This window comes from Uloborus diversus, chromosome 1 (assembly GCF_026930045.1).
Source record: "Uloborus diversus isolate 005 chromosome 1, Udiv.v.3.1, whole genome shotgun sequence".
Classification (NCBI taxonomy): Eukaryota; Metazoa; Arthropoda; class Arachnida; order Araneae; family Uloboridae; genus Uloborus; species Uloborus diversus.
Genome location: NC_072731.1, coordinates 153,041,026 through 153,113,114, shown reverse-complemented (window position 1 = coordinate 153,113,114; position 72,089 = coordinate 153,041,026). Strand labels below are relative to the sequence as shown.

The 72,089-nt window shown below is 33.1% G+C and overlaps 1 protein-coding gene across 1 annotated transcript; it reads left to right on the top strand.

Annotated features, from left to right (window-relative positions):
• Window positions 1-22,140: 22,140 nt before the first annotated feature.
• Window positions 22,141-54,541, top strand: LOC129216393 (transient receptor potential-gamma protein-like). Its single transcript, XM_054850611.1, has 3 exons — window positions 22,141-22,325; window positions 52,591-52,825; window positions 54,149-54,541. Exons 1-3 carry the CDS (start codon window positions 22,141-22,143, stop codon window positions 54,539-54,541), a joined length of 813 nt encoding a protein of 270 aa, XP_054706586.1.
• Window positions 54,542-72,089: the final 17,548 nt, after the last annotated feature.

The window sequence follows — 72,089 nt, the reverse complement described above, 5'->3', positions numbered from 1 at the left end:
CTTCGAAAATGTTTATATTTTTCTGGTAAGCTTGAAAGAATTTTAGATATTATCATCTCGTCATCAATTTTCTTATCCAGCGCTTTTAGACGGTATGCTATATTTTCTAATTTACTTATGTGTATAGCAATATCATGTACAGAATCAAAATTGTAATTAAAAAATTCTTGAAGTAAGCTACATTTTTGTTATTCAGAATCGCGTTCATAAATTCCACAAAGTTTTTTGTACATGTCACAACTATTTTCGCAATTTAAAATATGCATCATAACTTTCTTGTCTATAGTTGTCACAATTATTTTCTGTGCTTGTGTATCTTTTTTCTTCCATAAAGTAAGTGCATTATCATTTAAACCATCTTTTCTTTCAGATCCGTTTACAATATTAAATAATGAATGCGATTTAAAAATTATGTTTACCTGGAATTTCCACACTGCAAAGTTATTTTGGTCTTTTAGTTTTTCTATCGAACTCAAATCTTCAGCAATATTAGCCATTTTTTTCCGTACTGCAATTTTTACCTTCAAATTTATTTCTTCTTATTTCACTTTTTTTTACTTTTACATTTTAATCGGCCACTCTGCGGTACTCTGGGCCCATGACCTGTAGAGTTTTTACTTATATGCAGAGATTACTCAGTGGGAATGGCCAAATATATATTATATTATAAAAGACACAAGCACATTACAAACACATAAGACCAAACATTTTACTTGAACTAATTTAGTACGTTCTGAAGATATAATATTTTGACTGTGTTGCTAACCTAAGACAACTAAACATTAATAATTATTTCTTAACAGAGGATATTCCGTTTTAATCAACCCGAGTAATAGATTCTCCATTGTGTTTTATTAATCACGAAATATGCAGGTTCTCGTTGTTAAAACTTCTGTACGTGGTACCTGGAACACATTTTTTTCCTTTCTTTTTTGCTTATCGTGCATTTAGTTGAACTGCGAAAAAAAAAATGGTCTTCATTTGATAAGAAGTTTAAATTTTTGATGCTGTTTTCTCAGAATTAAAACAATAAAACTTGGTATGGAAGATTGATACTTAAACATAGTTTTCATATCTTTTTAAAATCGGATGTCAAAAAATGCTTAAACTGTTAATAACTCATTTTTTTCTTCCTTTTGAAAAAGCAAAAACATAATATTTTGAATTGGTTGACTAATAGCCAGTATCTCTCACCTAAATTGCATACCTAGCTTTAAGGAATGACTTGTAAAAGATCCAGCGTAATAGAAATTGCAACAATGATCAAAGAAAGGAAATTTCACCCAAGAGAAATACACGTTTGGGATTTGTTATCGTAACATAAAAGTGGGTAATCACTTTCCATGAGCGGTTGTTCAGACTTAGTGCGGGAATCTATTACTTCCACATCGTTCCAAACTTGAATGGCTAAAAAACATACGGATCATTAATGGATTTTACCTCGAAAACCTAGAAGAATCGCTGATCCTATGTAACATTAAATAGCAGAATAAAAAAAACATATGAGCAGGCTCTTAGATTTTCGTGGAATAGATTGTCTGCAGTGTGTAAAAAAGAGAGGATAATCTGCTATTAAATTTTATCACAGGTTATAAGTGTAGTGTCTTTTTCTTTTCCTTGCTTCTCGCACATAAAAGGAATGAAATATAATAATATATCTGAGGCAGTGAGAATCCAAGTTATCTTTTTAAAAATTTTGAGTAAATCGTGTTGTTGTTGTTGTTTTGTGCCAACTAAGCTGGAAATTAGGGTTGCGCTGCTACACTTTTCTAACTTTACCGTCATTTGTTGGGAAGTCCAACTTCTAAGGTTCAATGGGGTTATTTCCTTCAGTCAAAAGTACCACTTTTAGTTACTGAAATTGATAGAATGAGTAAAAAGAAATAACATGGACCCAGAAAATACTTTCATTTTCCCAATAGTTATTTTTTAATTAATTTTTTTTTAATGTCCGATTTTGTGAACAAGGCGTGGTCTTTATGACGTCACAAATGATGCAATTTGGCGCATCTTTCTACCACGTTTCCACGTTATGATAATCAAGCAGCGAATTAAAATTGCTCTCTATGCTTGCTATCAACCATATCGTTGCCAATACACGTGAGTAAAGATGCGAATTAAATATTTTTCTCCATGAATGGCAACATTGAATGGCATTTCATTATTTGTGATGTCACACGACAGAAACGTAAACAATGAAAGCGCACCGATTGAAGTAATTTTTTTAAAATATTAAACTTGAACAAATTATTTAAAAAATGGTCAAAATGGTCAGATCCTATATTTTTAAGTATGTTCTTTTAGAAAAAAATACTTTTAAAATTTTGGGAACGACCAAGTACCCGCAAAGTACACTTTCAATGTAATTTTTTTTTCCAAAATCAGGCTCAATATCTGCGCGTACCAGGGATATTAATACTATCTGTAACCTGATAACAGAGGAAAGGTTATCCTACCATGTGTACTAGTTATCGCCGAATTTTAAATTTTTGCACTTGTATCCGTTTGCTGTTTACTGCATTATATGGGCCGAATAAGCTAAGAGGTGTAAATGGTAAAAAATAAAATCTTAAGAGCGCTAGTGCTGAATATTGCACTTTCGTTAGTCCTTACAAAGCATTTATTTTTCATGTAAGTAAATATGAATTCTATGAAAATAATCTGCGAATTACTTTATTTTGATAATACTTAAAAACTTCTCAAGACATTAAATTATACATTTATACATTTATGTAATGTATAAATTAAAGCAAGTGTTACTTGCTTCAATTTATACATCAAAGCAAGTAACAATGAATTTTTTGAAAATGAGAAGCGAATTTCTTTATTTTAGCAATCATTAAAACTTCTAGAGCACATTTAAGTACAAAGATCTTGTAGCTGAAAGTAAGCAAAATGCTTTTAAAGAAAAAAATTTGAAGTGCTGTTTAATCAGGAAAAACCAAGAATTAACAATAATTTTTAATACAAAAGAAACTTCGAATTGTTTTAAAAAACACTGATAGCACTACCATGAAAACAATTAATAAAGTTGAATCGTAACTATTTTAAGTTATCTTAGGCCGACAATAGAACCATAAGAACAACAAGCAGATCAAAAACTGTTTAATAAAAAACATATGCTCGTAATATCTCGTAAGTTAACGACAAAAAAATACCCCATTTGAACAAATGTATTTCCTTTTTTAGACTGAAATCTTCAGCATTTTTACCGAAACTAATGGCTGCATGTTTTTTTTTTTTATATATATATATTTTAATGGGAGTAACACGAAAAACATGATGAACACAATAAATGGGTTCCCTTAAAAGTGTGAAAGTATTTCACAAAAAATTGTATTTAATACATAAAAATGAATTGGAATATTTTTAAAGAAAGAAACATTTGTTGCAATGCTAATTTTTTGTGGGTATGCAATTTTTTATCGCGTCACTTACAGAGGAAATGAAGTTGAGAATATTTTTGTTACAGAAAAGAAAGAAGGAAACGCAAAGCAAAAGTTATAAAAAGAATACTACAGTTAAAAATTCAAAAGACTCATTCACTATAAAGTTTTTTCAAATAAAAAATGAACCGACTTCAAAAAAAAAAAAGAAAAAAAAAGAAAAAAAAAAGAGAAACTAAAAAGTAAAAAATAAGTGGTCATATTTACATACGATTTCCTACCCAGACCTATAAATCAAATTTGTTTTACGATTCCAGTACAAAAATTAACTAAACTAAATACCCAATAATAAAATGAACACGGATTTTAATTACTATACAATGAAACAATGAATTATTTTCATACCTAACTAATCATATACGATCTCTTAATTTTTAATAACCTTTTATCCTTCGGGGCCTTCTATAAACTACTACCTAACGTAACTAAGTAGGTTTAGTTTTAAAGACTATTTTCGTGTTTAGTAAAATTAGTTTTCAACTCAGGATTTGGTGGGTTGTAAGTTACGTTAGATAGTAGTTTATAGGAGGCCCGACTTCAAAAGATTATTAAAAATTAAGAGATCGTATATAATTAATTAAGTATTAAAATAATTCATAGTACAGTAATTATAATCAGTGCTTATTTTATAATTGGGTGTTTAGTTTAGTTGAATTTTGTTCTGGAATTGTAAAATAAATTTTATTTATAGGTTTCGGTAGGAAATCGTATGTAAGTGATCAATTATTTCTCTTTATACTCTTTTTAGTTCGTCTTAGCTTTTAGAAGTCGGTTCTTTTTTTATTCAAGAATACTTTATTTTTTGCTTATAAGTGGTGTAAATATAAAAACAGTACGTAGGGTAGAATATGTGGTACGTGACCTAACGTAACTGAGTAGGCTTAGGTTTAAAGACTATTTTCTGGTTTAGTTAAATTAGTTTTCAACTCAGGATTTGGTGGGTTGTAAGTTACGTTAATTAGTAGTTTATAAGAGGCCTCGAGTTCAAAAGGTTAATAAAAATTAAGGCAGCGTATATGATTAGTTAGGTACTAGTCGACTCATGCGAAACTCCGCACTGTGCTTCGAATCGTTTCATATGGCATTTCGCTCTTTAAAAATTTCAAAGAAAGAAAATTATGAAGAAGAATCGAAAAAAGTAAATGGATGAAAGTAAACGGAAAAAAGTAAACGCACAAAAGAAGGCATGTAATTTGAACACATCAGCAACAAAACCTCGTTAAATACAGCGCAACGTTGTGACAATGTGATCATCGCTCATCTTTTGGTTGTACGTATTTCCAATGCAAATATAAATATCATGGAAAGTGTGTCTCAGTGACTCGTGAATAAGCAGTAATTGTGCATGTAAAAAAACGGGTTGTAACAAATACAGTCCTGTCTATGTAAGCGTCTGACGGAAAGAAAAGAAACATCTCATCAAAAACAACCATGTTGTAAAAAATTTCCCGCCAAGAAAACCTTTAACTTTTTCGCACAAAAAAGAAAACCTGCATCCTAAACCCAAAAACCCTCAGCCATAAAAAGTTATGATATCTAGTTTGCCTGCCAAGTATCTGCCAAACTATCATCCTCCCTCTTCTCTTTTTTCATCACAGCTACTTCCATTAGAACCTCCTCCCACCTTCAACTCCTCAGAAATATGGATAGATCTTTTAAATTGTTTATCTTGTTTGGCGGGAAGCTTTTTGCTCACCAAGCAACCACTTCATATTGAAAAGCTTCCCATCAAACAAGATAAACAATTTAAAAAATCTATCCATATTTCTGAGGAGTTGAAGGTGGGAGGAGGTTCTAATGGAAGTAGCTGTGATGAAAAAGAGAAAAGGGAGGATGATAGTTTGGCAGATACTTGGCGGGCAAACTAGATATCATAACTTTTTATGGCTGAGGGTTTTTGAGTTTAGGATGCAGGTTTTCTTTTTTGTGCGGAAAAGTTGAAGGTTTTCTTGGCGGGGAAATTTTTACAACAGGGTTGTTTTTGATGAGATATCACATCTTTTTGCATTCAAATTATTACTTTGTCTGTATATTTAGAATTGAGAACTTCAAGTCAGAAAATTTTCAATTGAAACAACGCTGTTTTGTGTTTTTAAGGAACAATAATGGTTAGCCTAATTTTACGTCAAATTATTTTCTGACTATTAAGATTCTATGTTCATTTTGCGAGAATTGGGCGGTTTAAATTTTATTGCAATCCTTGTATCCTCTCTGTTGCAAAGAAAACTTCTTGGATAATAAAATACTATATTTTAAATTATATTGTTTTCGAGTATTTTACAAATTAGCAATAAATTCTATTACAGTTTCTTTACTTGACAGATTATTCAACATTTTCATGAAGGTTTCTTTAAATGTTTTACAGCTTGAGGGCTATTTTAATCTAGCTTTTCACTTTTTGTTTAATTACATTTCTTCTTAAATCGTGCATTATTTTACGTTTTATGGGATAATTTTAATTGTTTGGTGATTTATCTTTTTCTCGATAGAAGTCTTTGTCTTGTTTAATACCTACCTAGTTTTGATTAAAAGTTCATTTAAAAAACGAAATAACGCATGTTATCACCAAGTGAAAAAAAAGAAAACTAAGCCATTAAATATTTTAAATTTGAATGTATCAGAAGATCTATACAACTTTACTCGATGTCAAATCGCGGATATTCCAAATTTGCCATAGCGAATGCGCATGTTGCGCGCGGACTAAGCTCATTAAAAGTCTTGCTTAAATTAATTGCAAAAATTTTTTCAGCTAACAAATTACTGCAAAACACGGATATCCACACACGTATTTCATATATTTTCAATTCATTATGTGTTGTTTGTGAAAAATCCATTAATTTAGAAAATAAGCAAACCAGTAAAAAAGTGCTATTTTTCGCTTTCAATTGAAAAGTTATATGTGCCGTATTCATATGCGTACAGTTTCATATAATTTGTCACGTAAAATATTGTAATGGTTTAACCCCAGTTTCGCGCCGACATTTAAAATTTCTTCCCTCCATAAATATATCAAAACTGAAAAACAGGGGGAAGGAAATTTCGTATCGGCAAAACTTTGGGGGGGGGGGGGGAGGACAGCATTCTAATCTCATTCATTAATTTGTTTCTCTGCTTAAGTATGAACAAACAACATAGAATCTGAAAACAGAAAGCCCAATGAGCTAAGTCTGCGCGCATGCGCAGTCGCTGTGGCAAATTTGTGATATCCGCGATTCAACGTCTAGTTGCAACTGATGGATATGTTTCAGTCTTGATTGAATTTCATTTCCTAAGACAACTTTGGAATGACTGTTAGATCTGTTCTAACCTTGCAATTGCAACCCGAGATAAACAAACCCTATGAGCTGAGAGTAAGTGCATAAGAATTTAGGGAAAATTAGTGATTTTCAAACTTTAATTACTCCGGCCCATGATGTGCCTGGGGGTTGAATTTTTGTATATGTACTCAATGGCTCCCCAAGAATATGTATACAAAAAATCATTACCGTAGCCCCCCGGGGGGCTGTGATAGAACCCCGGGAAGGTACAATTTGGGGGGTAAAAACGAGGGGGGAAGGGTAGGTTGGTCAAGTGGCACAAAAGGCACATCAGTAGAGCACAAGGAATGTGTGTGCGAAATTTCAGCTTGATTCCTTTTTTGTCTGGGCTGTAGCCCTGTCAAAGAAAGCGAAAACTTTTTTGAATAGCGATTTTATAACTTTAATACCTCCTCCCCCTGATGGTCCAGGGGATTGTATTTTAGTTTACGGCCCCAGGGGCCACTAGAGATTGAGTGTACCAAAAATCAACTCCGGGGATCTTCATGGTGCTGAGATACAGAGGGGTGAAAAACCCAAAAAACCCCAACTTGTTCTGTCGTGTAATCTTAGTCTTGGTCGCTTTCATTTTCTTTCGTCTTTGGCGGTGGATTTGCTTCTGTTGGTTGCTGACGTTTGGTTTCCTTGGCGGGGCGGGACGCTCCCGCGTCCCGTGATTAAAGAGATATTTATTGACACAGTTTTGATTCGGTGTCATTCTGGTTAACATCACGACACTCCAACCAACCGAGCAGTTGCGCCTTCGTTTCCGAATGCTATTCATTGGAGCTTTGTGTAGTAATGAAAAGCAAAAAAGCTTTTGCGAAAAAAAAAAAAAAAAAGAATGCGTCTATGTTTTGTCAATAGCCAGCATGATACACTTTAAAATTTTTCGTCAAACATGGAATTTGATGAAGGAATGAGGAAGAAAGATCTCGCGTAGGGATTAAAACAAACATTCTAGAGAAATAATAAACTAGATTAAAAATAAGCGTTTTTATTTTTAAAAAGTGATACAATTTCACATAGCAGGCTGCTTTAACTGGAACGGCTTGGATGCCAGCACATGTTTTTCTTTCAATCGAACACATAAAATTCATAACAAAAACCACTTGAACTGAGTCAGTTTTTTAAGTGTTATTTTTCGAACGTAGACAAAATGCATTTTTTTCCCGCCGAAAGCAGAAAAGCAGAAAATGATTTCTTACTAATGAAGTTGATAATAGTGTTGATGTTTTACATCGTATCAAGAGCCACCCAATGGGGGGGGGGGGGCAAGGGGAGCTCAAGCTCTCCTTTGAAATTAAAACTACCTTGCTTTTAGAACGTTTTTCTTTGAAAAAATGTAAAAACATTTCTTCTCCAGCAGTTATTGAATAAGTTATTAAAAATGTCAAATTTTAATAACTCTAATCTGTAATGAAATCGATTTCTATGGGGAAAATATCTGAGCGCCCCCCCCCCCTTAAAATTCTGCATATGGGAGCCCTTGCATCGTATTCCGGGCGACGCAGCTAGTTATGCTGAAATCCCGTATTACATTTATTCATTCAAATTTTTAAACTTAGAATACTGTGTTACACTTGCTCACGGGATATGTTACGGCTGCTTTAACTAAGAATATTTGCTGTACTGTGTACACGTAAGCTGATATTTAAACTGTTAATGGAACTGAAACAAAAGTCGTCTGCAAAGCATCTTATTAATGGTAATGCTTTAATTCGTGCAAACAAAAGTGATTCCTAACTTATATATAACGTAAATAAAGGCAGACGCTTGGGATTCACTCCTAAAACCGAAGTTTCTCTAGGGTTGTTATTCAATTCAAATGTCGACAATAGACCACTTAGCTACTAATGACGAAACATCAAGGTTTAATTTTGGTGGATGTTAACGAGAGCACAGCTACTGCACTTTTAAACTTTTTCATTTTATGCGATTGCTCACCTTTTTTACTAACTTTTACGAAGTAAAGGAAGTGTTGTATTCGCGAAAAAAATTTCATCCAAAAATCGACCTTAATTTCCATTTTTCTCACCCCCGAATGAATATTGAATCTTTTTTTCAACCCGACTACACGTGGATATATGCCTAGGAACGTATAGACATCCGAAACATGCATTTTGACGATCCCCGAGTTCATTACATCGTCCGTATGTACGTATGTGTGAGTATGTGTGTGTTCGTATATATCACGAATAACTCAAAAACGGTATGTCCTATAAAGTTGAAATTTGGTACGTAGACTCCTAGTTAGTTCTAGTTGTGCACCTTCTCTTTTGGTTGCATTTGGATGTTCCAAAAGGAGACTTTTACACCATTTTCGGGGGAAGTCATTGTTAAATTCAATGCTAACTCAAGTTCCGTTATAATTTGGCAAACACTTGCGATGTATCGCCAAGATTTTGGTCGCCAAGTTTTGTCGCCAACTTGGCGACAGATAAATTTGGTGAGGTTTTTTTATTTTATATTTTTTTAAAAGTCTGGTTACATTTTGGTCACTATTGGCAATATTTAGAGAGTTAACCATTGTATCACATTAGAATGTCCAATATTCGGAAAATTAATCTGTATGCAACATTTTTTTTGCTTCGGTTAGCAAAATTTTGGGGTAAAAATAAGTGTTCTTTGCTTATTCTAAAGCACTATATTGTCATTAAATTGGCGTAAAAGGAAGTCATGTGATGCACTCATCAGCTCGTTAGCGAAGTCTTCACCATAAGTCTTGAAGACTAAAGGGGTTTCTCACTTCTTTTCTAGACATGAAGTCCTGCATAGATATTGCTCAGCTAAAGCAGAGCCTAGACTCTCAATTTCTCTATCAGTTTTATAGGCTGGCTTTATATCACCGCCGCAGAAGCACCGAAAAAGAATATATTCGGAACTAAATTACACATAGTCAAATAGAAAGCAAAATAATTATTTTTAAATCATTCATCATGAAAGGGAAAACAACTATACTGGTTATCTGCTTTAGTTTTTTATATGTGTGTATTTGTACGAATCATCGAACTAGAAATTTTTTTGCACCCGTATTTCACCATGATTTTGTTAGATCTGATCATTCTAGAAAATATTTTTATTCGCTTAATGCTTATTTAGAAATTACAAATAATTATTCTTGAATTTACATCTCGCGAAGAATTACCAAAAATATAATACAAAAATTGATTTTTTTAAAGTTGTGTTGAAAGAAGTCAAAATCTAGCGTATGTACTCTTAATTTATTTTTTAAGTATTTTTTCAGCTTTTTTAATGAGTTTCAAGTATTACAGTTTAAGATAAATTAAAATTTTATTTGTTGCTTCTATGTCAGTTTTAGTTACTCTGAAAACTTTCAGAACATGAATGAAGATAGAGGTGATAAAGATTTAGGAATCTGTGTAGTAGAGTAAAAATTCTGAAAGTAAAAGCATGTATAAGTATACCAAGAAATGAGAAATCTCCATAAATCAGTCTTGGGTGTTTTCTAATTCACTATTAATGGACAATTAGTTTTTCTTCGAACAGAATTTGATAAATTGGTATAGAATTCTTAAAAAATTCAAAAAACACAAAACTTACAAAAATGTTTAAGCCTCAAGAAATGAACGTTAAACAGTACAGTCTGTGCAAAAATAAAAACATATATCCTACCGCAGGCGCAAGATGTTTAGTAACACATCTGACTACTTCCCGGACTAGACCAGTAAGTTACACTTTCTATGACAAACATTTACCTGCAATGCAATACGTTTCGCTTTTGTTTTTCCATGATAAATTTGTTCATGTAAATTACACTCGCGACTTCCAGTTTAAAAATGTTGGTACCTTAACTTTAAATCTTAGTATTCCGCACAAAAAAATCAAAGTTTTGTATTTTCCAAAATATTATTGAGAAACATTAGAACAAAGGTCTAGATTCGGTGGGCTGCTTTGAATTTTCTACAATGATCAATAATTTACTTCAGAAAATTTTAGTTGTATCTGACTAATGTTGTTAGAAAGCTAGATACGATTGCGTCCCGTAATGACTGCAAGATGAAGAAGAATGGTAATACTAGTCATTGAAGCAGAGACAGTGATAAATGATGATTCATCCGACTGAATGTTCCACAAACACATTACCCGAAATACTGTGAAGCTTTGAAAAAATATATTGAAAACATTACGCTTTCATGTTTTCAGACGCAAGACACAAATGGTAAGAGAATGTCCTTTAAAAACTGTCTTCTCTGGAAGTTGGATTGATGATCTACAGTTTCTGCTATATTTTGTAATTTGTCACCGAGTTGTCAAAGATTTGCATTTACAACCACTGGCAAAAAGCTAAAGCATTAGAACATTGTTTGATTTGATAAATTAATGAGCAATGAACTCCATGCTTTTGGAAAACTAAGCACAAAATATCAGAAACATGCATTAAAAATTGAATGCTCGTACTTCAGTATTAGATGGAGTACTTTTTAGCCTACTTTCCCAGTAAAAGTCAGAAAGAGAAGAAAAAAGCATGAAAGAAGGCTTAATGCATCTTAAAAATATCGCGAAAAACAAAAAGAAAGTCAAAAATAAATAAAATAATTAAATAAATATCGAAATATTAAAAATTGGGAAATAGGGTATTGAGATTGGGGGAAAATGTCTGTCGGTCTGTCTGTCTGCCCCCCCCCCCCCATAACTTTTGAATGAATAGTCCGATTCAAACAAACTTTTTCTGTTCGAAAGATCTCGGCGAGGACACCTCATTCCCATATTTCACTTTTTGATTTGAACTATTTTTGTTCAATTTTGAACAGTTCAAAAAAACTTAACATTAGCGCCTACGCGGATATTGAAGGCAATTCCGAACAGTGAGGCGAATTTGCTTCAAGCAAACTTTGTACGAAAAAGGTTTTGATAAAAACTCGTATATAAAATATCTTTTTGATTTGAACAATTTTTCTTTCAATTTTGAACAATTCAAATCCCTTAACATTAGCGCCTACGGGGAAACTGAAAGTCAATGTAGATTCCGTGCTTGAAGGCGGATTTACTTCAAACAAATTTTGTTGGAAATAGCTTTTGACGCCAAACTCCAGTCTCCGACTCTGAGAATTTAGGGGCACCTGACTCGGACTCCTGTGCCCGAGAATTAATCGGACTCCGACTCCCCGACTTCGATTCTGACTTTGTAGCTTTGGCAAAAATTTATACACGGAGGACAAATGACTGAGTCCGATTCTCAGATATTCGACTCCGACTCCTTTATCTCAAAATGAGATTAACTCCGACTCCGACTACGTAGCTATGGTTTTAACAGCGAAATAATTATTGTTGATATGACTTTTTTTTTCATTTTTACGCTAAAGTTTTAATTTAGGGATTTAGTTTTCTGTGAATAAACTCGAAGTCATTTATGTTTCTACATAAAGATATGCGCAGACGATTATTATTATTATTATTTTTTTTTTTTTGACAATGAAAAGTATTTCTTTAAGTTGACATTTTATTGTTTTTATTTATTTTGGTAAGTGCATTAATTCATTTAAAAATTATTTTTGGCAACAGGGGAAAAAGAAACGATTTTTTTTTTTTTTTTTTGATATGATGTATTTATTTTAATGAGCTTATTAATTTTAATTATTATTTTTTCGTTTTGAAAGATTTTTTTTAATGGAAAAATGTAGATTAGCTGCTTTGTTTAAAAGGTGCTGCTATTTTATTTGTTCGTATTTTTTTATTTTATTTACTTAGTTCTTTATTTTTTACGCATCTAATTTTTTTAGATGAGTGAGGAATATTTTATTCCTAGAAATTAGCTTAAAATATTAAAAAAATATGTTTGAAACAATTTGCGATTTTAGCTATTTTTTGAGAATATTGATCAGGTACTAGAAAGTAGTATGGGTATACGGGAAAGTAGGCTCGTATAGTTCTAGACAGAACTTCTTGTTCATTCTGTTTCAATATATAAGTAGCAGATAAATGATAAAAAGTTGAGATTTTTGGTGAAATTTCTAAGGTAGGGGATCAATTCACGGGGATTGTTAAAATTACAACCTGTAACCCACATGTTGAATTTTTTTTATAAATTCTCAGGAGCAATTTACATGGGAATTTTAGCTGACGTTTTAAATAAGAAGGATTAGGGGAAATTAGGCATTTCTATTGAATTTAACTAATAAACAATGAGGACTACTCATTGAGGATTTCCAAAAAAAGAAGTAATACCTTAAATACTTTAAATATTTCATTGAAAATAAAAAATAACATGATTTAAACATTAAAATTATTTTTTTTTTAAAATTATTTTGCAAACAATGAATAAATAAATGTTGACTAGGTAATACCACAATAGTCTTTTGAACAAATTATATATTTAAAACTAATATTTAAAAAAAGCTGACATATTTTAAAAGAACACTTAAGTGAAAAGAAACATTTTTATCGAATTTAATAAATAAATAATGGTTTTTATTCATTGTTATTAAAACATGTTATGATTTGTCGCTTCTCGAGCTGAGTTATTACTTTATCTTATTCACTGGAACACCTCTTAAATCCTCGACCTCCAAATAAGGATAATTTTTCTGCACTCTCACGCAAATTTATTTTAGTCTATAGAACTGTTTCTGTAATGCTGTAATTGTTATTTGAAGAGCGTTTCTAGGTAGCCAATCCTTTATCATTCCAACTGAACTTTGAATTGTAACCTTGTTTATTTCATCTAATCACTAAAACAGCTAATGATCAAATCATTTATATTCTTCAGAGAAAATACTTCACTGAGTTGCAATTCTAACATTTTTTGTGACTTGATGGTCTACCTTAAGGTTTTAATCAAATATCCGTTTTTGTCATCTCTCTTTCACAGATATACACTGTGGGAAAAAGTTTTTGATTTTATTTTAAGTTCAACTTGACTCCGTTTAACTTACTTTCATTATCATAATGATGAAAAACTGAAAAAGAGAATTTTAATTCAGTTAATAAAAAACCTAACTTCAAATATTTTAGAATTACGTGAAACCTGGATAAAAGTACAAACTGAAAGGGGCAAAATCTTGGATTACGGTACAGTTTTGTTTAAGAAAGTTAGATTAAAACTGAAACATAAACTAATGTTTGCCATTTAATTGCATTATTTTTCAAAATCAATGACAATAATTAAAATACCGCGCTAGTCAAAATAAAAAACTTATAACATTTTAACTTTGTTTTACTTATAGCTTAACACAGTTATATATTTTTTATTTTTTTATAAAGTTGAATAACTGTCCAAATACTCTTATAATCTGTTTGACATTAATTTAATCAACCAACTAAAGCATTTTCAAAAATGGACGACTGTAATATTAGGGTGGGTCGATTTTGACTTTTTTTTGAAATCGAAAACGCCTGTGGTGGGAAAAGTTGTGTATTGGCATCAAATGCTCGCACAAAATTTTTTTTGGAAATCAAAATATATTGAGATACCCCGCCAGCCCCTTAAAGTTTGGCCAAACATGTAAAAATTGACATTTTTTAAATTAAAAAAAAATCTTATGCATAATATTTTTAATTGCCTGTGGTGGGGAAAGTTGTGTATTGACATCTAATGTTCATTAAAAAAATTTTTTGGTAATTAAAGTATATTTATACGTTCTGCCAGGTCACTGAAGTTTCGCTAAATATGTAAAAATTGACTTTTTTTAAAACTTTTTTTTCATTTCTTATGTATTTTTTAATTACTGTGGTGTAAATAGTAAATAGTAAGACCCTTTGTTTGTGAACAAAATAACTATCATATCATATTACATATACCACCCCTGCCGGGAATCTGAAATTGCGCGTTTTTCCTTTTTTCTTTGCTCCTTCTGCTTAGTCTTAACTGTCAAAGAGACAGATGGTGTGATTCCTCCGAATGTTTATTTTTCTTCTTCTCTGTGATATAATGAAACTTTTTAAATCACCCACCCCCAGTCCGTCAAATCGGCCTGTTCTTGGCACTTAGCCAAGCATATATGAACCAAATAGAAATCGTAACGAAAAACTCAGAGCAGAAGAATTGGTACAGCGAATGAAGTGTTATCAAGCATTTTAGACTATTTAAAAACAACCCAAGTATCTACTGTGGGTTTAATTGCAGTAGGATCAGATGGAACAACAGTCAATACTGGTGTGAAAGGTGGAGTAATAAGACTGTTTGAGCTGCATTTAAAAAAGCCGTTGCAGTGGCTCATATGTCAATTGCACGCCAATGAGTACCTTTACGTTATCTGTTACGGTATCTTGATGGAAGCACTACAGGTTCTTTTACATATAATGGTCCTATAGGGAAGCTTCTTGGCACATGTAAGCAGCTACTAATTATCAATTTTAAAAAAATCGCTTTTGATTTGTCAACGGTTGATACAGACGGACTTGGCACTGATCAAAAATAATTGTATCAAATATGTCAAGCAATATGTTCAGGAAATTGTTCAACATCACTGTCCACCCAATCACGAGGAAAGCTATCTCATAATAGGTGGTTTATAAAAGCAAACAGAGTACTTCGTTTGTATGTTGGTACAAAAGAGTCATCGCTAGAAATAGAGGCTATTGTAGAATACATTATAAAAGTGTATGCAAAAGTATGGTTTTTGATTAAAACTGAGCCTTCATGCACAGCCGGTGCACAGCATCGTTGGGAAGTTATCCACTACTCAAGATATCTTAGTGATGATCTTAAATCAGTAGTTGACCCTGTTATACAAATGATTGTTTTTTTTTTATTTTTTTTTTATTTTTTTATTTTTATTTTATTATTTTTTTTTTTTTTTGGTCATCCTGAAATCCTGCTGATAGCCATGATCAACGACACGCGATCCTCAGTAAGGAAATTAGGCTACAGAACAATCCTGAAGGCCCGAACTCTTACTAATGAAACTGTTCGCGATTTTGTCATTCCACCTCTAAATTTTCAAGCCAAAGACTATACAAAATTGATAAATTGGCAAAATTGTATCCTTACAGACCCTCCACTCACCAAACATATACCCAATGCGGAACTTGAGAAAGTAGCTGAAACGGGTGACGTTATTGAAAGTGAGTTGTGGAATTTACCATGTCATACACAAGCGGTAGAAAGAGCAGTTAGGTTGGTGACAGAAGCATCTTTATCTGTTTGTGGAGCCACACGCCATGGTGGCTTTATACGTACAACATTGGCTTCCCGAAAATTAATGACAAAATTTTACAAAGCAATGTAAAAGGTATAAAACTTCTTTATTACAAAAAACTCCGAGGTGAAATCTTAGTCATTATCCCCTAATTATTCGAGAAAATGAGTGAAGAGCTGCTGTAAACTGCGACGACGGACTTCTGGTACTTTAATGTATATGTTTTAATCCTAAAGAATTCTATAGTGTTATTATAGAAAAATAAAATGTAAAAAATGCTTAAATTTTTTTAAAAAAGTGTTGGATAAAAATTTTGCTTTAAAACCTCAAGATTTTAAAAATTATGAAAATATTCCAAATTTCGGCGGTTGAGCGGAGCTTGAATATTATTATTATTGTTACTTATGAGTGAAGAATCTTGCTAGGCAATCATTTTCACTACGGGTGATTAAAAAACTCAAACATGAGAAATTTAAAAAATAACAAATAAAATGTCAATTTTTCCATATTTGGTGAAATTTCAAGGGACTGGTGAGGTATCTAAATATATTTTGATTACCAAAAAAAAAAATTTATATGAGCATTAGACGTCAATACACAACTTTCCCCACCATAGGCGATTAAAAATATTATACATAAGATTTTTTTAAAAAAATTAAAAAATGTTAATTTTTACATATTTGGCCAAACTTTAAGGGGCTGGCGGGGGATCTAAATATATTTTGATTTCTTAAAAAAATTTTATGCGAGCATTTGATGCCAATACACAACTTTTCCCACCACAGGCGTTTTCGATTTCAAAAAAAATTCAAAATCGACTCACCCTACTGTAATATATTATAATTATGTGAAACCTTGATAACAGTATTAAAGATAAATATTTTTGAACTGCTGATTTTTTTTATTTTATTAAGTCTATTTTAAGTTATAACATTAATCAGTGTTACTATTAGTGATTGTTAATTGCTTTATTTTTCAAAATTAACAACAAATGATTAAAATATAAATTAAAAATGAAAATTCTCGCATACGAAATTTTAAGTTTCTACTTTTCTCAACATAAAAGCGTTTGATGGCTAGAAATTAAAGAATAATTGATCTCGTGATTAGCTTTTATTATTTTCTATTTTCAAAAACTATATTAAACGATGAAATACGACTTAAAGTAAAAAATTAGTAAACAGCTACAGTAAAACATGTAAAGTTGACCACCTTTGTAAGTTGACCACCTGTCTATGTTGACCGCTTTTGTCAGGAACGGAATTAGTCCTATGTTATATAATGAAGGAAAACCTCTGTAACTTGACCACCTCTCTATCTTGGCCACCTGTCTATCATGACCACTAATGAACACCAAATTTGGTTTGGAGCATTGTAAAAATCCCTTTGTAAGTTGACCACTTGGTTTATTTTTTAAAATTTTACTTAGCAAATTGTTTTATTTTATTATTTTTTTTATAGCTTTCCAAGAACATTTTTCATACCAGACCAGCGTTTTACTAACTAAATGAAACAGTAGCATAACTAAACCTCCTTTTTAGTTTAACCACATGGGAAAACTATTAAGAACCCTTTTATTCCCCAAACTTGTTTTTCTTTATGAAAACATGTGTCAATAGAAAAGTACAAAGTATTTTTTTCCAGTTGTGAAATTTTGTGACAACAATGGAATTGTGCTAAAGAGTAAAGTTACTTGTGCATTGCAGTATGTCTGGTGCAAGGGATTAAAAGATACGACATTTTCATTCTCAACTGCTTTTTTAAACTATGAGAGTCCAGCTTGTTGCTCTTTGTGTTATAGTTTTATATAAAATGGCTTCAAAAAGAAAGTTAGTTGAACTTGAGATTGATAAAAAGTATGAAATATTGAAACTAATTGAAAAGGGAGAAAGCTAGAGAAAATTAGCTGACACATATGGAATTTCTAAAACAAGTGTCTAGTAAGTGCGCCAAACTCAATAAGGAGTTATTTTGTTGAAAAGTAGATCATCATGGAGTTATAAATGTATATGAGAAAAATTTGCAATTTGAGAAGCTATGAATTTTTAGGAACTATTAATATCAAATGAGTAACTTTTCATAAACAATAAGATTTTTTTTTTTTTTGATCAATTTACTGAAATTTTAAATTTGCATGACACATTATGCGTCATTCTGGGAAAATAATCTCTAAAAATATTTGAATAACATTTTAAAATATTGTTTCAAAGTAATGCTAAACAATGAAAGTGAGTTAAATAGAAAGAGTAAGTGTCGATCATTAAAAAAATGAATACATGGTGCAAGAAATGACAAAAAAAAAAAAAAAAAAACATTACTCCCTCCATAAGTTGACCACCTGTCTAAGTTGACCACCAAAGGACTGCACCGCAAGTGGTCAACTTACACAGGTTTCACTGTATTTTGTATACAACTGTTGTTTTCTCGTTTTTCGGATCGTTCGCGAAAAACTTTTTACTGTGATTTTATGTTTACAATGCATTGAGGTTTTTAAATGCATGTTTTATATTTTGTTGAGTTTATTAACATTGTTCTTTTTACATTAAAGTTCAAAGGATTCTGAAACGCCTAGAGTTTTATTTCTTGCAAAACAAGTGGTCGAAATAATGTCATGCAGGAATATGTTCTGAATTGGCTTTTGCCTTGAAATTTAGTATTGGGTTTTTCACCTTTTTTTTTTTTGTTCCTTTGACAGGGACACTGTAAAAATATCTACAGAATTACTTTTAATAATGTACTCTTTATTATTTTTTTTCCTTTTAAACGCTTAAGAGACGCTGATGAGGAAATGTTCGATATCATTCTAAAAAATATTATATTCAGAGTTTCAGATTAGGAATTTTTCACACAGCCTAATATTGTAACCCAAAAGGCGATAAGAAAACGGTGTTGATTAGGATGGGTGAAAAACTTTTTTTTTCTAATTTCAATACTGGGTGCTGCGTATAAAAAGTCTGGTTTTCTTTCTTTTTTTTTTTTTTTTTTTTGACAGTTTTTTATCTGCTGCAATTGGGTTAAAGTTTCAAACAAATGATGTTTTATTTTTCTTTCGGATGTTAAAAAAAAAAAAAATTAGTTTTAAAAAAAGGGTATTTTCTATTTTCGGTGATGGGTAGCGCAGAAAAAGTTCCAATAGTGGCACTAAATTTCCATAAAATAATTTGTGGCGTGTGGTATAATTTATCTCTTTGCCATAAATGCATCGAAGTTTTGGAAATTTCTTCTTTTTTTTTAAACCTTTCTAATAAATTTTGTAAAACGTTAAAATACTGGTTTCGTTGCATTTATCTAACGTAATCATACAATTTCTCATATATGATGCCTTTTTAGATGCTTGATGTGTTATAAAATAAATATTCATTGCTTGTGAGCTTTTGTTTACGAAATATTTCTAATTTTTTATGTGATCTTTGCTCCAGCAGGGGCACTTTTCTTTCACACACTACACATTATCGAAATTAGATAAAAATTGTTTTTTTGGCCCACCCTAGTGTTGATTTGGGAAACCGTATTCACATTTTATAAAAAAAATGACCTGCGTTGTATATAGCATGAAAAGAGTTTGGTAAAATAACTGATTGAATGATGGTCAGAAATGTTCCCAGTATCCCAGTTCCCTGTACGTTAGGGTGGGTCACCGTCCTATGGTTAAAAAAAAGTCCGATTTCCATCGGGCAGGGGAAGAAAAAGGTGTCAAATTACGTGTTAAGGTTAAATATAAAATTTCATTCAGGTAGGAGAACATTTTTTGCCTCCGAAATGAGTTTTAAAAACCCGTATTTAAGGGAAAAAATCTTCTTTCATTAAAAAACTGAAAAACAAAACTACAAATATTTGTAGCAACTTAAGGTTGTTAAATATTAATCATTTATTTACAAAAATTTTTATGATAATCATTAATTTACAAAATTACAAATATTCATCCTTAAACAGCTTGAAAGTCCTTACTATCAAGTTTTGGCATAAGTTTCCGGTACTCCAGTTGGTTCTGTATGAAGGATTTTCCTACAGATTTTTTGCACAATGTAGTTGAAAATTCTGTCAGTTTTAACTGCCCTTTCACAGGGGTGCCAGTCCCAAGGGCAATGATGCACCCCCTCAAATGCTGGGGAGTACCCCCCAGAATGAGAGCCCCTCCTCCACCCCCACCTCCAAAAAAAAAGAAGATCGAAAATCCTGTCGAATCAACCTTGTATAAATTTCAATGCCGCAGTCTGCGCCATGGACCCTCCTTTTGGACACCCGTGTCTTTCAAACAACCTGTGTGTAACATGGCAGCCGTAGTAAAGACAGTTCTTTTCTGCCTGAAACAAACAATTGAATATCTTAGACAGAGATTGATTTCAGTATTGGTGGATCAGACACATTTTCCCAGTCAATGAGATCAATTTAAGATTCGCATCAAACTGAATAACAAGAATTTAAAAAAGTTAGAGTCTAATTTGAGTCTATTTTGCTTAGCACTACGAGCTTCTAAGGTACAACGGGCTGCAATTTTACGGATGTGCTGTTCCAAGTCTGTCAGTATTGCAATAAATTAATTTTTAGGATATCTAAAACACTGCTTCTTTGAATTAACACTAGAACGACTGACACTTTCTGTATACCTAGAAAGTTACATTACGTTCCGTTAGACATTATCCGAGTTATTAAACAACAAACTATGCGAGGGGCTACACAGGTCCCTTCGTCTTTCTAGTGTTAAGGGACCTATTTTGCCCTTCAACTCAGTGGATAAATATCTAGTTGCAGTAATGAGTCCCCCCCCCTATATTCACATAAAAAGGATAACTTTTGATTGCAAATCAGATTGAAGCATAATCTTTGGCAACATTGACTTGATTCTCTTAACGCCTAGTTGCGCAAGCGGCCGCTAGCGTGGCATTCCATCCCAACCGGTTTAATGCCGCCCCCAGCTTGGTCAATCAAACGCATTTCTTTCTTGTATGGCCATCTGACGCCAGATTAGTTTTGGACGCCCGCGCTTCCTCTTGCCATCAGGGGTCCACGTGAGAGCAGTTCTTGTAGGGTCTATCTTTGGCAACATATCTTGCAAAAATTATTAAATTTTCGGATGGAAATTTCATTGAAACACACAAACGTAAAATTCGATTAACTCGAGTTAGCCATCGAGCATGAGACATTTTTTTGTCTCTTGCCAGGGCAGATTTTCATGCTATTTTGCGCTTCCGACGAAGCATGTTTTTCTCAATAATTTCTGAAGGGGTGGGGTAAAGAACTGCTGAAGCAATAGCTGCTCCAGTCCTGTCTGATACTTCGAATCCATCACATGTCCGTGAAAGCAAATTAAAGTCTACCGTATTGCTTGTAGTAGTAAATTTATCGATGTAAGCATTTGAAGGTGAAGCTTGTAAATGTAGTTTGATTTCATCCTCACTGTTCGTATCCGATAGAATAGATGCGATGAAGTAATGATACTAAAAAAGCTGATTTCTCTCTCTCTCTCTCTCATTGTTTTTTGCTTTTCTTTCCGGACAAATATAGTTATTAATATCTTTGCATTTGCAAGATGCAATGTCAAATAGCTGTTTACTGGCTTAGTAAAATAGTTCTAATTATTTTCTTAGGTATTTTAGGATAGGATATCAGAAGTTTGTTGCATTTAATGAGGTAGATTATAAGGTAGACATCTTACTTATTTATGTTACACAGCAGGCAGGAAGCTTTTGACCAAATTCACACATTTCAGCCAATTCTAACACCTAAAAAGGGCAAGTGAGAATTTAAACCAGCTGCAAATTGAAAGTTTGGTCATTTGTTTCTGTAAACGAAGTAATATTAGCACTATTAACTTACATGGAACGTATCCTGTTTGGGTAAGGAAATCCAAGCTTCAAACTCAATTCTGAGGCAAAAAAACCTATCAGAATGGAATAAAATTTCACAGATGTTAGTTTAAGACCATTTATTTTAATCCATTCATCTAGTTTAAGACCATTTATTTAATTATGACCCATCCTACTGTATGTGCTGATAAATATTCAGTTTCCTGTAACTCTCAAAACAATGCCCAGTTTTTGAATCTCTATTTTCACCTGCCATTCAAAGCATTTCTTATATTTTCATTTCTCATTTGTATATGCATCCATTATTACTTGCTAAATTTCTGTTTTTAGTTTATAGTTGTCACAAAATATTCAGTAATAACTACGAATAAATTGTAATCTATTGCAACACTAATTTGAACATGCATATAATTCTGACTCATGTAATCCAGAGATATATGTATTCCTTATTTCTCCACTAGGCATGGCGTTATATCGTCCTCGGTGACCGATGGACCCTTTAACGGATGAAGAGGAGGCACCTGGGGACTGTGAGGACGGACATTGTCCACTAAGAGAAGCTGAAGATGAGGAAGCACCTCCTTTGCTCCCACCGAGGGCGCACGGACAGCTCAGTCAAGATGAAAAGAGGTTCTTGTTGTCCGTCGAGAGAGGTGATGTGGCCACCGTCAGGAGGTGAGTCGATATAATCTATTATTTTAGGAGCGAAAATAACAATATGGTTTAAATTAAAAAAAAACGGAAATGTATTGAAGAACATAAGAATAATATGTGCTTTTTTTTCCAAAAAAAATACGCATCATCATTTTTTACTGAGAGGTTAAAATAATACAAGAAGATATTTTTTATTTCCCTCTTTCAATGACATTAATTAGATAGATACAATATCAAATAGTTTTCTCCTTGAAATGAACTTGTTTTAGCGTCGTCTGCTCGATCACGTGATCTCGGTGTCACATGATTTCCGGTTCGCGCCGAAAGACTGTGAATTCGTGTTGTGATTAAGCAGAAGATTTTTGTTTACATTAAGTTTTGGGGGAAAAAGTCATTCTGTTTCATGGTTACTTGTTCTCATGAGTTTATTTAAGAGATATGAAAGTCAAACAAGGTTGTTTCCCATAGATTTCCTTTAAAAAAAAGTTTTTCGAACAGAGCTTGTCAACACGAAATGACAAGCTTTGCCAGGAACGAATGCATTGTTGTTATGAGTTCAAATACTTGATTAATATTGTGTTCGACGCCAGCCATTCACTAAAGATTTTTTTTTTACAGAAACATGCACTTCTTGCAGCATTTTTATTAAATAAATGTGTTATAAACAAAATCTTATCGTACCACATATGACTCGCAGTAAGTACGACATATTTTGCTGTCATCGAATACATGTTACATTAAAATGCATATTTGATAGATTCGAATAATCGTTTCGGATATTTGCTGGGTTTTTTCGTTACACGTACTTCCTTGCTAGGAAAATTTTCAGAGCATTCAAATACAAAATCATATTCATAATTTCAAACTAAACAAGAATCAAAGAATTTGGTTCTTCTGCATGACTGGGTGGTTACAACAGGGAGGTTTAGTGTCATATTTAAAATCAAATCCTCTGTAGTAGCTTTTCAGTTTACCTGACTAATGCTTTGCAGCTTAGAATTGCTTATATTTTCTTGTTTGATGAGTTATATATGTTTTTTTCCTCTAAAATTTAATGTAGAAACTTTTCTAAATAGTTTATTACAAGTGCTTTTTTTCGATGCATTTTTTTTTAGCTATTTCAACTTTATTCTACAAAACAAACAAGTAAATATAACTTAAAATTTAGTTTTTTGATTAAGGAATTGTTAAAGCCCAAGGTCCAGAATTATACTAAAGCAACTGCAAGGGGGGGGGAGGGTTAAAGCCTACATTAAGAAACTAAACTATATCAGGTGCCAATAGCAGTTCATATATGTGAACCGAGGGTGCCAAAAAAAATTTTCGGGGAATGTGAAAAAGTAATAATGTTATTTGATTATTTAAACTTCTCTGCTATTTTATTTTCTAAAAGTTTTCATTCAATGCAGTGCTGGATTAAGGGGAATCAAGCCTGGGCCCTTGCCGTGAGTGGCAAATGCATCCTATTTTTGACCCTTTAAGTAAAAGCAATAGTTTCAAGTGTTTTTCACTTAACTTGCAAATATTGCAAAATTTAACGTACATTTTAGATTAAAATCCTTATGCTGCCGTGCTAAGCTCAAGTCATATCTGTATCTGAAGTGAGCTCAAAATGAGGAACTGTTATTTAAAGTTTCAGGCCAGCATAGGCTCACACAAGAAACAAAAATTATATCAAGTACCAAAAGCGGCTGGTGCCACCATTAAGACACGGATGTCAATGCACAGATGGTTTTGTTACCCTGTTTCCACTAGATAGAGTCACCTCAACGATTAGAAACCGAAATAGGATTTTTTTTCAATTTTGCCGAACGCGTTCAAAGCTTAACAATTACTCAAGGGATCTTTTACTGTCGCATAATTGCACCACAAGGGCCCTGATGATTTTCTGCATCTGGAAAACGTACCAACTGGCCACCGGGAATCAGAACACAGTACCAAGACATAACCTGACCACCATGTCACCCAGCTGATTTACACTTATTAAGTTAATTCTTCGTTTTTCTAACACGGGAATCGAATAATTTCATTTTTTTTTTATCAATCATTGATTTGAACTTAAGAAATGAGGGGCAAGGCTCTCTTTGTTTTTGAAAATGAAGGAGCTTCTATCTCCTTCCAACGTTTTATAATGTAATATTGCCTCCTCCTTCCACCACACCTTGGATATCAAATTGTGTGCAGGGCCGCTGAGAGCCAAGGCGCGCCTTGCCATAAAACTTGTCAAATTTATGCTACTCCGATTCTGAGGTAGGCACCCTGAAGGGAAGGGCCCCTAGTTTTCCGACAACCTGACATGTCATATACCCTCTTGTCGGCCCTGTTTTTATGAAGGCAGTTATAACTAAGATAAGTTTTTTAAGTTTTATTAATACACAAGAAAGCTCGCAAACTTGCGCGCTTCTCACCACTGCAAGATTGTACGGATGTTACAGATAAGAACATAAGCACAGTAGAATGTACAGAGCATTATGCGGTGAGACTTGAGAAAGCAAAAACTATTCATTATTTTCTCAGATATCGTATTGACAACCATGTCATTTTAAAAATTTTTAATTAAGGGGCGGAGCGTTGAAAGGTATTAACTAAATATAATGTTATCGTACAACAGTTACCTTGCAACAGTAATTCACAAGAGTTGTTTTTAAGCAAATTTAATTATGTAAGCAGACCTGGATCTATAAATTTTGAGCACTCCTGCAAAAAGATCCATGAGGCCCCAAAACTGTCAACTAGGTCTCCCCTGCTCCCCCCCCCCCCAATTTAATTTTAAACCAGTGTGTTTAATTTACATCTTCAATATTACTACATACATTTTTGAATTCATTTGTTTTAATGTTTGAATTTATTATTATGAAAAAATTAAAAGCTTTTTACTACTTGTCTAAGTATTTCCAAGAGCGCAATGCAGATTTTTTCAATCCTGCTTTTTGGAAACACATTTTATTTTATAAGTTATGCTTATAAGCACCAAGTAAACAAGTTTCGCATTGCTCAGCATTGTTCAAATTTCATTCAATTTTTGAATTTCAATCCAGGTTTTTAAAAATATCTAAATCTTCTCCCGTAAGATTTCCACATTCTATATATGGAAGTATTTATTTGATTAATAATTCTACTTTTGTTTTTGTTAATACGTTTGACACATGCTTTTGCAACTTATAATTTGAATTATTCACTTCAGATCTCCTACTCATCCTTAAACTTACACTTGGGACCGGCATGCCTTTGTGTAATGAACCCGTGTAAAATACCGAAATGTATAAGTTAAAAATAAGTTTCAGGAAATAGTCGAATAGGGGGTTACACAAACAATTGTCTGCGTATAGCATCATCAGAGCTGCTCGTTGACACTTTCAGGTTCCGGGGCCACTAGAAAGGGGGGGGGGGGTGATGCTAGCAAATTGTGCCACTTTCCAAAAAATAACAAAGTACAAAATTACTGGTAGAGATTCTATTTCTAATGTGAGTAAAATGTTCATATTATTTATCCGAAAATTTTGTAGAAACAAAAGTTAATAATTTTGGATGCAGAAATTTCAAATTTTGCTGTTGAAAATGTTTTAAGTGAAAAAAGTGACCATTCCTGAGTTTTGATGGTTTGGTCAGCTTATGTTTTTGTTCTCAGATTTTAATTTTTCGAACTAGAATGACTTTTCATTATGATCTTTCAAAATTTTGAAAATTCTTAATGTTGCCGTACACTAGCGCAGCTAGAAATACCTTCTGAAGGGTTTTTTTTTGTTTAAAACAGCCCTTTCATATGCATAAACTACTGTATTAGAATTTGCATTTTTATGTTAAAAACAATACCTTTGGGGGGTGTTTTCACCCCCAACCCTCCCTCCTTCGCTGCGCCACTGTTGCCGTAGGATATAAAACATTTTTTATCATTTCAATTTTTTGTTATTTTTGGAAATAAACATTTTAGATTCTTCTTTTTTATTACTAAGCATTTATTGACTTTCCTAAATAATATTCGTTGAATTTCTATTTTTTGCAGCTATTACTAAAACAACTTCTTACTAAATTTGCCAAAAATATTTACAACTGTATTTGTATACTTCTCACAAAAAAATAAGTTTGGTTTCTAGGGCCGGGGGTCCCTTAGTGGTGTCTCCCTTCCCCAAACCACACCATGGGATCTGCACGATCTATCTCAGTTCAAGATGTAACTGTCTATTGTTTCGCTTCAAAATAACACAACAAAGGGAAAATATCATTGATAATTAAAAAAAAAAGAAAAGACTTGCATTTTGGCAAATTCAAAAACAAACTTTGGAATTGAATTTATCTATTGGTTTGTAAAATAAAGTTGAAATAGTTAAAATATACATTTAGAAAGTTATCACATACCTAATCTGTCAGAGCTGAAACAAAATATCATGCATCAAACAAGCCTGTTGCTGGTTGTCACTTTTGTATTTGTATAAATATAGAAATAATTCTCAGCTGCAAAGTATTGGTCAGGAAAACTGAAAAACTACTACAGAGGAGTTGATTACAAATATGACACCAAACCTCCCTGTCGTAACCATCCAGTAGTAATGCTTCGATATTTGTTTTTCTTTAAATAGTATTCGATGCTCCAAAAATTCAACAGAAAATTTTCGAAGTTTTACCACGAGTTTTACGTAGTTTACAGAAAACACTGTCAGAATTAATGTCAACTTAATATTAAAAAATAATAGCTAGGAAATACCGATGCGAGAATTGCCATTTCTCAAATATTGGAACATAGAACTAGTGCATTCGTTTCTGATGAAGTGTCATTTCGTGTTGACAAGCTGTTCAAAACCTTTTTTTTCTCTGGAAATCCATGGAAAACAACTTTGTTGTACTTTTATACATCTTAACTACACTCATCAGAACAAATTAACCATCGAAGAGAATGTTTTTTTCGCAGAAAGTAATGTAAACAAAAATCTTCTGCCAAATCACAGCACGTTTTCACACTCTTGCGGAGCGGAGCGAGATCACGTGACACCGAGATCATGTGACCTATGACGACACGTGAAACGGGTCCATTGGAAAACATAAATGAATTAAAAGTGTCACATTGGACTCGGGGCCGGAGGGGCTCGGGTTCGATCCCCGCTGGTCGAAGACCCACCGTCGTCATTAAAGGGGACTGGGCGACGTTAAATATGCTCGTGGTCTCAATGTCCTCCAAGTGAAACGATACCTCTGGGGGTGCTAGTACCAGGTAGCTATTAGCTCTTGGACTAGTTCTAAATTCTCATTAACTGTTCGATCCGGTGATGGTGCTGCCATCTATCGGTATATAAAATAATGGAGGCAAGGCACTAGTATGCAGACCTCGACATAAATACAGTTGTAGTCAGTTGTGACTCTTGAATAGAAATAGAAATAGAAAAAGTGTCACATGGCATAACCTTTCGTTCCAACATAGGCTATAAAAACAAAGAGGCCATCAATAAGCTTAAGTCGCAAAATATGCACTTTTTTCAAACTTCGTTTATTTTATATGGGTGTTTTTAACGTAATCAATAAAAATAAAAATAATTGTAAAAGTAATGATAATGATAATGAGGAAAATTATAATGATAATAGTAATAATAAACATAATGCTGGTGATGATGATGGCGGAGATGATAATACTGCTACCAACAACAAGAACAATAATAATAATAATAATAATAATAATAATAAATAAGCAATGTAAAAAATGAGTCAAATTTAAGATTTTTAATTACAATCACCTCACAAAATGCTGGACGATATAGTCTTAGTCAGGAGACAAAAATTTTATTATCTTTACCAATAATAAAGCTAAAAGTTTGTATGTCTGGATCTCTGGATATCTGGATCTTTGGATGTGTGTTATGCACACCGTGTTGCTTAGTGTGTTTGCACCGTGTGTTATGCTTAGACCGTTCGGCCGATTTTCATGAAATTCGGCACAATATTAGTTCGTAGCATAGAGGTGAGCATCTCGAAGCGATTTTTCAAAAATTCGATTTTGTTCTTTTTCCATTCCAATTTTAAGAACATTTTATCGAGCAAATTATCATAACATGGACGAGTAAATTACCATAACATGGACCTGCAAATTACCATAACGTGAACGATCAAATTACCATAACTAGGGTGAGCAAATTATCACAGCAAATTAGCGAGAAATTCATCATCCATTATTTGTAAATATACAGGCGAATTAAATTACCTTTTGATTTTTCTACTACGAGCAAAGCCGTGTGGTTACTACAAGTTTTAAATAAACTGGCTTAGCGCTGTTTCATCATTGTATGAATTTAACATCCGTATATAGTTGAAACTTGAACCAGCGTTCATTAGAAAATTTGATGGAGATAAATTTGATATGCAAGCTTGCATATTTAGAGTTTTAATACCAGTCGAAAGATTATTTCTTTAAAAGTAAGTTACGATATTTTCAGAGTTTTCAGTTATAACCTTTTTTAACCAAATTTTTAATGTAATTAAAAGTTTTCTCAATCAACGGTGGCAAATTCTTTTTTGAAGACGACGAAAAAAATCAACGATTTTAAATTAGTACTTGGACGACCGAGCCTTGCTCGACTATAAAAGAATTGTTTTTTGAACGTGTTTTTCTAAGATTCGATACTTTTTCAAATATACTTGAAAAGCATATAGTTAACGAAATATTAAGGTTCGCGCCAGTCGTTGGATATGCTTCCGAGAAGCGAGAGATATACATGTGAACACTTCCTCAGCATTGTGTAATCATTTCAGCTATAAGGAGACTACTACTGAATATAGACCTCCTCTCCCCCACAGACATACACCTAGGGAAGATCTGAGCTGGTTGCGTATGAATATTTAACGCACGGTATTGCCAAAAAAAAGTAGTTTCTAAGACCAAACATGGCGATAATAAATTGCTAAGATTGAAAAAACAAAGAAGATTTTGAATGCAATTAAATCAACATTGTGCTTTAAACTATCTGTCACATTTTTGTTTCCACTACACAATTTTCCTGTCATAAATAAAAGGCTAAATATTTTGAACTTAAAGCCAATTTTACTATGTTGAAATCTGTTTTTAACCCAATACTTCCTTACATACTATGTTGCGATTAATGATTTTATCCCACTCGAGATTTCCATTTGGAACAAGTACTTTCAGGGTAGTTGGTCACTTTACTCCAGAAAATGCTACAAACAGCATGCTATCCATAAAAACTGATGATCCACAAACCACTCCAACGAATTATAACAACAACAGTCTCAACAAAATATAAACAATCTCAAGGCATATGTTTTTTTTAAATAAAATTTGGATGCTTGATTTAAAAAACATGTAAAACTTTTTAAAGTGTAAAAAAGAAAATAAATAAATAAAATAAAAAAAGGTAGTCAAGCAATAGTTTCGCTTTAAAAAAAGCCTTACATCGACTTACATAATGCTTTTGAGTTTGTTTTTAGCCAAGTGTGACTAAAATTAGACAAAGTGGCTTATATCAGCCAAGCCTGGCAACCCTAAGCAAGTTTAAAATTTTAAAACGAGAAGAGAAATTTTCATTGTTATGGTTGCAAATCGTCTTCCTTTGGTGTCAAGTTTTTTTTTTTTTTTTTCAAGCCTTAACTTAATTAGACTTTATATTAAAAAACTGTTTTTTGTTACAAAAAATCGCGTTTTTACTGAAAAAACACTAATGTAGATTAACCTAAAATGCAGGATTACAATTAATTCCAAAATTTCATCCAAATCGTTAGAGCCGTTTCCGAGATACAATATATATATATATATATATATATATATATATATATATATATATATATATATATATATATATATATATATATATATATATATATATATATTACGGTGGTCCTTATTTTTGAAGTTGCAGATATTTTACGCGACGCCCTCTCAATTTGTTCCATTGTACAACTAAATGATCCTTGCAAAATTTAAAGTCATTCCATGAATATTAACACGTGCCCCTAGGGCCCCCTTTTTTGAGTTTCGAAGAAAAAATTGCGGATTTTCTCATTTTTATGCAAAAATATTCTAACGTTTTATGTTTAAAGTAATTTTGAACCTCAATAGGTGCTGTTACTTCCAGATCGATCATTCTCTCACTTTCAATCTGTAAAATTTAACATGTTGCAAAGAATAAAATGTACACCAATGGCCTTGGATCAAGCGTACCACTCTTCTGCGCTTGTTCCAACCGAACGGCAGGGGAACGTTTCTTCCCATTAAGATGGACACAAGGGATTCTATAGTCCATTAATGAATGACCTGGCCATTAATGAACGATCTTTGACAACAACAAATTGCCTCCTCCAGGCTTTGGGTGTGTTGATTTACAAAATTCCCTTTGTATATAACAGGTGTGTCAAATAGAGTCGCAAGGTTTCAGTGCTATAAATATAAGTAATTGCAATTATATTTTAATTCGCTGTTCTTTAGTTATAAAAATACGTAAATGCTTATACAATTTTTAAATTTTAAAATATAAATTTCGAAAAATCCTCGATTACTGCTAACATAAAAATATACTGTATTTTCCATAGCTAAAATATAAATTAAAAAAAATATCCAGATCGGAACAATGTAGAAATCTATACTTTAAATTAATTTTCATCTATTTCAGTACATAGTTCTTTATTATCATCAAATTCTTTCGATTCACAAGATTTGGAAACCGAAATGGGTATCTATCCTAACCTGCTAAACTTTTGTTTTCTACAGCTCGTCTACCACAATGCAAAAAAGCTTGACAACTATTGATATCTGCTCGCCTTTCATCACTGTTAGACAAATGCCATATTAGGGATAAAGATGTTGTTCATTTATTTACAGCCTATGTAGATACAGTAAATTTAAATCCAAATGACCTAGTGATCAATCGTACATTCCTTAAGAGAACAAAAGAAAATTTTCGAGAGATAAAAGTAAATTTCATGAATTTAAATTTAGATTTTGTAGTTATTCACTGGGATACAAAGCTACATCCAAATGTAACTGGAAAAAGAGCGCCACCAGGATTACCGGGATAGCTTCAGGTCCTAATATTGAACAGCTACTCGGAATTCCTTAGATATTTCTTCAGTTGTATATGATATCTTAGATGATAGCTCTTTATTGCTAACTATTCTAGTTGTAGTGTTTGATACAACGACTTGCAATACCAACCGTATAAATTGTGCATGCAATTTTTTAGAGCAAAAACTGAACGGTGATCTATTACATTTGGATTGCCAACATCATGCACTTGAAATCGTACTGCAGAGCGTGTCCTTAAAGAATTTCTTGTCTTTCTTAGTTCTAGATCAGATATTCAATCATTTAAGCGCTTCAACATTTTGTGGAAAGATCTCCATCACTCAGAACTTATAACATTTCAATCAAGCCACTTAAATTCTAAAAGACGAAGTGGATGACATATTATTGTTCATAAGAAGCGGAATTGAGAAAGATTACAGAGAATTCTCATAACTTGTAATAATATTTCCTGGTGAATTTCCTCCTACAGGGATATATTTTCGGCAACATGAAACTTATCCCTGAGCCACATGGGTGGCAAAAGCAATTTTTGTTTGAAAATTTTTATAATTGGGAAACAATTTAAATTGACCTTACATGAAAAGAAAGCCCTTCAATGCTGTTTTACAGAGCTGTTTTACAATTAAATGATGTATGAAGGTATGGTTTATCGCAGCAACACAATCGAGGCTCCTTTGAATATTACAATATGCCTGAAAAACTAGTAGCGTACAAAATGACGACAAACATGCAGCAGAAGCAGTGATTGGAAAATTCATAAATCACTTATGGTATTTAGGGGATAAACTGGTAGCTTTGTCCGTATTGGATGGAGGAATTAAATTTGAAGATAGGAAAAGACTAGTCCAAAAAATGCTTTTGATAAGGAAGACGTGTCTGATGACTGTTTAACAAATTGCAGATAACAGTAGATGATTTAGAACACTTTCTTAGTAAAGATCTTCCTCTTTATAGAATCAGTTACTAGTCAATAAAATTTTTTGATAAGTTGCAAATACTAAAAAAATTTTTCCTATTTGATCCTGATTCACGGCAAAATGTTTAAGCTATTTAAAGGAAAGAGAGGTTGTTAAAATACTGAAAATTGTGAATGATACAACTGAAGGAGGAGCACAATATTAATCGAAGAATTTTACAACTAATTTACCAAACATGAGTCACAAAGCAATTTATTTTACAGACCGTCCAAGACTATCTAAAAAAAATACACACTATCGAAATACATCGAGAAAAGCGTACCATTAAGGAAAGTTTCTAAAGCATTATTTCATTCTTATTCAAGGTAAAATCTTTAGATGATATAAAGTAATTAAAAAGGTTAATTTTAGTGTTACCTCACTGCAAAAATATTTTGCAAACCTAGGAGAAACGATGTACTGGTAAAAACTCGGAAGATTTGTTTGAAAATTATCAAAAGTTCTAAAGTTCAACGGCCTAGGGGCACGTGTTATTATTGACCGATCGAGTTCAAATTTTGCACAAGTTACTTTTTATTATAGTGTCACAAAACTAGGGGGCGTCACTTGTTGAATTCCGAAAAGAAAATTTCCCATATAAATAAGGACCACCCTAATATATATATATATATATGGTCAGTCACAAGAATTGCTCGTTTAAAGATATAAGATAAATCAACTCTAAAAATATGCAGAAAAATAGTGCAATTTTTTAAAACAGAAATTAAGACTATCATATATTGATATTTGAGAAAGAACAAACTGCATATTAAGAATTTCTATATTTAGGACACATTCACAAAAAAGAAAGAAAGAATAAAAAAAAATACAAAGACTGAAAGCTAGTTTAAACTTCAGAGACAGATTTTTTTTAATTACGAGGAAAGAGTGTAAGGTCATTTATGAAGTAAAAATTATCAGTTTAAGTAGTTTGACTCGATTTTCTAAACAACTTGAAATTATGTCAATGATTTCAACTTTTAAAGAGTTCAAGCAATCGATAAATACCAGCCGGCAGCAAAATTTACAGGTAAAAAATAACAATCAGTATTTCATTGGAAGATCAGGAAATAATTTCAATTAATTTTCTTGATTTCTTTGTTTTCTTTATTCTTTATCAAAGTAATAATTATAACTCTAGGTACTATAGGCGATAGGAGTATTGTTGGGTTTTTTCCACGACGCGAAAAGACTTTTGAAAATGCCTTGAGGCATGAAATTCATTTTGGGTTAACGTTTCGAGAGATGCGTAAACAGTGAAGACCAAAATAGTAAACCATAGCAATATACAACTAGTATTTTTTAGCCATCATGAAATTTTTTTTGTACAATTCTCATGAATTCTCAGTGTAACGCATCTTCTAAGGTATTATTCTTATTCCAATGAATTCTTGGCTCTAACGGTATCACAAAGCCTTTGTGACATCATTAAGCATTAAAACTCTACTACTCAAAAATTTAAGGTTACGTCATTAATCTTGTAGAACAGCGATATGTAGTTATAAATAGATGATAATAATAATAATGATAACAATAACAGATAATTTAAATTTTTTAAGACATTCATTACTGTTTTGTTTTATTAGACACAAAAAGAAACTCCCTATGCACCACATAGTATCACATAGGGCCCGAAGGTAAGAGGCACAACAGTACAAAATACACAAAATAAAATGAGCACAACATACAAACAATTAACAACGAATAGAGAAGAAAAAAAACACACACACACACACACATACAAAAAGGTCAAACAACTGAATAAATAAAACGTTTAAAAAGAGAAAAAGTCTCGACACTCTGAACCAGAGCAGAAGGAACAAGAGGCCAAGAAACGGACAACTTCCTCATCTCCCGCATAAGAATTTCTCTCTGGGGATTAAAACGAATGCAATGAAACAACAAGTGTTCTGGATTTTCAACATCCTGTCCACAATCACACACGTTACTAGTAGAAATATTAAATTTATACAAGTACTCTTTGAAATTACCATGCCCAGTAAGAAACTGAGTGACAAAAAATCAGTTTTGAGATGTTGCCGTTTCAATCTAAAGAAAATAGTGGGTAGGAAGCGCTTGGTCCATTTTCCCTTATTTGAAGACAGATACTCTGAATTCCAATCCTTAGTATCTTTCTTAGAGTAGAACAGTTTCCAGAACGAGGGAGGATTAGCTACATCTAAGGAAAAAGGTAAACGAGTAGCCTCTTTTGCTAAAGCATCAGCTCTTTCATTTCCTCGAATTCTTGAGTGGCCTCGCACATGGGTAAAATCGACACAAATATCGTGTGAATTAATATTGCTTATAATGCTTTGAACTTCCACAACGAGCTTTTCAAAACTTCTGACATTCAAAAGAGAAAAAAGAGAGGAAAGAGAGTCACTGCAAATCAGTACTTTAGCTCCAAGAAAATTCGAGACGTGTTTCACTGCGAGATTTAAGCTCAAGAGCTCGGCTTGGAAAACTGAACAGTTGTCACTGATACGGAACTGATGAATGGAGAACTCAATCTCATGCTGATACAAAACAAATGCTAGTCCGACTCTCTCATTGATCTTACTGCCCTCTGTGAAGCAAACAAAATCATAGTTGTTCAAATTAGTGGAATTGAAATTTACAAGTGAAATAGAAACTCTTTTAGAGGGATGAGGAAGATCGGAGGGAGAGAGAGTACTATTTAAGTGAACATCCCGAACGGAGCGGAGATAAGCATCTCGAGCAAGCATCGTGTTGCAAATGACTATGTCCAAAGAAGGCGCACCGGCCAGAGCAAAAATGGCTTCGTAACTCACCGTTCGGTAAGCTTTGACGATTCTCAAAAGGACTCTTCTCTGCAGTTTTCTGATTTCTTTGCGATTTATTTCCTTTTTTAAGCTGTGCCCCCAGATGCATGAGGCATAAGAGATAATCGGCAGTAGCCCTTGATTATAAATGAGTTTCGCAGTATCCATGGTAATTCCATAGTTGTTTCGACAAATGCAATAAAATCCACAAATAAGCTTCTCAATCTTACTCGAAAGAAAAGAAATGTGCTTTTTCCATTGGAATTTAAAATCAATGATAACTCCAAGATATTTCATTTCCTCCACGCTTTCTATTGGGAAATTACCAAGTTTTAGATTCAAAAGTTCGTTGTTAAGTGTCCTCTTATGTACAAGCATAGCTTTTGTTTTAATTGGATGAAGCTCAAGCTTGAAAAGCCTTGACCACTCCACAGTAAAATCAAGTACATCTTGTGCAAGAGTACAAACATTATGGAAATCTTTTCCTTGAAAAATAAGTAGTAAATCATCCGCAAAGGCAATTTTAAAACATCCAATAAATGACGAAAGTTTTTGTAATAGATCATTCATAACTAAATTCCACAAACTGGGCCCAGATACTGAACCTTGAGGACAGCCTTTCTCCAATTGGCACACTTTCTTGACATCCCCAAGAGCAAGCTCAGCAAATCGATTGTGTAAGAAATTTTTGTAAAGATATAAGATATTTGCAGGAACTCGAGCTTTTTTAAGTAGATCAATAACAGCAGGGCACCACGCGTTATCAAATGCTCCCTTGATATACATAAATACCAAGACAGTAAAAAGGTTTTTTCTTTTGCCATATGCAACAATCTCGCATAAGCGAGAGAGGGCACCTTCAGCAGATTTATTTGGTGTAAAACCGTATTGGTCAGAGCATAGAATATTGTTCTTAGCCAAGTGCCATGAGAGTCTCCGGGTGAGAAGAAATTCTAGAACTTTACCAAGACAAGGCAGAAGGCTAATACATCTAATGTTATTAAGATGAGGACGACCAAAGTGAAGATTCTTAGGAATCGTCACAATTTTTGCAAAGTTCCAGCGAGAAGGAAAAGCGGAAAGTCTAAAACAAGCATTAAACAGAAGGAACAGTATCCTAGGGCAACATTCATGAAAACTTCTGATCATTTCATTCGCAACATTATCAGGTCCAGGAGATTTGTTCGGCTTAAGGTTTTTAATAACATCATTCACTTCTGCAACCGTGAAGGGGACATCATTGCTGACATTATAATCATCATTAATGTCCTCACGTAATGTCTTGTGAAACAATAAGTCATTGCCAGTTTGATCACGAGGAAAGGAGTTCTCCAAGATAGCAGTAACTGACTCCTCATAACTGGTAGTAGCATTACCACTTGGAAGATCAATGCAAGAAATCTCAATGCATCTTTTAAAGTTGTTCTTCATCCCGTGATATAGTTTTTTCCAAACATTGCTGTTGGTAACACCAGATAAGAAATCTTTCCAAGATGTAAATTTAGATTCTTTTAACTTAACCATGAAAATCGCATTTATTTATTCTCATACTTGTTCTAGGCTTAGTTGAAGAAATTTTATTCAAAACATGAATATTTTCCAACTATTAATCAATGAAAATTGACCCATTATAAATATAATAGGTAAAAAGACTGATTATGGCCTATTACCAATTACTACCAGTTGATCGGTGCAATACTGTGCAGAAGAAAGAAACGTATTATAACTAAGATTTGAACTCTCAGTCGCATTAGGAAATTAGTTAATAGCTCAGAAAGAAAGAAAAGAAATTTTCTTCCCGTGTCACTGTATCTTTAATCAGAAAACTTCCAAAAGAAGATCACAAAAGCTGTAAGCCTAGCCTCAGTGTTATAAAAACCGCCTATTGTCTGCAACATGTATAAAAATATCAATAAAACAGTATCTTTCTCCTAAACAATTTTCTGCATAATAACAGCCGACACTTGCAGAAAATAACCGAAAACACAACGGAAATAACTGGTTGCTGTTGGTTCCCGGAAGCTCCGAATTTCCCGCACTAGATTTTTTTTATGGTCTTGTGGATAATTTCTGTCGGTTTATAGAGCTGTTTCCATAGTGGTAAACTACCAAATCTTGCTTCCGGTAGGAATAAACATTTAGCCTGAAGGATATGAGTTGCATTTTATTCGAAAATGTTTTGTCCTACATTTCTTTGCGTAAACATGTATTTTTTTGAAGAATATTCACAAATGGGAAAGGGCTTTTATTTTGTAGAGCTTCAAACTGTTTTTGTTCTAAAGATTATTTGTTTATCTTTACTAATACTGGTAATAAAACAGAAAGTAGGTATTCAAGTTTTTTGAGCACTCACGATTGTTAATTGCCTTCACTTGAGCGTCTTTGATGTCCGGTTCCTTTTTCAACCCCACCGCTCCCTGCAGGCGCGACTCCGGCGCGACTCCTCTGGTCCTGAGCACTGTCCCCCAGTAGCCGCTGCTCCTGGTCGGTGGCGTTCATGTCCTAGACACACGCACGCTCATTCACACTCACACGCACCTTTACACACATATACGCAAGCCAACGTGCATACATACAGGTCTACGCACACACACAAGCCTACATATACACAACTTTACACACGTAACCGCCAAAGAGGAGGTATTGGACCTTTTTTTAGAAACAAGCGAGTGGGGTAATAACCAATGAGAAGGACCCTGTTTCAACTCATGATTGTGAAAAATATAATTTGAATTTAAAATTCCTGAATTCAAATTATTATTATTTTTATTTTATTTATTTATTTTTTTTGCGTGTGTTGGGGGAGGGGGGGGGGGAGCTGCGACTGCTTATTTGATTGCCAAGAAATTTCGTTAAAGAATATTGTTCAACTTGGCAAGTTCTCCTTAAAACGTATTTTCCAAAACTCTACCTTTTTTTCTTTTCTTTCTCTTTCTTTCTTTCTTTCTTTTTTTTTTTTTTTTTTTACAATTTCAAGGTGGTTCTTCACAAAAATTGTAGTGTAATTTTCATGGTTTCCAATCTTGAAATCCCGATTTCGAATCCTGCAGGATCCCACATGATGTTTTCGGGATTGAGAGCAAAATTCCGCAAGATTTCCAATCCAGCAAAGATTTTTCATGCAAACGTTTTCCAAATTTTGCCGCTCATAAAACGAGTCTTCCCACAAGCATTAAGTTTGAATGTCCTTCTTCGTATTTTTGCAAGAAAGGCACAAAACACTTCGTGTCTCGTATGATGAACGATGGATTTACCATTAAAGAATGCAATAAAAATAGAGTATACTTTTCTGAGAATGAATAGATATTCTCATTCGAGGTTTTTGTTTTGATACGTCAGCAATTCAGAAATTGCGTAAAAATTACTAACGTTTCGAAAACCATCACAAAAGTTTTATCTCAGAAAATTGCGTTTTAGAAAAAATGCATTGCAAATTGCAAAACCCGCTGGAGTAGCCTGAATATAATGTTGGAACGCTTTAGTAAGATTGAGGAAAACACTCAAAAGCTGTAACTTACTGAAAGTACTCAATATTTTTCTCCGAAGAAGAAAGTGCACAATATGTTTTCCCGAAGAAGATTCAATAAAAAACCTATTATTATGTATGCTCTCTAACCTGCAGAAATTGCCTGCTGACATCTTTGTCACCGTGAAATGATATTATAAATGTGGGTGGTACCTTGAAAATTATATTGGATGAATCAGCTGACTAATCTGCAATACTCGGCACGACTCTATAAGAGGCGACGGAAACATGGATGAAACACAAGAAGACTCGCAGCAGGTTAAGCGGCTCAAGATTTTATATATCTCTTTTAAGTGAGAGGTAAAATTGGCGATGTTATCCAAAAACTTTTACTGAGTCTGGGACTTGGTGAAACCAATCAGTGTTCTCTCCCTGCTGTAATGAATCAAATGCATTGATACAATGACTAACTTTTATGTAGCAACAAGGTTGGGTGTGGGTATACTCAATGCAAGTAAAATTGGATGCAGCAATACACAAGTCAAAGAGACATCGTTTTCGCTCGCAATTTGCAGTTCTTGAGCAAAAGCCAAGCATGATTTCCATAAGAAAAGAAAAATATATTTTAGAAGGTCATGAAGTCTATGCTAAATGTCCACAATTATTTAAACTCTGTAAAAGCAATTGCGGTGGAGCCAAAGCACGCGTTTTCATCAAACGCATTTTTTTTTGCTCAAAAATCCCTTCCCATCTCATACGAAGCAAAGGGCACACTATAGCGTACTAAACGATAGTTGCTAATTGGTCTCTACTATTTGTAGAGACTTTGCAGTACTATACAAATGGTTTAGAGAGTTCGAAAAAACTACTAACTCAAGCAACAAAAGCAGTCTTTCTATAAAAAGCGCAACCGTTTCTATTTGACACTAAAATTTAACTTTGAGAAGAATAAGGTAAATCCCGCGGGATCCTGGGATTCCGTGTGATTGACTTCTACCAATCCCGAAATCACGCGGGACTGATTTGGCGCGGGATTGGAAACCTAGTAATTTTGCTTATAAGGATAAAATGTTGCATTCAAATTTTTAATTTTTAAGTTTTTCGAAACCTTAGGATTTTTTTTTAACTTTCACGAGTAAGCGAATAGGTAATTAATATGAACAGCACTACAAATTGATCTTAAAAAAAAATAATAATCCGAAGCTCCCCTTAATGAAAGGATCACCTAATTTGCAATTGCTTTTGAGTCAACTCAAGTATAAGTCAATTCGTTTTCTTTGTAAGGTCTACGAACTACTATGAAGAATGGCAATTTATATGCATATATGTGTGTGCACCCAAGTAGAACGCTTCATAATATAAGAGTTGTAAAATGGTTGTTGACGTTATGACATCCACTTTTAAAACTTTTAACGAAACTTTAAAAGTTATTTGTTCTACTTGGGTATATGCATATACATATGTGTGTGTGTGTATTCATACTGTAAAAAAATAATTGTGTAACCTTACTCCATAAAATCAGTGGCAGCTTTGCTGCCTCCACTGCTTTGGAGTAGCTTAATTGATATAACTGGCGTAGAGTTACACATCGATTATAGAAGGTAATGTAACTATAGCGTAACGTCTCACTAATTCTGCGTAAGATTACACCAGAATTTTCTGTATGCTTACAGAGAAATTGCTTGAAAGGTTACCCAATAGCAAAAAGTGAGCTTTCATCTGACTTTCTTAAAATAGTTATCAAGTTCATGCTTTTCAACAACCAATATACATCAATTATAAACATATTTTAATTTACAAACAAGACATGTTTATTGCACTAAGAGAGGAAATGGCCCGAGAGGGGTCCGAACACAGAACACGAGTCTTACCATCAAGTCGCAACGCAAGAGCTTATACCGCTGGGCCACCAAGGACGGTTTTCGTTTCGCTAATAAAAGTGTACCTGTTCTGCGCCGATTCTCATCTATGCGCATGCACTTTGAGTTCTACTGAAACCCTAGTGCAAGGTTCCTCCAACAATTTGAGTTTTTAAAAAAATGATGCTACACACTTCAGCTTTCGTGTAATATTACAACCATTAATACTGGTAACCTTACAAATTTTTTTCACAGTGCACCCTGCAGTAGGTAAAAAAATATTTAGCAGTTTAAGATTAAATGCTAGCATCATTTTAAGATGGGTACGACGTTTTGATATTAAGGATCGAAAAAATAACTAGTTCTCAAAGTGTTTAACAATAAATATTACTACAAATATATATAACTCATGATTTTAGCTTCAAAAACATATGTTCAAAAGAATAGATTTATTCTACTTTTAGTAGGACGTTACAAAGTAGTAAAAAGTTATTAGCAATTTTGTAACATCCAATACGAAATGTACACGAATGAAAATATTTTAAAGAAAGAGAGGAAAACTTCATGTCCCGTTTCCTAAAAATAATCCAACCATCGTTCAAGGAAACTGTAATGTTTTAGAAATTTTGTAAAACTACACGAAAAGATTCTTCACGCTCTGAGAATTTCTGAATTCCCTTGACTGCCGAAGAAGAATTGAAAGTCCAAATTTTAACTTAACTTACTTTCTCAGCCAAATATATTGGTTTATTTATGAAAACGGGAAGTCCATGCTATTCTTTAAAAAGAAAAGCTATCAATTTAATAAAAAAAAAGACTTTTATTTTAACGAAATTTACGAACATTTCTACAAATGGAATTGTTTCTGAAATTTTAAAAGCATTTTTTTCTGAAAGAACAAGCTTATGATTTGACCATTTTTTAAATATTTTAACAAAGTTAAGTATTTTTTAAAAAGTATTTTAATCGGTGCGCAGATTCAATATCATTTTTTTACATTTCTGCACATAACATTACAAGTGATGAAACTCACTCACTGATGCCATTAGCGCAGAGCGCAATATTTAATTCGCTTCTGAATTATCATAACCTGGAAACGCGGTAGACAGCAAGCGAAAACATTCAGTTCACCATTGGAATGCGCGCCAAAGTACATCACTTGTGACGTCATCAAGACCATGCTTTGATAGAAAAATCGGGCATTTAAAAAAAAATTGATTAAAAATTAAATATTGAGAAAATGAAAGTATTTTCTCTGTCCACCTTCATTTATTTATTTATTTATTTATTGCTCATTCTATCAGCTTCAGTGACTAAAAAAAATATTTTTGCCTGAAGAAAACAACTCCGTTGTTAAAGAAGTTATCTCGTTTAAATGTAAGATAAAAACGGAAGAGTACATTATGAATTGAAGAAAAAGCCTGCACATTAGCGAAAAAAGAGCAAGAAATGGAACAAATAAAAACAAGTTGGTAAACAAATGTAAAAAAGATTTTTTATTGAGTGCGAAAATATGATTTTTCGCCATTTCTATGAAGATTTTTAAAAAACTGATGACAAAAAAAAAGAAGAAAAAGAAACGAAAAACATCAGTGAATAAAATAGAAAATTAAAACTAAAGACTAAAACTGAAAAAAAAAAAGTTCAGTAATAATAAAAAGTACACCGAAATAAATTCTTTATGTGAAAAAGAAAATCGTTTGCCACTCTTTATTTTTTCATTGGAGAGGGGGGGGGGGACGGAAATACAGCTACTCGACTTTTGTTTTCGCTTCGTTGCAAACACAAAAGTTTCATTAACTCTATTAACCGATTAGCGCTTATTAGCCTCATTTTTAGTTAGTGTACGGCTTTGCTTCGCTTTCCAAATTGCTTTCCAACGTTTCTATTTTTCAAATCATGTCAAGAGTAGTTAATTTCTTCACGACCATTGGACTAGAATGTCATTTCATAGTTAGCTCGGCCTTTTGATGTCTTAAACATAATTTAAAAGAATGTCACTAAGCTATTACTTCAGATAAAGTTGGCGTTAATGGGTTCATGCGTAAACTTTTTTTTTTTTTTTGTATTACCTGCAACGGGAGGGGAATGAAAATGATTTAATTTTAAATGTGTTGTGTGCTCTATATGTGTAGAAAAAGATTTTTTTTTTTTTTTTCTTTTTCAAATTTTAAGGAAATTGTTTTACATGAGTTTTCTAACGGGGGAAAATTATTTGTTGCAGGCAGTTTGCAGTTTTTCTGCTCAATTTTATTATTATTTACTTATTCATTTATATTTTGCTCTTTGAAAAAGAGATTGAGAGAGGGTGGTTTCGTTTTCGACTTGTGGTGTTTCCTTCCCAAAAGGGGAACACTCTTTCAACAGATATACTTTTGATGAACGTTTGTTCTTGGCTTAATATTTTACATTTTCGGCTGTTATGCCACATTTCTTTTACTATCCTTAAAAATATGAAATTCGATACAACGTTGTTAGGTACACCAACCATATTGGTGTGCATAGCGAATTTATTCGACTAAAAAACTCTACTTTCTTTAATTTTTTCAGGCGATATTTTTCCGCAAGTTCCTTGTTTTGAGGGGAAAACTCATCGCACGATGTAAGTTTTCACAAAAATCGAAAGGCTTGACTTTTTCACTTTAACTTACATGCATTTTAAAAGCTTTTAATTCAAATAGAATAGCTAACATATGTTTTGAAAGTGCTAAAATCTTCCAAGACTTCTTTGTCACAAAAAAAAAAAAAAAAATTGTCCTGTATTCTATCTCATGCAATTCTAAGGTTAGTCGGAACCCTGTATACGCGTAATGTTAACTTGCTAAACTTTATGTACTTTTTTCTCAAAAAGTTTTCACAGTAGAATCTAACATTCAGTGTTTTCAAGAGATATCAAAGATTCTACTGGAGTGAAATTTTGAGGCAATTCTGTTTATTTCGTAATTTATTAAAATTTTGCCAAAAGTCAATTTTTGAAAGAAAAAAAAGTCGATTTTCACAATAAAAACAGAAAAAAGTCTGAGTCCTAAGCAGTCAATTTCACTTTAGTATAATAATTTACATATAAATAAAATATGGTAAAAATTTCAAAACAATATGTAAAGTAACGTTTTAGAAAAAAAACATGAGTTTTTTAAACTGACGTTTAGAGAAAATCGCATTTTAAAGTTAAATTGTACGTACATTTTATCACATTTCTGCCCCATTAATAATGAAATTGAGTTTTTTTTTTCAATTTAGATTGAAATATGAATTTGATGTTTGAAAGCACTTGATTTGAGTATTTTGAATACTTAAATACTTAAAAATTATATTTCTTAAAGGTATTAGTGTATCCACTGCCCTTACATGTGGAAGTCTCTTTGCTTTTAAATTGCGAACATAACTTACAAACCAGTACAAGCTAAACATCTTTATTTAAGAATTTCTCTGTGACTGTAAATAATTATCCCCCAAATTGTTTAGTTTACGCACTCGTTCAGCCGTTTTGTCTAACCGTGCAAGTAAAAATATCGCCAACTGTAAACACAGGAGCCCTATGTTTCCTGTCTCTGCGACCCTTTCCAAATCAAAAGCGGAAGCATTTGAAAGGCTTTTCATTAGTTCACATCTGTATGCGGCTTCTTCATTAAAACGTTTTCACTGTAGTTTACGCACGAAGTTAACGTTCCTGGAAACTTTGGTTATTTATTTTGCTTGCCATTCCACGTTAGAGCGAAGCAGAACAGAACAAACTGTGGTGAAAGGGTATTTGGGAATTATGTGTGTTATGTGTTCAAGGTAAGTAAAATCCAACTAGTGACGATCATTTTGAAATTAAGTGTAACAACAGGAATGTTAGTTACGGTTGTTATTAGGTGCAAGTCTTATAAGATGAGTGTTAAGGTAACTTTGATACCTAAATCTTTCAAACAAAAATGTCTTTGCAATGGGGTTGTTTCCTTCAGTCAAAAGTAGTACTTTTAGTCACTAAAATTGATAGAATAAGTAAAAAATAATAAAAAAAAATAACATGGACCCAGAAAATTCTTTCATTTTCCCAACATTTATTTTTTAATTAATTTTTTAAAATATCCGATTTTTCAAACAAGTCGTGGTCTAGATGAAGTCCCAAATGATGCTTTTTGGCGCATCTTTAAACCGCGTTTCCACGTTGTGATAATCAAGAAGCGAATTAAAATTGCGCACTACGTTTGCTATCAACCATATCGTTGCCAATACACGTGAGTAAAGATGCGAATTAAATATTTTGCTCTGAGAATGGCAACACAGAATGGCATTTCATCATTTGTGATGCCATTGGCAAAAAATGTAAACAATGAAAGATCACCGATTTAAGTATTTTTTTAAAAATATTAAACTTAAACAAATTATTTAAAAAATGGTTAGATCCTATGTTTTTACGCATGTTCTTTCAGAAAAAAAATACTTTTTTAAATATTGGAAACGACTCCATTGTTTTATACTTTGTATCGTTTTAGTTACGTCACTATCGCAATTATTTAAATGATACTTAGCTATGTTTGGAATTGAGCTAAATTATTTACTGTGTTAACTTTTTTATAATGTTATCGCAAGGTGCGGAAAAAAATTCATTGATAACCAAATGACAAATTAGTAATGTTTTAATTCGTTGTGTGATCATAAATGATGTGTAATGTTGTATAAAAGTAGCTATGAATGCTTTAAAAAATACAGTGGAGCATCCAGGACCGTGAAAAGTTGTTTTTAAATTGAGAAAGTCGTTAACTAGAGCGTCGTTAAACAGAGAGCCTACTGTATATACATTAAAATAGTCATGATAGCGCCTTGATTACAGCGAGTAAAAGAAATATTTAAAATTATGTTGTTGGTTTCCAACATTATAAATTTCACATGTAATATCAAATTGTAATACAGCTAACAACGCAGTACTTTCATAAGAGTAGCAACAGAACTGGATTAGTTTCATTTATTGATTAATTTTGCTTTAAATCGTTTGAAATCCATGTCTCTGCATACGTCACATCATAAGCCATTCCATTTGTTGATGACTTCTTTTTCTGAAAACAAATCTAGTGCCAGATTTATTACATTGAAAATCCAACTGTTACATGGTAAACAAAAGAAAGGTGAACGAAAATCAAATATTAATGAATTTTCTTGAAAGTAACTTTAAAACCGAGAAGAGAAAAAGAACATAAAAAATGTTGCGCTTTGTCATTCAACCACGAACGAGGCGAAAGAATAAATTATGTCAACCGCGATTCCATAAAATTTTCGAGGAAACTTTTAAAAATTGCAAATAATTTTTTCGCTAGTAATTTTCAATCCACATGTAGGTTTGAAATAATTGCTTTAACTAGAAGACTCCAGATTTTCATCATCGTCTTCTCCATTATCTCATTCAACAACAATAATCTCCTATATTATCTTCGTTCTGAGGGTGAGGGGAGCGAAAAGGGTTAATGATACCATCCAAGATTTAAGTTTTCTCGGAAGAGACTCTCTTTCTCTTCGCAAATTTGCTGGCTACCCACTCCTGCTCAAATAATATTTCTGGAAACCCACTGAGAAATCTCCGAAGATTGATATAAAGTTTGTAAAGTGTTATTCATCTTTTCTTCGTAAGTAAAATCTGCAGGGGGTTCTAACCGTTCTTCATTTTTCTTTCTTTGACTGTCAACGAGAGAAAAACAACGTCTCGTAAACTGATTCACTACTGAAAACGTGTTTCAAGATGTGAAAAGAACAAGCCCCATCCCTCAGAGGAAAACACGCTTCACGAATACGTAGATATGCATGAATTTCATTAAGGAAGATGATTTGTCTCAGTTTTATGGTTCAGTATAAAAGTTTTGCGCGACCATGATTTTAAGCATTGTATTTTCATACTTAGCCATTTATAGACAGAACAAACATGGCAGTTATTTGTATGGTATTGTAAGAAAGGTGGCCCATACTATCAGATCATAATTCTACACTCTTGAAAGAACTATTGCGTTTGAAAGTGTACCACAAACCATAAAATGCTAAATACATAGTCATTTAGTGAGACGTATGCGTCATGGGTGCAAGTTTGGTGATGTGTTCAAGGCGGAAAATATTTTGAGCCCCCCCCCCCCTCTCCACTTGCGTGCTGAAGGAAAAATTAAAAATTTGTGAGTGTAAGTGTTGTAGATTTTAACAATGGCAGTTTTGGAATCTGTGTTTAATCTGAATTTTAAGCTTTTGTTTTTTCTAACAACATGGGCCTTGTTTAAATTGTAATATTTAAGCATTTTGATATCGTACTTCCAAAACTCTAAAAACCGCCAATAACGTGGAGTCTGGATTTTTTAATTAAAGTTCAAAAAACGCAATGGTAGGCCATTTTGGAAAAGTTCAGAGAGAGGAGGGGTTCAGGGACTCTCTTACATCAATTTTTTCAAACTGATAGTCCCAAAATCACAATATAGGGCGATCTTCAAAAATATTATAGAAAGGGGGGGGGGGCGCTAGCTCTCCCCGAAATTGAAGCTTTAAAGACTTTGAAATTAAAGCTTTAAAAACGAAATTGTACTCCATATTTCATAACATTTATACGTTTTTTGAATGCATTATTGAAGGGATGGAGTTCAAGAACTCTCCTTTGGCAATATTTCGAAATGGAAGTTCCAAAAACTCAATTTCAGACGATGTTAGATGATGTTAGAGGTAAAAGCGTTCAAGGCTCCCCGCCATCAGCTTTTTGCGGATCGTAAACATTTTTATTGCAGCAATAAAATCGCTTGGGACATAACATTTTTACTTTCCCCAACATAAATCAGTTCTGATCAGAAAGTCTACCCAAGATAGCTCGAACAAACCAGAAAAAAAAGGAAAGGTGTGGGAAGGGTATGGGCGATTATGGTAACTGGAACCATCCCCCCCCCCCCCACAGTCTTTATTTGTAAAAGAATTCTTTTATAAGATATTAGGTGGTAAAATTAGCAATAAAAAACAGCTTCAGGGAAGTAGATATATTTTTTAAACGAGGAACACTTTACAATTTTCATTAATTAAAAAAAAATAGGGGAACTGATTACTCTCCCTTCGGGAGGGCCCCCGAATTATATCCCTCAAAAGGCACTCAATACAGCCTAAAGAAGCGTTTTAAACATTTCAACATCAAAAAAAATTTCGGCAATATTTTATTACAGGTTCATAATGTTTAGCGTTACCGATAAATATTTCGTAAATAATTCAAGTACATGTTACTAGAATCAAGCATAAACCGCCGTTATTATTCAAAGTTCTATTTTTGGGATCTGTCAACACTCGTGTGTTGATCTTAGATTTACAGTTCTGAGAATAAAGATGATGTTTGCTGTGTGACTGGTTCCATAATTATTTTATTTTATTGAAGTTAAGGCAAAAAAAAAGAGTGGTTAGTTCTTGCAAATCTCAACACTTATATCATCCCTTTGAGTGCGATGGCGCCCCTCCTCAAACACTTCGGAGCACTTGAGAAAGAGACTCCTAAAAATAAAGAAAATGTCCCCTGAAAAGTTCAGTGGCACAGTATGCGCCATGATATACCTCTCCCGCTTTCGTGAGCACTTCTAAAGTCAGAGAGCTAGATTCAGTTTTCAGTCTTAAAACTCTGCTTGTAAAAACTGAATACTGTTGTATGCGTTGTTCAATACGTGATCGGGCGTATTCTCACTGATTAACAGTACTGAGTAACTTGATAGAATAGTCAGTACTGTCGTTTTCAAAATGGTGTCAACGTATTTACGAATAGTCGAACAATAATCCAAAGTTGAGCAGTTCTCTTAACAGACCTTTTTCCATCCACATTATGATTTTCTCGTAAATAAATGTTTCTCTCGTGTCACACGGAAATTTTAAGGCTTAATGCTAGAAGATAGGGATTGTTAGAGAAAAATTACAAATGCCGGACTATACCACTTGTTTCTCCTTCTGTATTTAAATACGGTAGTCATAAGCATTAAAAAATTAAATTGTCGTTAACTATTGTTGAACTCACGTTCTGCAATCAGACTTTGACATTATCCGACTTACGCGAGATCGGCAACAAATCAGGCAATAATGTCTATGTTAAGAGTTTAGTGACACTTTTGTCAATGGGCGTCGCGGTCTAAACAAAACTAAATGATTAAAAGTCATATCACTCGGTTCAAACAATAACAGCATATTTTTACATATTTTAATCAAGTTCGCAGAATTTCTGCACTTTTGCGACCCGGGGCCTCGTGGGCCATGGCAATGGCTGTATGTATCTTTTCTTATTCATTTCTGCCTGTTACACATTTCGAAGTCAGCCAGCTGGTTTTAGTGTTATCGAGTACACTTAAATGGCGTTGGGTTTTGAGCTCTATTGCGTCTTAAATGGTCTTATTCACCCGTAAGTTTGAGAACTGGCCATTTTGAATGCTCATAGTTAAGAAATTGATTTCGCAATTCAGAAGTCTCCGTTATCAAAATACGTCAGCACGTTCATAGATTTTAACTATCTCACGTACATGATTGAATAAATGCATAGTGCAAATCTAATAAGGAGTTTTTAAGCCGATATAGAACTTTTGATATAGTTCGGAGAGAGTAAGAGGGGCCGTAACTGAATACCAAATTTTCATAAGATACCATCTTCGTAATTCGTTGCAATGATAGCGAACATTTTCTTCGTTGTAAGTCTTATTTTAAACAACGTACCATTTACCTTTTGCTATATTTAAAGCAGTTACAGTAACAATATGAAACAAAGATTACCATATTCTTAAAAAAACTTTTCTCCTTTCTTCTTTCTTTGGGGGGGGGGGCGGAGAAAAAATGGAAAACGGATTCTTTATTTATGAATGTGTTGAAAACAAGCTATCATTTCAAGCACTATTGTTCATAAGCTTTAAGAATTATTTCAGGCAATAAACGAAATCAAAAAATGATATTTTGCCATTTTCACATGTTTGCTATTGTATAGAAGCAGTAAAGTTCAGTCCCTTGTGCAAACTGAAAAATCTTACATCAGTATATGAGCTATAAATTTCTGTTTTCCCTTTCATTGCTACAGGGAGTAGACGCCATCGTAAAACGCGGGGCAAATTGAAAACCTCTTTCAAGACTCAAATAACAAGAAAAGCACACCACGGAGAAATTCGAAAATTGCATACTCGTTGACAGCTACACGTCAACACCATATCTATTAGAAGTATGAAATATGGAATCTTTTTATGTCTTCGCATAAAACAATTTTTTTTCTAAGAAGAGCTTTATATTTTTAACCGTTCGGATGATTCAAAAGATTTTGAATGTTCTGGCACGGATTTTATTTCAAAAATGCAACTGTAAAGGATTATTATTTGTGTCGCTTTGAAGATTTTGGTGGTATAATGTCCCCTATGCATTGTAGTGATGCATATAAAGCTGGAATTTTATATTCCATTTGTCACTTGACTTTCAAGTTATGTAATATTGCTTTGAAAAAATAAATAATATTTTGGTAATCAAAATGATGAAATTTAATTCGTATATTCATAAATTGAGCTTACAGAGACTACTTTATATTGCCCTTATCATTACTTCATTGTAGTTTCTGTTTACAGAAGGGTTTTCTGTCAAAAAACTAAAGCACTGAGTTTGGAATCAGTGCGTCATTTAAGAAGAATCTAAATTAAATCTGGGGATTAATGATGACTGCTTCCCTGTGAGGAAGTGTTATAGACAGCGTTACGATCTAGGGGTATCACTGAACTATTTAGTGCACATGATGTAAATTATAGCGAATAGCTATTATGCATGATCTGCAATGGGTTGTAAATACATTAATTTCCTTAAGTCCTTTAAAACTGAAAACAATTTTCATTTTCCGAAGCAATGGGGTCGTTGGTTCACTGCTCACGTTCTTATTAAAAATTGCAATTGATAAGATGGTCAAGCAAGAAATTTTTTGAATCATTAAACTAGTTCAGTTTGCTTCCGAACACACTACCACGATCAGTTCCGCTGTTAGAAAAAAAATTAAGGTTTGTACCTCTTTTCGTTAGGTAGATATAGTTGATGATATTTTGTTAGACCGAAAAAGCTCGGTTTAGATCCCTTATGGAAATTTTACTTTTTAAAAAAAGCCATTTTTGAAATAAAAATGGAGTTAGGAACCAAATTACATTAATTTTTCATTAATTTTTAATACTAAATCAACTATTTTTGGGAAAGTAATGCAAGAGACTTAAATACTGATATTCAGTTCATTGCTAATAGTGATCCGAGACACTATAACCTGTAAGTGATACCATGTGCGGAGGTCATTATTATCCTTTCAAGGCAGCAGTAAAATGTGTAATTGCAAGCATAAAAAATTTGCATTTTTTTTTCTAAATAATATTATTTTTTCATGAAAAAAACAAGAAATTACTAGTTAAAAATTTCCTTTAATTTCAGAAAGGCCGGTAAAATAAAAAAATATAAAAAAATTCTGTACATTATACGATATGCTATTAATAAATTTTTAAATCATGTGAAATGAAATTCCTATGTCTTTTTATTCACTCTTATTTCGGCAGTTAAAAAAAATAATTAAAATTAAGTTTAAAACTCATTGGATGAGCACGAAAATCATATGGTTTTCCTAGCTTGTTATTTACATTACTTTCACCTATATACAGTTGAGTCCCGCTACAACGCGATCCGACTAACGTGAAATAGCTATAACGCGATTTTTTCACCAGTAAAGACTTTTAGACCTAACGCGAATTCCTGGCGCAACACGAAAATTTTCGGAAAGGAATCGTGATGTGTAAGTAACGGCTTTGTTATTGGCTACTAAATTTTTCTTTTCTTTTATCCCTTTAGCATCACTGAGAGCGGAATTTCCCACACCGTTGCTTATACAAATAACTACTTTTTCAATTCTAAATGTGAAAGTTGATAAAATATAATGACACCTAAGAGCGCTGTTTCATCTAAAGTTTGTGAAGATAGAAAGAAAAAGAGAAAGTTTCTGACAATTGAAAAAAAGTTAAGATTATATGCTTGAATATGCTATAAAATGCGTCGAAGACAGCACGACAATTAGGTATGAGTGAATCTTCCATTTTTACAGTTAAAAGTCAAAAACAGGAAATCCGTAAAAGTTTACCTAGTAGTATCTAAGCAAAATGCAAAAATTATGAAAATGGAAGCTGCTCTCGTATTGTGAATTTAAGAAATCAATAATAGGGGTTTTGTCATAGATGGAAACGTTATAAAAGAACTAGTGAAGCAACTGTATTGTGTATTTAACAATATGTAAGAATAACAGTTTGATAACACCAGCATACATCTTAATTTTCTTAAGTTACAATTATCATTGCTGGATCTACTGTACATTACAAGTATAGTGCATTTGTTTTTCTTACTACATACTGTACGTACCGCAGTGGCTTATTTTACGTCTTTCTTTCCCATTAATCATTGATTTTGTGCATCGTAGCAGTATTTTCTGTGGAATAAAACGTTATTTTTTTTAAATACAAATGAAAACTGAGTTTTTTTATGTAAGAAACAGTAATGTATAGTAAAGAAATGGTTTCTAACAGTTTGAGGTGGTGTTTACAAGTGTCTGAAATAATTGGGTATGTTTATAAAAGTTTTTACACATACTCTTTTCCACAACGCGAAATTTCAACTTACGCGAGTGGTCTTGGAACGCATCCCTCGCGTAAGTCGGGACTCGACTGTACTAGAAAGTCTGTGATATTATCCATCAAACGTCGAAATTGAAAAATTTGGAAGAAAAGTTTCGAAATTTTTAAAACATTTTAAAAAGACTTACAAGAGGAATAGCCCGTCCCGTCCTTTCTACATATTCTCAGTATTCTTTTTTTTTTTTTTTCAATTTAGAAATGGCAAGCTTTTTACTGGGTTTTCGTTTTAGCTTAACACGTATTTAAGGAGACTAAATGATGGAAATTTCCTGATGCAAAGTTATTCTAATTTTCAAACTTTTTTTCACATTCTACATACTATTTCTAGCTTTTCTGCAAATTCACTCTCAATGACATCAGAAATGTGTCGTTCCACATACAAAACCGTACCTCTTCAGTCATTTCGGAAAGGTATATCGGGTAACATGCACGGTCGCAGTTTAAAAATCAAACGCAGCTTTAGGTGCGTCAACAATTTTACGTGTGTGTGCGCAATGAATTCCAAATGCACTTTGTTGCCAAATGAAGATTGATGTGTTCTTTTCCTTTTCTTATTTTCAGGCAACTACAACGGCGGCATGAGACAGGCCTCAATATTAATTGTGTGGACCCTTTGGGTCGGTCGGCTTTGCTAATGGCCATCGACAATGAGAATTTGGAGATGGTGGAGCTGCTCATCGAGCATAGAGTGGACACGAAAGATGCCCTACTGCATGCGATAAGTGAGGAATACGTCGAAGCGGTAGAAGTTTTGCTAGAGCACGAAGAAGCCAATCACACTCCTGGAGAGTTGCACGTAGGTGGAAATTCTCCTTGACTGAAGACGGGATTTTGGAAATTTTTGGTTTTAAGAGAAGTGGGCGATACTTAGAATCTCAGCAAATTTTGAGACCACAAAGTTCGAAAACAAATACTATTTAATTGATTAATAAAACGGTACACTCTTTTTTTACACTCCTTTTACTTTTACGGAATTTCCCATAAACACCAGTCCATTATATTTTAACAAAACAAAAACATGTTTTGAAAGGAAGTTGAAGTACTTCGATCATTAAAAAAAATGGTTAATTTTGATCCTTCTTCTTTTGTCCTAAATATAGATAAAAAACAGTAAGGGAATGAGTGATTTAAATTTGTGGCAATGACGTTGTAATGCTAAAGAACTCGTTTGAATGCAATTTACTCAAACTGAACACATTTAAGTAATTCCGATTATAAAACCACCCGCAAAAAGTAACTTTTAAGGAAAAAGACTTTAAAGGTTCCATTATGCAAAAAAAATTCGGGTTTTTCAAATAGAAGATTGATCAGTTTAGGCTGTTAAGATTTGAATATCACATTCTTGTGTTTGGTTAGTTGAGCTAGTGTACCAGCTTTACCGTCGTGTGCGATGGTAACGGTACTAGCCCAAAAGACGACCCAAAATAGTATTTAAGGGGATACTGACAAATTGACATGTTTATGGCTTGAATGTGGTGCCAAAGATGCTAAAATTTCTCTATAGAAGTACATTTCTCGATACTAAAAATGCTGTTACGCACCACGTATTTCCATTTATAGTAGCACCAGCATGATTAACCAAAATTATTGGCACAGAAACAGCTTCAGTAGTTTTAAAATCCGAGATAAAAGAAGGCAATAAAAATTGGCTACCACGTGACCGCAGAAACTTAAACTCTGTTTCTAAACATACGAATATTTATTAAATTAATACTCAATGGGTATGATTTTATTTATTATCACAATCAACAAATTCGTTCAATAAGATTGAAACAAGTCAGAAAATGCAACTGAAATACAATAAATTTGTATTGCACGATCAATGATGCATTAAACTTTATGTCTTGTTCTTTAATTTAAGCTTACATACGGTAAAAAAATAGTTTACAATCCAAGTACAACAGCACTTTGAAAACTAGAAATACTGACAGAGTTCCAAGAGTTTACTAAACAAAATAAATAAAATTAGCAAACCGACAGCTGATAACACAAGGTTTCGGTTAAAAGAGTTAGGAATAATCTAAGTTCTTCTGTCATTGTTAACTTCGTTAATAATGTATCTTTAATCTATCCATTTTTTTACAGCATTTATTGTACATATTTTTTAATTTTCTTTAAGAGTTGGGAAGCGGTGGACCGTGACGCATCAACCTTCACCCCCGATGTCACCCCTCTGATCCTGGCCGCCCACCGCGACAACTATGAGATCATCAAGATCCTCCTGGACCGGGGCGCCCGCATGCCTGCGCCCCACGACATCCGGTGTGCTTGCAGCGACTGCGTCCGCTCGTGTCGCGAGGACTCCCTCAATCACTCCCGATCCCGCATCAATGCGTACCGCGCCCTCGCCTCCCCCAGCCTCATCGCGCTCAGCTCCAAGGACCCCATCCTGACAGCCTTTGAGTTGAGCTTTGAATTGAGGAGGCTCAGCTTCTTGGAGCACGAGTACAAGTGTGAGTACATGGTAAGGAGTTGTTTGGATCATATGACATTGTTAAGGCGATGGCGTTGAGAAGTTTCTTGGTTTGTAGAGGGCTGACGAGAGGCCATGTCAGCCTAGTTGGAACTAGGGACCCGTCCCTTGAGGAGTCCTGGCTGAGAATCAGAGAAGTATAAATTCGGCAAGTTTTATGGGGGGGGGGGGATGATGACCCGGTGATCTAACTGACAAGGGGCTGGTCTTGGCTCACGACCGCCCCGAGATGGTGTAAACTGCTGAAGGGCACGGTCTGATTAATAGGGGAGCGGAGTCGGAAGGAAAATGACGGAATCCAACTCTGATTAACTTACTCTAAAATCAAAGGATTTCCATTGATTTACTCCAAAATCAGTCTGACTCCGACTCGGAGGGAAAATGACCGACTCCGACTATTGGAATTTTTAAGTCTTAGACTCCCCACTCCAACTAATTTACCCAAAATCAGTCCGATTCTGCAGCCCTTCTGATTACTGAATAAGTCAACAAGGTCATGGACTGGGGTCCCTCCAACCGATATCTTTATCGGGTTCTGCTAAGGAGCTGTCCATACATATATATGAATAACGTTCCACTTTTTTTCAACAAAATTATCCCCCCACTGTGTGTCAAACTTCATCTTAACACCTTCCCCTTTTTGCCATAGGTGACGCTGCTTTCCAAAAACATTTTGTCATGAAAATAATTGGTATTCTACTTCTTGATGCCCCTCTCTCCTCCTTGTCACACACTGTCAAAATTTCACGAGCCCTCTCCCTCTCAGAACGTAGCATCATTTGTGGAAGGTCCCGAAGGGAAAATCTCTCTTCATTTTTAATTCGAATAGATTCAACCATTTTCGTTTATACACTAAAAAATGTGTAACCTTGCTCCGTAAATACGGTGGCAGCATTTTGCACTTTGTGTAACCTTAGTCCGGTGGCTAGCTTCCTTCATAGCAATGGAGTAACTTATATGATAAAACTGGTCTAACATATGAGCGTTACACCACTTTTATCAGTTAAGTTACTCTATTACTATGGAGGCAGCTAAGCTGCTATCACTTTTACGGAGTAAGGTTACACATTTTTTTTACAGTGCCCTACTATCTTGAAAATTCCTAATGTGAGAATTTAACAACTAAAAAATATTTTTTTAGAATATATTCAATAAAAAAATTATACCAAAAGAAAAATTGAGACAACAAGCATCGTAGTGATAATACAGTCAATAAAGAAGTTTGAGTATTTGCATTTAAAAGGATCAATTGTCGGCTACCATTTAGGCTTCTCAGCCATTATCAGCAATGCTTGAGTACTATTTGTCGGTATCATACGGTATGGATCTCAAAAATACATACTGTATGATATGGAGCAACTAAAACTAACGTGCAATGTACACATTTCTTACTGAAGAACAATGGTCATTCTTTCTTAATTTAGATTAGAAAATTGTAGAAAGCCACTGTGTAGTCATGTAGTCATCCTATAAGTTACATAAATCTGAGTACACTTGTATGAAAGGACAAGATAAATACGTCTAAGGCAATAAGTCTAAACACAAAAAAATCTTTTTTAATAATAAAGCTGAAAGTCTCTCTGCCCGGATCTCTCTCTGTCTGTCAGGATCTCTGTCTGTCAGGATCTCTGTCTGTCAGGATCTCTGTCTGTCCGGATCTCTGTCTGTCCGGATCTCTGTCTGCCAGGATCTCTGTGACGCGCACTGCGCCCAGACTATTCGGCAGATTTTAATGAAATTTGGCACAAAGTTGGTTTGTAGCATGGGGGTGTGCACCTCGAAGCGATTTTTCGAAAATTCGATGTGGCTCTTTTTCTATTCCAATTTTAAACACAAAATTATCATAAAATGGACGAGTAAATTACGAAATTATCATAACGTTGAACCGTAACTTGGACACGAGCCAATTGGCGAGATACGAAATTATCATAACGTGGTACCGTAACATGGACACAAGCCAATTGGCGAGAAAATTCACCACACATTATTTGTAAATATACAGGCGAACCAAAAGACCTTTTAATTTTTCTATTACGGGCAAAGCCGTGCGGGTACAACTAATAAATAAATAAAAAAAAAGGAAGAAATCCCAATCGGTAAAAATTTTATTATTAATATAAAAGTTTAATGAAATATTTTAGAATACCAATAGATGCCAGGTGCTCAAATGTTAGTAAGAAAACAAAAATGTGTCACACATATCAGTTTCTCCTAACACAACATTTATTTTGTCGTAAGACAGCTACCAAAAGAACTTCCAAAATCTTGAATACAAACGATACCTTATAAACTTCAACCATGATTTCATTCGGCATATATCCACCAGTATTCCCAGCTTTACCGCTTTTAATAGCAAAAACATTTCTGTCCTTCATCATTCAGAAGGCTTCAGTTTAAAAAGTACCGTGGTGACATTTCAAATGCCAAACATTTCAACCGGAATAACATGCCCCAGGCTATATATAGGATGAAGAAATGTTCTTCATTGCTAACGTCTCTTGACGACAACAGCTTTCAGCGCCATCCCTTTCAACTTGTGTTTCGGAGTTAATGGGGAATTTTCATTAGGCGGTGCCTCTTGTGAGTTATTTATTACCTCTTGATTCGTTATGAGAGTCTTTTTTTTTCTTTTTAGCCGAAAGCACTTGACGTGAAAAGAGTTGAAAATGACACATCTATAAAGAAAAAAAAAACATGGCCTTGCTAAGAAGCATTTGTTTCCCCTTTCGTATTAATTTAATATTATCAGAAAATTAAGACGCGACTGAAACTCGTGTTATGTGAAATGTGTAAGAGTATTTTTGTTTTCTGGTTAAAATATAAACGGCATTTTTTGTTTCAGTTTCAAATCCAATGATAATAATAATAATAATAATAATAATTTATTAAAAATTTTCAGTTTCAAATGCAAAAATAAAAAAAATAATAATAGTAATAATAATAAGAATATTAATAATAATTTATTAAAAAGTAAGAGCTGGAAACATTAAATAAATTCATTAGAGCTGGAAATTTAAAGCAATGTTTCCTTTGTTTTGATTATTTATTCAGAAACGTATGTTACACAAAGACAAACAAATTAACTTTTTATTAAACACATTTATCTTCAAATGCCATTTGATAGTTTTAGTTCTATCTTTTGTTCATATAAGAAAATAAAACAGATAAATATTTAAAAAATGGAAAATTTTGGACTCAAGAGCGGTAAAACTTTCTAGCAAAAATTGCTTAAATAACACATACTTTTCAAAGCTAGATCTTGCACAAGTCCTCAAAGAAAACTCAATGAACAAAGTATATAACAAAAGCAGTTTTTTATTATTATTTTTTTTTAATGAATTAAACTATGACAGGAAGTGATGATCATTATAATAAAGCTATTATCTACCCAACTGTAATGGTAATAATGTATAATTTTGTGCCTACATTAATACATTCGTTTTATTGTTATTATTTTATCTTTACAGAATGTTTGAGGAGATACTTACACAGGATTTTGATTTGGTATCGCTGATTTATTTCATAAATAATTTAAGTGACTCTTTAAAAGCAAGAGAAAGATTTTTCACTCCAATTTCTCTGTGTCTTTCTTTCTTTCTTTGGATAACGTATAATGCAGTGCCAAAGAAGAATATCTAGATTTCATTATCTTTAAAACCTGCCAGTTTTTTTTTTTTTTTTTATAATATGAAATAGCATCTCATTCATAAAATATGATGCTTGTAGGTTAACTACCCCAGTAATATGCACTTTAAGAGTTTGTCCTTAAACTTACCTCTGTTTTCATTACTTAGAAAAAAAAATTCACTTGAAAATATTTTTGTATTAAAGAATGCACATCCGTGCATCTATTTAGTTCACTAAAATCAAAAACATTTGAATTGATATATATATATATATATATATAAATATATATATATATATATATATATATATATATATATATATATATATATATATATATATATATATATATATATATATATATATATATATATATATATATATATATATATATATATATATATTAGGACTCGACCGATGCATCGGCGCCGATGGTTCAACAATTTAGCCATCGGCATCGGCATCGGCGGCCGATGCTAACTTGCAGGAAACATCGGCCCATCGGCCTTAAAAAACATCGAAAAGCCGATGGAATTGGCCGATGTTTTTGGGAAAAAAAAGGATCTTTGTTGTTTTACTTTTTAATACAAAGTAAAGTGAGTTATTGTTTTCACATAAAATTGTTTACTTAAATTTCAGTATGAATTTTTATTTCAATCACCCCTGAAAGAGTTTTTAATACTGCATTCAGGTACCAAACAAGTTAATTATTGCGTTGTTTCTTGCGGTTGGATTAATGTAAGTATCTCTCATAAGTCATAACTCAAAAATGGTAAACTGTAGAAGGCTAAATTTTCGCGTGTGGGGTGTGCGTACGTTCCAGTTGTGCAATTCCCTTTTTGTTTTCAATCGGGTGTTCTAAAAAGCCTATTTACTCATTTTTTTGTGGCTGTTAATTACTTATTTCAAGGCAAAACTAATACAGCGCCTCAGACTGACGATCATTTGGTGATATATTGCCGAATTGGAGACTATGGAAACAAATATGAGATGGCGAAACCGGTTTTGTTTCATTTTGTTAGATTTTCGTTGAACCGACGGTAATTTTTAATTTTTCAATATTTGTAATATGAATCACAGTAATGCAGTCTTTTTTGTATCTCTTCGGCGGAGCTACAAGTTTGGGGCCCGTCGAAATACATTTTGGGGCCCTATTTCTCAATCATAGAAAATGTAAAACATTTATCATAAGCATTTTCTAACTCGGGCCCCTACGATTATGGGGCCTCTTGTGCGATTGCAATATTTTAAATCCGCCACTGCGCGTCAAAACAAACTCGGGTGCAAGTTTTAAAAGAGTTTTTCTGCTCAATGTGTATGATTACTTTGAACTCTTTTTTTACGACTATTTTTTGCATTTCCGAGAACACTTGCGTGCCCCTCCTCCCACTCCCTCAATTTCTGAAATTAAACTGTAGTTGTACTTTTGAGTTGTTTAAAAGTAACACCATTCATAAAATTAGAGTTTTTTTTTTTTTTTTTCAAGCTTTATTTTTTGTTTAGGAAAAATTTAGAGAATTAATCTAACAAAATTGATTAAAGACGTTTTGAATAGTGACATAATTCGGAAATCAAAGGGACTTTTGAATTTTTTCTTCGTAAGTGCTGAAGTTGATTCTGAAACTCTTCCGAGGCGTTGGTGGTACCGGTTCTGTACTAAAAAAATGAGGCCGAAGTTTAATGTTGTGAGTTATCCCAAAATCAAAGGGTGATCCTCCTAACCCACCCTCGTCGTGTCAAGCATTTCTTATATATTTAGAGATTATTTATTTTGGTCAAGAAATGTCATTTTGTGTATTTCTTATATTTGTTTCTCCTATATTTCGTAATGCGCCATCTTTTTTGCATCATCAATAGCGATCGATTTTTTTTTTTTTTCTGTTATTGAAAAAAGTTAGTAAGTTAAATAATAGTTACCGCTTAAGTAACTATTTTTATGTATTTATATAAAATCAATGAATTAGTTATTTTCGTTTTCATCATATTTTTAATAATATGTTATAGAAAAGTTTAAAGGATTTTCTATTATGCATTTTTTTAAATTTCAGAAAATTATTGTTAAATTGAAAAATTAAATTTGAACTTGTTCGTAGTGCTTCATAAAAGATTAAACAATCAAATTATTCGATATTACGTGTGCATCAGATCAAGTAATATATGTATTCAGTTATTAACTTGGTGTAAATATTGAGTTTGTTTATTGTAGTTGCGTTTTAAGAACCTCGCTCTTTTCATGCTATTTCTTTTTTCAGCAAAATTTATGTCACTCTTATAGTTTTTATGAAAAATGCAAACTTTTCTATTCATAAATTTTAAATAAGTAGAAAAATATTCCTTATATGATTTAATATTGAAATTTATCTGTTACCTTTTTTGTTTAATTTGATGACTAAAAAATATCTACGTGCAATTTTCCCACTTTAATTGCGTTATTTGTTGACGGTATCATAGTTTTATTCTTAATTTTAATGATAAAACATAATTTAATGTTTTTTAACTACGTTTAATGTATCTAAATCTATACATTATTACAATATTACTGAAATCTTAGTTATATGTTCAATTTAAAAAAATCAATTGGTTATTAAACAGTCTCTTTGTTCCTCTTCCTTTTTTTTCTTTCTTTCTTAATTTTATTCTTTTTTTTTTTTTTTTTGGTTGTTCTTTGTCTTCCATTATACAGCAGTCAAAAAAGGAAAAACATAACTACACCTTATACAGATTGTACGTACTACGATCCAAAAGTTCGGGGGACAAGCTGTATAAAACCTTACCCAGAATAGTTCACATAACCGAAGCACATCCACCTTCAAAAGGTCACCATGAGGGACTATGTCAGTGTTGCCAGATGGTCAAATCCAGATTTCCCCAATTCCTTTCCAACTTTTCCCCCAAAAAGCGATGTTTTCTATCAAAATTCCCCAAATTTAAAAATTATTTTTCCACTAATATTTTCATAAAAAGAATCGACTTCCTCTGATATTTTTGTCTCTTGAAAAAATCCCCCCCCCCCAATAGCCAAATTTTCTTACGAAATTCCCCAACTTTTTTTTTCTTCCCATTTTTGCTTTTTTTGTCTTTATCTTTTTTTATCTTTACTAATAATAAAGCTGAAAGTCTCTCTCTCCGGATCTCTCCCTCTCTCTCTGTCAGGATCTCTGTGACGCGCATAGCACCTAGACCGTTCGACTGATTTTCATGAAATTTGGCAAAGAATCAGTTTGTAGCATGTGGGTGCGCACCTTTAAGCGATTTTTCGAAAATTCGATTTTGTTCTTTTTCTATTCCAATTTTTAAAAAATTTCCCCCTAGCAAAATTATCATAAGATGGAAGACTAAATTACCAAGTTATCATAATATGGAACCGTAACGTGGGCAAGCCAATTGGCGAGAAAATCACCATGCATTATTTGTAAATATACAGGGGAACCAAAATACCTTTTAATTTTTCTACTACGGGCAAAGCCGTGCAGGTGCCACTAGTCATAAATACAAGCGCCTGACCGAAAGATAAGAAATAACCAAATATTTTTTTTCTACTCGCAATTAATACTCTGATTCTGTAAATTTTAACTATGATTTTTGTACATATTTATCCAAGAATATTTTTCATCACACTTATTTTGGCCTGTTGCACGTATCAACTAGAAACCCACGCAGCACTATTAATGCGAATTCCGTACATAAGTATTCCACATAATACGAAATGCGAATTCTCTAAAGTTGAACAAAACTAAACCAACGCTGTTTGATACAAACAATGTAACTACCAGATGTCAAGACGCAAATTTAAGTACAAATTTTCCCGAGGTTTTTTTTCCCCCAAGTTTTCCCCAAGAAAAATTTTTCCCCAAAGAATTCCCCTCAAAACCCATTTCCTCAAAATTTCCCCAGAGAGCACCAGATTTCCCCAAAATGGGAAAATTTCCCCCAATCTGGCAACACTGGACTATGTACTTCTTCCAGCGTTCATATAACTTTTGGAAACGCTCATGGAAGTCATTTTTCGCTACCTTCTGTGATGAAGCTTTATCTTCTCCTGACGGAAGAAAGCGGCGTCCATGCAAATCATTTTTGCTGGGAACAGGTAAAAGTCATACGGAGTTAAGATTGACGAAACTTTATGTTATTTGTTTGTCATATTATAGTATTGACAAACCAAACCGTGCATCCTCAACATGAAAGTCGCCTTCTTCCTCACGATGAAGTTAAAGCCTTACAGGAACTTGCGAAAATGGCTGCCAGTGCTTATAAAAGCTACACGAACGTTGGCAGAAGTGCATAGTCGTTCAAGGTGACAATTTTGTAGATAGATGTGCTTCGGTAATGTGAACTATTCAGGGTAAGGTTTTATACAACTTGCCTCAAACTTTTAGATCATACTACGTACGTATGAGTTTCCAACTTACTATTTCATAACATTTTTGAGTGACGCAAGTTTACGCGGATGAAGACATCACAAGTGAGTTTGCGATAATTAACTAAGGAGGAGTTCAAAATGGAAATTTCGGTCATCTATATGTTCTTAGGTACATATGCATGTACAGATGTGCCGAAAAAACTTGTGAAGTTTAAATTGGGTGATCTTAAAATATAAATTTAGGTCGAAATCTGATAAATATATTTTGTGATTATAATTCCTTATTCGTCGAAAGAAAATAAAGTGAAATGAATCAATGATCCTTTAAACCTGACAATCTTATCAATTTATTTCTGTTCGATTTTTTTTTTTTTTTTTTTTTTTTTTTTGCCATCGACCATCGGCAATCGGCCATTTGGAGGAAAACAATCGGCCATCGGCCATCTTTGAACAATCGGCCAACAATCGGCATCGGCCCATCGGCCAAAAAATGCCATCGGTCGAGCCCTAATATATATATATATATATATATATATCGTCGCCTCAGAGCAACAGTAAGATATCTGAGTGTTATTGCCGGCATTAGATGTCCTAGTGTTGCTCTGAGGCGACGATATATAAAGTTACCAAAATCACCAGTAATTGGCACCTGATACCCCAGTGTATGACACCTTGTGATCCAGTAATCGGGACATGTTAATAGAACTGGAAAATCAATATAATTTCCACTTAAAGATTACATACAAACGTTATCATCATAAGAAACATTAATGTTAATTTAAAATAGGTAATTTTACATAAATTAATGTTAAATCACACACTTTGACATTGGCAAAGTATTTTAGAGAAATATAAATAAATTTGGGACCCGATGATTGTAAGGGACCATAAAAAATGAACCTATTCTCTACAGTCGCAATTTCTGAATGATGGCAAAACATATTTGTTTTTCATTGTTTCCCTTAAAAAGTTATCAGTATATTCTGTAGAATTCAAATCAATAGTAGAACCCATATACGTAATATAGTTGCAATAAAAGTATCAGAAATCAAACTAGTGACATACTGCACAACACACTAGTGTTTATATGCACATGTGACAATTATTGGAGACTAGCAAAACTGAAGCACAACTAAATGGCATCCATCATTATTTCAAAAATCCAAAAAGGAACAAAAATATATTTCTACCCACTCAAAGTAATACCTTTCAACTAAACAAAACTTTTGAGAACGAAAATTTTAAAAAATATTTTAAGTTAAATTTTAATGGATTGATGCGCGTGCTTCCCTTAAGCCAGAGAAGAAGCTTTTGCAACAAAAATGGCTAATTTGACATAAGCCACAACTGTTTCTCTTTCCTATTCACTGCTACCATTTAGTAATATGAATTGAAGTTATAATCTTTAAAGTAAATGTACATTCAGTTGGTATATAGCTTTCTACTTTTAAAAGATTGAAGATTGGATACGAATCTTATTTTAGGACATTTTTGTTGGATGTACCAATCACTGGTGACCAGCCAACTGCGGGGGGGGGGGGACCCTAATTGGTTTACCTCTAAATAGTATTTCTTATGTAATCCAGTGTTACCCAAATTACAGCCCACAAAGCGTCCCCGTGTGACTCGTTATGTTCAACAACCGCCAAACCTTACTCCGGTAGCAATCCTCCCGAATCGCAGCGAATCAAATTACTCCTCCGCTTCAGTGAGCTGAACTTTTTTTTAACCTTTGTATGTATTATTTCCCTTACAAGCAAGTTTTTTGTCAAAATGTTGCCAAATATTTCAGAATAATTCTAGTGATTTCAGAATTATTGAATGACGCCAGTTGTGTACAAAATATACAACATATTTTTATTTCTTTTTTCCTTTTTTTTTTGTAAAATACAGAGTCGAAAATACACTTATTTCGAAGTCTTGCCGAAAGCGTGCAGTACTGCGGATTCTAAGTTTTTTTTTTTTTTTTTTGTAAAAGCAAAACGAACTATAAAAGAATTGAAAAACTCAAAGTTAACCCCTTCGGGTTAACTTTGAAGGGATGAAAGTTACCTTGAATGACTGAACTCATAACGAACGTAAATGGGTACACGAACTCTTCATTTTTTGTATTAATTAAAAAATTATGTGCATACTAGCAAAGAGCGAAGGAATGTCTGTTAAATAATATAGCTAAATTTTCTGCTGAAACTCAAATTTTCCAAAGATAGAAATTGCATATAAAGTGAAAAACAACTAAAGGGTAGAGGGGTAAAACTCTGCCAGGCAAAAAAAAAAAAAAAAAGCTAATTTTGAGAAGAACCCATTTTTTGAATGTTTTACTGACTGGATTTTTGCTCATTACCACCTATTTCTAAGCAAATATTGCAGCTAACATACAGAGTCTTGTACAAAGATGACAATTCAAAAGTATATTTCTGCAAGCGCTACATGGCATCATTATTCAGTTTCTTGAAAAAACTGACTGATGGGATTTTTCCCCTGTACTCTTCATATGTATCGTATTAAAAAAAATAAATAAATAAATAAGAAGAAGGCTTTTTGTAGATCTGATTAAGTGTAGGCCGGTTGAGAAGGCGCCCTGTGTGCAAATTCTTAGTACAAGTCCCATTTTGTTGAAAGAAATTGCATGTACTTTACGAAGTATCAGAAATCTTCCTTTACACTAGAATCATTGTTGTTTCTACGCCTTCAACGCATCTATCCATAGAGCTAACCCTTTTCAAAAAAGAAGAACTAAATCATCACGATCCTTAAGAACTTGATCCGTTGAATAAATCTATTCTGTCAGAACGTGTTTTTTCAATGTAGAAAACGTGCTTGAAGACTTCCCCCAGCTGAATAAAGAGTGGGATTAGACTGGCACTTAAAGTGTTTCTCGCGATAAATATTAAGAATATCGTTTCCCGGAGTCTCAAATGCCTGATAAAATGTGTTTACGCTCGAAGAATCTTCGTTTATGGAAACTTTGTTTTACGCCTTACCGATCAACTTCTTTGCTTCTTAAAATTCATCTGTACTGAGAAGGTCTCTCTCCTCTGAATCTGTGCTATTCCAGCTGTGAATTGATTTCTATGCCTTCGGAAACGTGCTTTAGCTTGTCGCCGCACTTGTTATGTATGACGTGAAACATTTAATTAAGAATTAATTATAAAGATATTTTTCGTCTGTCTTCTTGACATGACAATATTTAAAATTTGGATTTATAGGATTTAAAGAGAACGAAGTCTAATAATTTTGAAATTTATTTATTTCTTTCATTTGACTATAATTATTCATTTATTTATGTATATTTGTTTTATTTATTAGTTTATTTTATTACATTTTTATTTATGGAACAGCGACACTCGTATGACTTTACCCGTGGTAGAAAATTAAAAGGTCATTTGGCTCGCCTGTATGTTTACAGCTAACTTTTGTTATGCGTATAAATATTTTCTTCCAAGATCTCTGCACATTTTCGACAGATGAACACGTTTATCACGTACGACAATCAGTTGATGAGCCTCTATTGCGTCAGCAACTCTTTATTTTTCTTTCTTTCGAGAAAATACAAAAAAAAAAAAAGATAAAAAAGAAAGATAAAAACATGGTTGCAGGTGTCGTGTATGCTTTTCACTGATTTCGGCACACTATTTTGACTACAAATTGTTCGAGATATCTCCCAATTGCCGACAAATGTTCGCCCATTAAATACATTATTTCCGCCCCATTACGAGTACTTCCTGGATTTTTTTACTAATATAAGTTAAAAGTATCATCTCAAAAGTAGTATATAACGTTAAGATTAGTGAACTACAAAAAACGGTTGCTTTGTATCGTGAAATGAAATTCATTAGAATAATTCGTTTGTAAGAAAATGTAGCATTTGATATTAATGCATTAAATTAAAAATAAATCAGAAATCAAACCGTAAATTGTATAAACTTTAAACGAAAGAAAACGTTTATTTCTGGGTCATTCTCACAGAAACGGTTATTTTCATGCCCTTATCATAATGTACGAATGTTTTATGACTCATACATATTTTTAAGGGTTCAAATGTTTTTCAGTATAGAGTTTAACAAGAGACTTAGAGTAAAATTTCAATATTTTATTATAACTATGTTTTATGTGAGTCTAAAGTGCCATAATGTCATTTTCTCACTTGTCCCAACTGTTAGTAAAAAGTGAGCAAAAATTATTTCTAAGAAAACAAACAATAAGTTCACATCTTTCTGTTTTTTATTTCAAAATATTGAATAATTTAAGTAAAAAGAATGATTTAAAACTAATATTTTATTAAACCTTAACTGAGACAATTATTTTTAAGTTTGTCCCCAGCGGGTACTGTCATTCCGTCACAACGGCTAATTTCCTTCCCAGAATCGCACTGAGATGTTTTTTAAACAAAAAGTCTAGTAATTTACAGCTAGCAACCCGAAAAAATATTGCGTCCTTACGTTGTGGGGAATTTGTTCTTTGAATCTAAAAGCATAAAACCAGATTAGTGTTTTTGCATCCGTCATTCCCTCACACCTGTTTTTACTTACAACTAAACAAAATAAATAATGCATGAAAACTGAAAGATCATTAGTTACTTCCTAGCTTATTAATGTTTGTGTATGAATAACCTCAAATATTAATCACGCTTAATGAATAGAATCGAATTTTCATAAATTCGCCATTCCTTCAGTAATGAGGGAATGACGCTTAAGATAGGGCATAATGCTAACTATGTATTCAAAAAATATTTTCATTTTTCAGGACCAATATTCTTTTTTTTTTTTTTTTTTTTTTTTTTTTTTAAGTTCTTACAAATACCTATCTCTATAAAAAGTTTCCTCTGATTCCGTCACTTTAATCTTGAACTTAATAAGCTCACAATGACTTTTTATGAGAATGACTCTTCTGGAATAAACTAAAATTGAAGTAGTGTTACTTATTGGAAAAGAAATGTTAGCATTTTGAATATGAATAAGAAATAATAATTCGATATCATGCATTTAAAGAATTTTTAATTGCAGTTATAATTCAACTATTATTCATTGAAAGTACGAACGTGAGACAAAAGAAAAAAATGTTGCTTACAGAAAGCAGCAGGAACCTTAATAAAGTTTTTTAAAAAAGAACGTTTTCCTTTCCAGTTTAAAAAGCAAAATTACACATTTTACGGAAATCTGAAACATTTCAGAAAGAATGTTGCGCAATATTACTTCTTGCGTAGGATACGATATTTTAATAATTTACCAAGCGAAATTCCAATACAACTGGGAAAATAAAAGCAAATGACATTTAATTAACAGTTAAAATATTTCAATTTGATTCATTTTTAATAAGGTTTGAATCGCTGTTCGCTACTCCGACGCTCGAATACGCTACCTTGGGGTGATTTACAAAATCAAAGAAAAAAGTTAAAACATTGCGTTTCACGTATCTGTTGGTAAATAAAGGCAGTTTGTTATGTGTATTTATTAAAGCATTGCATGAAATTATCAACGAATATGCTCGTCTATTCGATGATTTTTTTTTTTTTTTTTTTTGAAAGAGGATAACGGTATACTAGGTAATCTTTTTCTTTTCTTTTTTTTCTGTGTGAATTTGTATGAATAAGGTTTTTTTTTTAATCTTAAGTTCGAAAGAAGGAATCTAAAAGGGGAGTCACAATGTTTAAAAGTTTGAGAACTCCTGTACTAATGGATACATTGTAAAATTGCAAATGAACTGCAATGGTTAAATAAAAATGATGAACAAAGCAGAAAGTAAAAAGGATCGAATGAATAATATTGTACCTGCACTGAGAAAAAGGAAATTTGAAATTGATGGAGAGTTAAAAATTTGACGATGAATGTTCAAAAAGAAATGCGATTTTATCACAAGTGCATCAATACAATGTTCCAAACTGCTCACCATTCAAAAGAACGGTCGTTCATTTTTTAAGTGAACGAACGAATCTTTTCATTTTAAGGATTCGTTCTTTTTGACCCGTTCAACGCATCCCTAATCCAAACTGTCTACTTTCTTATAAGTAAAAATTTATTTAATTTATTTGTCTATTTTATTATTTTTTTAAATTTATTTTATTATCTATGTTTTTATTGATTTATTTGTGTATTTATTTTAGTAATCTCTTATTAATTATCTATTTGATTTAATGTCGGATAACTCAATAGAAAGTAATGATCTTTAAACAATTTTCCAAATACTTGCAACTACGATTAAAAAAAAAGAATACCGAAAAAAACCTCTTTACTAAGATAAAGTTCATGACAGCAAAATTGTTCAACGTCAATATAATTTTTGGTTAGGGATCTTTTCTGAAATATTTTACACATCCAAATCGGGTTAAATCCCATTCCATAAAAAAAGTCTTGATATAATATATTTGATAAACCTTCTTGTAATTTATGAAGAGGAATTTGAAAGCAAAAATGATTCGACTAGGAAATATTTTTGAAATATTTATTGTTAAAATATGAAAAAATCAGAAAATATTATTAAGTTCAAAAATGTGTTCCAGATATAAAGTGTTCTATTTATTTTCGATAATTTTAATAAATGAGTTAAATCTGCAATGAGGCGCAATTGTCTTGGAGGGATTTCATAGCTTATAATCACTTTTACTTTTAAAATCTGTACTTAGATGGGTTTTTTTTTTTTTTGGTCTAGATTGAAAAAAAATCAGTGTGCAGTCTTTCTATTAGCCTATTAATCTGCACATCAGCTCGTAATGCTAATGATTTAAGCAAACTTATATTTGTTATTATTTGTCTAAAACAGGGTTGGCAAAAACCCGGGTTTTTTTTAAAAAGCCCATGGATCCAGGGTTTTTTGGGTTTTTTAAATAAAACCCAAAAAAACTCAACTAAAGCTGGGTTTTTTAAAAGAAATGTGGTTTTTTTTGTCTTTTTTTAGGGAAAATGCGGGTACTTGTAGTATATTGTAGCATAAGTATATGGACAAAGCACAAAAATTATCTTGGGGTAAAAAAAGCTGGAAAATTCAGCGTTTTCTGAAGAAAAGTATAAAAGACGACGAAACCCAAAAATGTTGAAGTTTCAGATTTTTTTAGTTTCCATGATTATCAACAGTTAAGGCAAAGTTACTTCTCGAGTGATAAAATCTATTGTTTGTTAGTTCGTTTTTAATTACTAATTGTTTTTTTTAATTCTACTTCATATTCTTATATATTATATCTTATATATACCTACTTTATATTCTTACCATTCTTATTGTATTTCATTTTGTTATGCAAAACTACTGTAGAACCTCAAGTAGTTTAAATCCCTTTTTACTGAATTCCAACTTAATCAAGACATTTCTTTGAATTTTATGTTGCCCGTTTTTCTATTTCTGTGTACAGAGTAAGAAATATTAAACTTTTTCGTAAGATAATGAAAATACTGTACATTCTGCTCTGTTTCCTGTCTGACCGTTTGTAACACCTCTTAATTTCTAAAAAATATATCTGGTTTATTCAAGATTTGTGACGTGTTAGTTTGCAGAAAATAGTTCAAATGAAAGCCTTTTATCTAGAGTAGTTTCCTCTGCTCATTCTACGAATATTGAGAAAATCAGACGTGACAGAACTTTGTCAAGATTAATGCCATTAAGAGTTGAGAAATACTATTAAAGTTCAAAATTCATTTTTTATGTCCATTGTCTGTGGTGAAGAACAAATTAAAAAAAAGTTTAAATTGTAAAAGTATTTAAATTAATTAATTTTTTAAAAACTTCTCAGAAAATTTAAAAAAAAAAACCAAAAGTGGGCTAAATAATGTGTTTTTTAAATGGGTTTTTTCAAAAAAAAAAACAATAGGTCCAACCCAATTGGGTCCAATCCGGCCAACCCTAGTTTAAAATATAAGTATTTAAGGGTTTTTTTCCCTTTAATTACCTCGTCTTAATTAAATAAGGTGTTCATTACAATTCCTTCATTGCATTCAAATTACGCAGACTATTCCACGAATTGTTAATCTTTATGTTTGTTTTTAAAAGTATCACAAAATGTATTCGTAATTCAATATTTATTTTCCAAGATTAAAGTCATTATATAAATTTAATGTGCTTTTGTTTTAACGACTAGAAACAAAATAAACTGTGGTAATAACGTCAGGCGTAAACGTGTTTTTTTCCTTAGATAAGTTTAATGAACTACTAAATAATAACTTTTTTTTAATTAAGATTGCATCGATTAAGGAAAATGCGTTAGAACGCGCTTCAATCAAACGACTCTTGTGCGATAGAGAAGACAATGAACCAGTTTTTGTTAAGAAATGATATGAAAATAATATTTGCATATTTTTTAATGTTTTGTAAAAAAAAAACTGTTTTTCATTTTGCTACAAACATGGCTTTATTTCGCAATAAAAAATCTGTGCCTACACTGTTAAAACTACAGGTTGCGATTGGCACCTTTCAAGGGTGAAAAGCTTGTTCACCAGCGACACCCTATACGGTGCCGAAATTTCACCCTTAAAATGGGTGAAAAACTGGCACCCTTAACCCCAGCGTGCACAGTAGGTGAAAAGATGGCATACTAGGAGTGAGAAATGGCACCCTCACTTTTCCCTATTGCAGGTTTTAATATTCAGTTGTTGCGGAAAGGGCGCTACCCCTCCCCCAATGGAAAATAGGTAGCCCCTCATGTGGTACGGGGAGGGGGAGGGTTTTTTTGGGGGGTGGGGGGTTCAGGGGGGCTGTTCTCCAATACAAGATCTTAAAAAATCGATAGTTTTTAAAAACATCCCCTTTTTTGACTGAAGCAGTCTGCGCCATGACCGACTCCCCCCCCCCATTTGGTACACCCCGCTGTTTTTAATCTTATTGGAATAGACTTTTTACTATCCAGATGGCCGATGGCTGTTCCCTATTGCAGTTACTTGCGGAAGGAGATGTTCCTCCTACATAGTAATTCTCCTCCCCCTCAGGTCATGGGGGGTGGGGGGGGGACAAATCCCCCCCCCGCCAAAAAAACAAAAATAAACTAAAAATTTTCAAAAACCAACCTCAAATATTAAGTCTGCGCCATCCGCTCAACTACCCCTCCGCCCCCCCCCCCTGCCCATCGCAGGCCACACTGCTTTTGTCCTTATTCGAATAAAATGCTTAAATTTTTTATCCAGATGGTCGATGCCAGTTCCCTATTGCAGAGTTACTGGCCCCCTTAAATAGAAATTTACCCTACTCAGGTCATGGGGGTGGGGGCTCCTCCTCCCCCCCCCAAAAAAATATGAAAATTAAAAATTTTCAAAAACCAACCGTAAAAATCTGAAGTCTGCGCCACCCGTTCAACTATTCCCTCCCCCCCCCCGTAGGCAACACTGCTTTCGGTCTTAATGGAACAAAAATAGCTTGAACGTTCTTTTATCCAGAGGGCCGATGGCTGTTCCCTATTGCAGTCACTTGTAAAAGGAGATGTTCCCCTAAAATAGGATTTCACCCTCTTAGGTATTAGGGGGGGTCTGGGGCATCCCCCCCTCCTTCGAAAAAAAAAACAAAGCTATCAAAAAAAGCTACAAACTAAAGTTTTTAAAGGAAAAACTTTAAAATTTTGAAGCTTGCGCCATGACCCGCTCCACCCCCCCCCTCGTAGGACTCACTGCTTTTGATCTTATTGCAATA

Bases quoted from the DNA above. Each gene is read 5' to 3' on its own strand.
- LOC129216393 (XM_054850611.1), top strand. From the start codon at position 22,141: ATGGACCCTTTAACGGATGAAGAGGAGGCACCTGGGGACTGTGAGGAC. The intron at 22,326-52,590 runs GTGAGTCGATAT...TCTTATTTTCAG, and splicing joins GATGTGGCCACCGTCAGGAG to GCAACTACAACGGCGGCATG. The intron at 52,826-54,148 runs GTAGGTGGAAAT...ATTTTCTTTAAG, and splicing joins ACACTCCTGGAGAGTTGCAC to AGTTGGGAAGCGGTGGACCG.